Here is a 72,089-nt window from a genome sequence, read left to right as displayed (position 1 = left end):
CTGCTTCAGTGAGATTAGTGTTGAGGCGGTTTCACGTCAAATGCAATTGTGAACAAATTTCTCTCGTGGAAATTGTGGGTGATTTGAGTATTTGCACTGAATTTCTGTGCAAGGAGGGACAGTTTCAAACAGCCATTCCCAAAATCACTTCTTTCACAAAGACAAAGACTGTGCTGTCTGAACGTGTCACTCAACTTCACAAACAAATTTGAACTCGAAGTTCAGGGGAAGACAGAGATGTGAATGATTGACAGAGTAATCTTTAAATCATAACTTTCCGTTTCTTCACTGCAGTGAGGCTTTGTTGGGGTTTGAAGTTAGGTTCTGCTGTTTATTAGACAGAGGCTTTAACCAACTAAGCTGCAGGGCAAAATCTCGAACACATCCTTTCCTGGAGTTACAGGTTATTGCAGGACTATCTGTCTCTGGGTTCTTTCTGAATCCACAAGTTTGCAGATCTTTGTGAGTGAGAGACATGGAGATATGCTTCAAAGATTTCCCTGTAAATTATTCATATCTCCATCTTTTCCTGAACTTTGAACAAACACATTATTGTGGGAATCACACACATCTGGCCCTCACACTCGTCCGCTAAACATTGAAAGGTGACAGTGTTTATTGTGAGGGGATCCATTTATTCAGACACATCTTGATCGGGACGTGTTTCACACATGTAATGTTTTTGTATATTATGTTTATGATGTAATATTGTAAATAAACATTTCCTTGCACTTGTCGCATTTGGTCTCCATTTTCTCTGCTGATGCCCCCTGAATATATTGGAGAAAATGGTGATGAGGATGAGATAAAAGTCTGTAAATATAGGCAGCAAACAGCAGCAGGGACTGCAGTGAACAGGATCAGTCAGCTCCTGGTGACCTACCTGCTCAGATGGTGGAGAGTTTGGGTGGATTGTGTGAAGCCTGTGCTACAGACTGTCTCCTCAGTTGAATGAGATGCCCTCGGGTAAATCATGGCTACCCAACCCGACTCCGACCAGACCGGATGACATGTGTCAGGTTCGGGTCGGGTCTCACTTCCGTGTCCGGCATTCGGGTTCGTGACGGGTCGGGCTGGAGGCGGACACAGTGCTGCCTTGCTCAGGGAGGGAACTTCTGCATGATTCCGCAGGAATAGCCAGCTTTCGGAATGGAGGATCACAACATTTGGACAAGGTATGTTTGATATAATTAACTTTATTATGGTAGTCGGGTCGGGTCGGGTCGGGTGCGGGAAAAAAATCAAAGGACTCGGGCCCGGGTCAGATTCAGGTTGGATGTGGTCAGGTCGGACTGGGTCGGGTTTCAATTTCATAAACGAGCAGGCCTTTACCGCAGGGTCTTAGTGTGCATCAGATTCGAAGTGATTATTTGGGACAATATGGCTGCACCCAAGGGATACATCAGAAGGCTAGGAACGTATGAGAGGGCTCGAGAACCATTCAGTTCATATATTGAAAGAATGGACATGTTTTTCAGAGCTAATAACATTTTGGAACTTGAAGGTGAAAGTGAAGAGGTCGAGACTCAGAATAAGGCAATTCTTGAGGGCAAGAAAGTAATTTTGCGAATGTAAATTATCCTGGAAGTGTATGACATGCTAACAAATCTTCCTGCTCCCATCAAGGCAAAAGATGTGAATTCAAAACAATCATCACCAAGTTGGAGGAACATTTTAACCCGAAGCCACTAGAGATCATGGCAAGCTAGAAATTTGGAACCGGAAAGCAGAAAAGTAGTGAAATAGTTGGTGAGTACATTGTGGAACTGAAGAATTTATCACTACATTGCAACTTTGGCACATTCTTTGACCGTGCATTACGAGACAGATTTGTGCTTATATTGGTGGATGAGAAAAGATACTAAACACGCAAAATCCTACATTTCAGCTAGCGTGTAAGATTGCTCTCTCCATGGAGATAGCATCAAAGAATGCTGGGGAATTTCGTCTTATGCCAGTGACAGTAACACACTTCAGGAGAAGATAAAAAAACTGTCAAAATGGGCTTTCACATGGCAGATTAAAATTTTACATAGAGAAGTGTAAAGTGATAAAGTTTGGGAGGAAGAATGAGACAATGTGCACCAATCTTAGAAGGTTTGAAAATGTTGCTAAAAGCAAACAGGACACTTGGCTTTATTCATAGAGGCATAGAGTAAAAGCAAATAAGTTATACTAAACCTTTATAAAACACTGGGGCTGAATGGCCTACTCCTGCACCTCCACAGAAAGCTTCCACTCCAGGCTCAGACACCCTCTTTAGGATCACTCTCCATACATCCTGCCACTCCATGCACGGATATCTCCCTCAGGATCAGATCACAGCTCCACAGTCCTGCCACATCCAGTCGTGAATGGTAGTGGATAATTTAATAACTAACAAGATGAGGAGGCTCCAAAAACACCCACATCCTCAATGATGGTGGAGCCGAGCACGTCAGTGCAAAAGGCTAAACTGAAGTATTTGCAACCATTTTCAGTCAGAAGTATTAAGTGGTTTCGATCTGTGCTAATTTCAGCTCCTCATGCTCGCAGGTGCCTTGATTCTCTGGTGCTAATTTCAGAGTAAATCATGCAGCTTGACAATTGGAGCCAAAGAAAAAGACACAGGAGAGGTTGAAAGTGCCAAAACCTGGGATTGAACCAAGAACTGCGATTTTTAGTGCAATGCAAATCCAGCTGATCTATTTCAGCCACACACTAAAACCAGCCTTCGCTCATTGCTTTGGAAGACAATATTTACATTCAAGTGTTTGTCAAAATTTACAGAACACAACATGAGTAATATTTCCCATTGTTTTCTCAGCACTGATGGAATGTGAAGCGGGAGAAATCCCACTGATCCACACTGACCCAGAGCTGAGAGTGAAATGAGATAAAGTTCAATCTTTAGCAGCGAGACGCTGGAGAGACGTAAGAGTCCTGAATCAAGGAGAGACTTTCTGATATAGTAAAAGCAAAATACTGCATATGCTGGAAATCTGAAATAAAAACAAAGGTGCTGGAAATACTCAGCAGGTCTGGCAGCATCTGTGGAGAGAGAAATAGAGATAAAGTTTCAAGTCTGTGACCTTTCATCAAAACTGCTAAAGGTTAGAAAAGAATTAGGTTTTAAACAAGTGAAGGAGAGGGGCCTGTGGGAGAGAACAAAGGGGAAGGTGTTTGATAGGGAAGAGGGCAGGAAAGATGAAATTACAAAGTTGTCCTGGGACAAAGGCAAAGAGTCCGTTAATGCTTGTGGTCAAAGACAAAGCATTTGTCCAGAGAGAGTGTTAATAGCAGAATAATGAGCAGCACTGACTACATGAAAAACAGGCACATGGTTTCAAACACACTGTGTTTTGTGCTCCCCCTTTGGTGAATCCTTGTTCACAGCTTTCCAATTATAATGCAAAGAAATGAACACAAACAGGCTTTCTTTGGTTTAAAGAAGAAAAGTGAAACTTATTAAACTTGCTTAAACTTTAATACGGTTCATGCCTACAGATATACGATGCACCCATGCTAGCATGCACACGTGATATACAGATGCAGCTAGGGACAGAAAAAATAAAAGATAAAGTGGAACAGTTTGAGGCAATATCTTGTTACTATGCTTCGAGCTCACGGTATAGCACTTTTGTAGGTAATTCTTGCATTTCGTAGGGCCCAGTATTCTCCTTAAACCTTGTACATGTTGGATACTTTTCTCTCTTTGAGATTCACATGTTTTCACAAGGTTCAGTTCTGTGGGAAAGAGATGGAGGCAGGCAGGACTGGAGAGGGTGTGCCCCATCTGGGAGCACATGGTGTTCTGAGTTCAAATCTGTGGCAAGTTCAAAAAACCAAAAGCCAACTAGTCATGTGACTAAAACTGGTCTGACCACTTCTGCTGTGTATTGGGGAAGCAAAAGACTGCGTCCCTTTGTTTCAATACTGTTTGTAACTATGCAAATTTCTTTCCCGTCAGGCGCTTGCAATTTTAAGTTTTAATGTTCATGTGGCAAAAATCATGTGTGCCTCAGTCTTGGCAGGTGGGGTGGGGGGGTTTGCCTGACACCAGTCATGTTCTGAAGTTATTGAACTCAAGGATCAGTCCACAAGGCTGTAGAGTGACGAATCGAAAGATCAGGTCCTGTTCCTCGAGCTTGCGTTGATGTTCACTGGAACACTGCAGCAGGCCAAAGACAGAAATGTTGACATGAGAGCAGGGGGAAGTGTTGAAATGGCAAGCAACCAGAAGCTCAGGGTCATGCTTTCGGACTGAGTGGAGGTATTCTACAAAGCGGTCAGCGAATCTGCGTTTGGTCTCCCCAATTTAGAGAAGACCGCATTGTGAACAGAAAATACAGTGCACTAAATTGAAAGAAGTACAAGTAAATCGCTGCTTCACCTGAAAGGGGTGTTTGGGGCCTTGGATAGTGAGGAGAGAGGAGGTAAAAGGGAAGCTTTTACACTTCCTGCGATTGAATGGGAAGGTGCCGTGGGAAGGGGACGAGGTATTGGGGATAATGGAGGAGTGGACCAGAGTGTTGCGGAGGGAACGATCCTTTCAGAATGCTGACAGGGGAGGGGAAGATGCATTTTGTGGTGGCATCACGCTGGAGGTGGTGGAAATGGCGGAGGATAATCCTTTGAATGTGGAGGCAGGTGGGGTGGAAAGTAAGGACAAGGGGAAACCTGTGGCGTTTCTGGGAGGGATGGGAAGAGGGGAGGGCAGATGTGAGGGAAATGGACCAGACACACTCCTTGAACTCTCTGCTGACGAAGTCTGAAAAAGGGAAGAACAACCACACAACAAGGGTCTCAAATCGAAGACCCTCGGATTAAAAGTCTCATTCTCTACCAACTGAACTAACAAGGCCTGATACAGTACTTCCACTCTGTCTGTTATTGGACGGATGCAGCTGTTGGCTCCACCCCAAGGGCGGGCGTTTGTTCCACCAACCATGAAGCAGCTTCCTATCAATTCCCAAAATTATCATCTCCAACAAGAGAGAATCTAACTATCTCCCCTTGACATTCAATGGCATTATCATTGCTGAATCCCTCACTATCAACATCCTGGGGGTTGCCAATGAACAGAAACTGAATTGGAACAGCCATATAAATACCATAGCTTCAAGAGCAGGTCAGAGGCTGGGAATTCTACTGTGAATCACTCACCTCCTGTCCACCATCTCCAAGACACAAGTCAGGAGTGTGATGAAAGGCTACTCACTTGCCTGGATGAGTGCAGCTCCAACAACACCAAAGAAGCTCAACACCATCCAGGGCAAAGCAGCTCACTTGATCAGTACTCCATCCACCACGACCTCGACCACCTATAAGGACATTGGATGAATGGCAACACCACCATCTGCAAGTTCCCCGCCAAGCTACAAACCATCCTGTCTTGTAACTATATCATGATTCCTTCACTGTCACTAGATCAACATCCTGGAACTCACTTCCTAACAGCAGGTATTGCAATGGCTCAAAAAGGCGGCTCACCACCACCTTCCCAATGGCATGTAAACAATGAAATACTTTTGAAGTGTAATCACTGTTGTAATGTCAGAAATGCAGCAGCTAATACCCACAAACAGCAATGTGATAATGACCAACTGATCTGATTGAGGGGCAAATATTGATCACAACACCAGGGAGAATTGCTCTTCACTTGTTTGAAATTGCAACATGGGATCTTTTACATTCACCAAAACATGCAGACCAGGTCTTGGTTTAACATCACACCTGAAAGGCAGCACCTTCAACACCCTCAGTGCTGCACTGGAGTGTCAGCTGTGCAATCTGAACCCAGAAGCTTGTGATTTCGAGGTGAGTGTGACCAACTGATCCACAGCTTTTACCTGAGTCTCAATCCTTCTACCAACAATTTCTCTCTATCAGGTCTGTCACGACCCCTCATGATTGTGAACACCTCTAACAAATCTCCTCTCTAAGGGGAACAACCCCAGCTTCTCCAATCTATCCACATAACTGAAATCCGAACCACACGTTGCAGAAAGGAATTTTTCCTCATGTTCCTTCTGGTTTTGTGAGTCACATTAAATCTGTAACCTTCGTTATGGACCGTTCAGCAGTTAGAAACAGTTCCTCAGTATTTACTCGACCTCAAACCTTCAAGGAAGCTCTGCAAAGTAACTGAAAATCAAGTTGTCAGAAGTGGGATTTAAACACATGCCTCCAGTGAAAGCTGCAACCTGAACAGAAAAGCTAAAACCGCTCAGTCACCTCAACTGTTCTGACCTTTTTCACCTCGTCATCACTTCTGTACTTTGAAAGGTTCACTCAGTTCAGGAACTTGTTCAATGTTACTGGAATGCTCAGTGATTGGGATATTAACTCCCCCGGGTTTTCCTGAGCTTGTTCTCGGTGTTTGGGGATGTTTGTCCTGGGCTGTGGAATTTTGCATCCCTGTAATGGACATTAACCCACTGATTGAATCTGTATTCACTGCTTTCTGCTGGTGCTGGGTAATTGCAGAGTGTGGGGCTGGAATGTTGCTGCTTGTCTCGGCCTCACTCACTCTGGGAAAGAGTGAATAATTGATGCATCTGTTTCTGTATCTGAAATGTGACTTCGATCTGCTGTTATTAACCGAGGCAGCGCTGCAGGAGGATACGTTAATAATCTCTCACTAATCAACTGCAAACAGTCAGAAAGTGTAACTTTGAGCAGCACTTTCTTCACCGTCAGGGCTGGAAAGTTGAGGGAGGGAGAGACACTGTCAGTATCTGAGTGTATACAGCACTGTACAGAGAAAGAGTCAATATACCGGGGCTGAGACACAGTGCATCTTTTCACATTTAATCACAATAATATCCACAGTCAGGACTGAAAAGGATGAAAAACCAAATAGCAAGAGCAAAAATAAGAAAACTAAGCAATTATAGATTAGCTGATAAGCTTTCACTGTGTTACCTGGTAGTCTACAGTTTTATATTCAATGCTTTCTCCACTGTGGCCAGGGAATGGTTTCTTCTCAAGGGCTGAATATTAACAAAACTTCTTAGAATTTAAATCTTTTAAAAGTAATTCCATGGAGCTAATGGCGAAAAGTCAAATAACTGCACCAATTATAGGAGAGCTGGTTGGTGATGACGTGGATGTGTCTGCAGTGTGCAGGACCAGACTGTTTCTATAGATTCACAATGAATGTTCCATCTTTATTTGTAACAGTGAAACTGATAGTGGACAATGGCTATTCTGGTTGCAGCAACCTGGAGATTTAACTCATTAACACCCTGCTTTAGGGTAATTTAGAAAGCACAACATGCAGCTCTGTCAGTTAGTGTGCTTGTTTGTTCACCCACAATTTGTTGGTTTCAGCACATAAAAGGATGAGGCGTTATTAACTTAAACTCTTCTACATCTGCTGTATTACTCTTGCTGTTGATTCTTCAAAGATAAGGTTAATCAAGTCTTTCTTTGTGAAATCCATGCTGACTGTGTTTTATTATATTTTCATTTTCATATGTATTTTCTAGTTTTGGGGATTATTGTCTTTTTATTGATTTCATTTTTATTTATTGCATTTATTGCCCATCCCTAATTCCCTGGAGAAAGTGGTGGTGAGCTGCCTTCTTGAACCACTGCAGTCGATGTGATGCTGTTCGGAAGGGAGTTCCAGGATTTTGACCCATCAACAGTAAGAGAACAGTGATATATTTCCAATTCAGGATGTTGTATGGCTTAGAGGGGAACTTGCAGGTGGTGGTGTTCCCATGCATCTGCTGCCCTTGTCCTTCTAGGTGATAGAAGTCACGGGTTTGGAAGGTGCTGTCGAAAGAGGCTTGCTGCCTTGCTGCAGTGCATCTTGTGGATGGTACACACTGCTACCACAGTGCATCGGTGATGGAGAGAGTGAATATTGTGAATGAGGTGCCAATCAAGTGGGCTGCTTCGTCCTAGATGGCGTTGAGCTTCTGAAGTGTTGTTGGAGCTGCACCTATCCAGGCAAGTGGAGACTATTCCATCACACTCCTGACTTGTGCCTTGTCGATAGTGGACGGGCTTTGGGGAGTCAGGAGGTGAGTTACTCGCCGCAGGATTCCTAGTCTCTGACCTGCTCTTGTAGCCATGATATTTATATGGCTACTGCAGTTCATTTTCTGGTCAATGGTAACCCCCAGGATGTTGATAGTGGGAGATTCAGCAAACGTAATGCTGTTGAACGTCAAGGGGAGATGGTTAGGTTCTCTCTTGTTTGAGATGGTCATTGCCTGGCACTTGTGTGACTCGAATGTGAAATATCCTTATTGTAGGGTATTGTATTGCACTGTACAGTGACAACACTTGGAAAGTCCTTCATTGGCTGTAAAAGGCTTTGCAAGGTCCTGTGAAATGCATGTGTTGCTTTTTCCATTGTTATCAGTGTCATTTTGATCAAAAGATAGGATTCGTGAGCACAAATTTTAAATCAATGTTGATTCAAATAATGTAAAAGCATCTATATTCTTGCACCATACTTAATAATCACCATCTTCCTATCCTTACAGAGTACAATGTCTTTGACCCTGAAATTGATTCCACAATCTCAGTCCCTCAGACAATTTCATCCCAGTTCTGATGAAAGATCACAGATCTGAAATGTTAACTCTGTTTGTCTCTCCACAGATGCTGCCAGACCTGCTGAGTATTTCCAGCATTTTCTGTTTTTATTTCAGATTTCCAGTATCTGCAGTGTTTTGCTCCTGTGTTACTTTGAAAGTTAAAACTGACCCACCTGTCGACAATTCACACTGGGGTCTCCCATGAAATGATTCTGTATAATGTTGATGTGATGAATACAGACTCTGAGCACAGAGCTTCCTGTGGGAAATTGGGGATATGAAAACCAGCAGACTCTGCAGGAATTTCCACTGGGAGCACAAATTCACAAAATCTACCTTTTATATATGGATTCATTTTGATTGTCCTTCTGGAAAATTATTTTGAAACAATTTAAACATCATCCCACAGCTCCATGACCGGGTCAATTATGAGGTCATCCTCTGACAGGTCATGTGACAGCTGGAGCCACAAGACATCAGAACCAGATTTGTGACTGGATTAAAACCCGGAATCCTGTCCCAATGGCTTTTCAAATAAAGCTGTTGCTGTTTGAAAACACAGCAGTTAAACTTTCTGCCTGACCATGAGGGGAGCTCGGGAGAAATTTACAAAACTAAATCCTTTTACAAAATAGTTCGAAAACCATTAATATAGAAATCATGTGAGGATTCATCTGCAGGAGAAACAAGCAAAATACAGAAAGTACAAAGGACAGCTGAAAAGGGAAATGAGATCAGCAAGAGAGTGTGTGAGAAAAGAGTAGTGGGTCACATAACTGGGATCACTGAAGTCTTTTACCAACATATGGACTGTCAAAGAAAGGGTGGGTCAATTAGGAGATCCTGTGGAGCCAGAGGGCGTGCCTGAGGCACTAATTAAGTACATTGCATCTGTCACAAAACAGGCAGATTGTGCAAATGTCACACAGTAAAGGAGGAGGATGTGGAGAAATTGGAGGGGATGAAAATAGATAAAGAGGAGATAATTACAAGGTTGGCAGCGCTCACAGTCGAAAAGTCACCCGGTCTGGATGGGCTGCATCCTGGGTTGCTGAGGGAAGTAAGGGTGGAAATAGTGGAGACTTGAGCCACAATCTTTCAATCCCCCTTTCTATGGGAATTATGCCAGAGGATTGGAGGATGCAGGTAAGCTTAGGTAGTTCGATCTCAGTTTAACTTGACCATTTTTATAATGTATCTGTTGTAATAACTAATCAGGTCAAGGAAGCCATTTTACAATTAACACATGACCAAAGGAGCCATTTTGGGTTCAGTACTAACGTTTGTATCCTGCATAATTAATGAGTAGCTACCCATCATGAAACAGATGATTGTAAAGGTAATGAACCTTGATTGAGTTATAAATAATGAATCAATAATCATTTTAGAGAGAATGAGTTTTCATTTAAAGTTAGGTCAATCTAATTACTGTGAGTTTCTGTGTCTGTGTGGGAAAGGGCAGTTTCAGCGGAACGTATTCAAACAATGGACCTTTCTAGGACACCTGATAAAACCCATGGTCTGGTACATCGTGACCTTCAAGAGTCTCGATTTAATGATAGGAAACTTGTTTCAGATCAGATTGGGAGACAGTGTGAAACCACTCCATTGTACTCATGTCTGAGATTCTGAGGACAGGTGACTGTTAGTGGAAGACATCATTAAGAACTTATTAAATGTACCTGGCAACAGCTTGGACCAAATATTATTTTACAAGGTGGTGTGATGTCAATCCAGGGGTTAAAAGTAGGGATTGTGTAAGGGTTCAGTGTGCAGGAACACTAGAAGACCTCAGGGGTAAAGGCTCAGATCATCAACCAAGTTCTCCACCTGATGAGGGATCTAGGCTGGACAAAGAGGACCGTGACACTCTGAGACCAAGCTCGACCAGTCCACACACCTGCTCGAGCAGTAAAGTTATATTGTCCAAGTTTGTTCAAGATAATTTTGCTTTCAATTATTAAGTACTATTTTACTCTCAATAAAAGTTCTGGACTTATTAATCAAATATCCTGTTGCTTTAATTGGTTAAAGTCATTCCCAAAGAGATTGTCCACAATAGACTTTCCAGAATTAAAAGATACATCTGCAAGGATTGCTAATGTTACAGCCCTGTTTAAAAAGAGAGATAAACCCAGGAACTACAGACCAGTTAGTCCAAAGTCGGTGGTGGGGAAACTTTTAGAGACAATTATCCAGGAGGAAATTAACTGTCACTTGGTAGAACATGGGCTAATAAATGACAGCCAGTACAGATTGGTTAACAGAAGATTGTGTATGAATTAATTAATTAATTAATTTCTTTGATGAAGTTTCAGAGAGAGTTGACCAGGGTGGTGAGGTTGATGGTGTGTGTCTGGACTTCAAAATTGTGTTTGAAAAAGTACCATAAAATAGACTTGTGAACAAAATTCGAGCAGATGGGATTAAAGGGGGTAGTGGCAGCGGGGATACAAAATTGGCTGAGGGACAGAAAGCATAAAGTAGGGTGAATGCTTGTTTTTGGGAATGGAGGGACTAATCCAGGAATGTCACTGTTGTTGCAGTATGTGCAGTGTCTGACCCTGAGCTGTCCGAGGGAGGGGGCTGTTTGTGATGTTCCTGTGGGGTGCATTATCATCAGGGTCACTCTCTGAGCTGTCACAGGGATGGGGCAGTGTGTGATATCCTTGTGCATGTCATGCAAGCCCACTGGCATGTGGTTCCATCCTGATGCCAAGAAACAGAGCCCCAGATATGGGCAAAAAGTCTCACTTCCCTGTGGGTGTCTTGAGAGAGAAGAAGGCTGAGGGAGTAAACCTGGACAGTAAATCCGGAGTGGAGTCCCGTAGGCAGTTACCTGTTACTTATCAGGTAGTTTTCCAGCAACTCCTACAGCAGAGCAATACCAAACAGTACTGTTTTTCTCCTTTCCTTTGGACAATACTAGCAATGCTGAGAGGGGGTCCTGATGCTCAGTGTCTCCATACTATTTGCCCAGGCCTGTGCCCTGGAGAGGACACTCCAGCTTTGTGGTTAAACATTAGCACAACACGGGAAGAAACAGTTGCTGATTGTAAGCTCTCGCTCAATTGGTGCAGAGTATGAGCACCAGGGGTTACTTCTGACAGTGAGAGAGATCATCATGTTTCATTGGATAACTACCACCCACTCAGTAACTGCTGTCCTGCCATGACCTACTTGCTTCAATGGATGCTTGGAGCTTAGAGAGTCATCTCTCAACAGGCAGTTCGATAATCTATGCACCAGGCAAGACAAACTTAACAAAGAAGACACCAGTCCTTCGCATCGCAAGCTGGAATGTGAGGACCATGAGTCCTGGCCTAACTGACAACCTTCTGCAGGTTGATGACACACACAAGACAGCTGTGATCGACAAAGAACTCACAAGACTCAATGTGGACATTGCTGTGCTGCAAGAAACTAGACTCGTTCAAAGTGGATCCCTCAAAGAGAAACACTACACCTTCTTCTGGCAGGGGAAAGCCCAAGAGGCAACTCGTGGGTTTCACAGTAAAAAACACGCCACTTGCAATGAGTGAACCACCCACAGTAGGCTCAGAGAGACTTCATACTCTTCACTTGTCAACAAGCGCGGGCCCAGTTAATCTCATGTGCATCTATGTCCCGACACTCACCTCCACCCCAGATGTCAGGAATCAATTCTATGAGACACTTGACGCTGCCATCAATGGAATTCTCTGCACTGAGGGATTGTATCTTCTAGGAGATTTCAACGCAAGTGTGGGTACTGACTATAGCTTGGCCAACTAACATAGGGCACCAGGGGATTGGCAAGATGATCAAAAATGGACAGAGGTTGCTGGATCTATGCTGTCACCATGGACTCTGTGTGAGAAACAGCTACTTCCAGTTCAAGCTGTGCCACAAGGTGTCCTGGAGCCATCCAAGATCACGCCACTGGCACCAGCTAGAACTTAACATCACCAGACGTACCACCCTCAGCAGTGTCCTCATCACTCACAGCTATCACAGCGCTGACTGTGACACTGACCACTCCCGAGTGCGTAGCAAGGTCAGGCTTCAGCCAAGGAAGCTTCACCCATCCAAGAAGAAAGGTCCTTCACGGATCAACACTTGCCGAACCACTGATCCAGAAAGGACCCAGGAGTTCCTCAACATCCTCGATCAGGCTCTTTCAGAAAACACCCAAGGCCTCAGTGCGGTGTCAAAGTGGAATCATCTGCACGCCACCATCTATAACTCTGCACGGGAAAAGAGATGGGAGGAATGCTGACTGGTTTGAGGCTTATTGGACTGAAATGGAGTCAGTTACTGTAACTAAGAAGAGAGCCCTCATGAACTACAAACCAGTCCCCAGCAAACAAACTCTCGATGCTCTCAGAGCTGCCAGAAACAAGTCTCTGCAGACTGCTCGGCACTGCACCAATCAATACTGGTTAAGGCTCTGCAACAGCATACAATCTGCCGCTGAATCTGGGGGATGCTAGAGGGACATATGAAGGAATTCAACACACCAAGGTTCCTTAGACAGCACCTTCCATACCCGCAACCTCTACCAACTAGAAGGACAAGGGCAGCAAATTCATGGGAACATCACCACCTGCAAGTTCCCCTCCAAGCCACACACTATCGTGACTTGGAGCTCTCTCGCCTTTCCTTCACTGTCGCTGGGTCAAAATCCTGGAACTCCCTTCCTAACAGCACTGTGGGTGTACCAACCTCACATGGACTGCAGCGGTTCAAGAAGGCAGCTCACCACCACCTTCTCATGGGAAATGAGGGATGGGCAATAAATGCTGGCTTAGCCAGTGATGACCACATCACATGAATGAATAAAAGAAAAATTATGAAAGCAACGGGCCCAGCAGTAACTAAATCAGCACCTTTGAAGACAAAGCCAGGGACAATCATCACTGAACCTAACAAGCAGATGGAAAGGTGAGTGGAGCATTACCTTGAACTCTACATAACGGAGAACATTGTCATTGAAGTAGCTCTCAGCGCCATTCCAGACTTCCCTGTCATGGAGGAGTTCGACAGTGAGTCCACTATAATAGAGCTCAACAACGCCATTGACCGTCTTGCCAGTGGTAAAGCCCTGCGAAATGATGGTATTCCACCTGGAATCATCAAAAGTGGAAAAGCGGCTCTGCTGCAGCATCTCCATGAACTTCTGTGTCTCTGTTGGAAGGAGAGATCTGCGCCTCTCAACATGCGTGATGCAAACATTGTCAAAAATAAGGGGGAATCGCAGTGACTGCAGCAATTACCGAGGCATCTCCTTGCTAAGTATTGTGGGGAAGGTCTTTGCTCACATTGCTCTGACCAGATTGCAGACCCTGGCATCACACATCTATCCTGAGTCTCAGTGCAGCTTCAGAGCTGGTAGATCGACAGTCGACATGATTGTCTCACTTCGGCAGTTACAGGAGAAGTACTGTGAACAGTACAGACCACTCTACATTGTCTTTATAGACATCACCAAGGCCTTCAATCTTGTCAGCAGAGACGGACTCTTCAAACTGCGATGGAACATAGGCTGCCCTCCTGAACTCTTGGGCGTCATCTCTTCTTTCCACGAGAACATTCACAGTTCCATCAGTTACCATGGAGCAACATCAGATGCTTTCAAGATCAGCAGTGGGGTAAAGCAGGGCTGTGTCCTGGTGACAACTCTCTTAGAAACAGAGGAACATAGGAACATAGGAGGAGGCCATTTAGCCCATCGAGCCTGTACTGCCATTCAATTAGATCATGGATGATCCTCTGCCTCAACACCACTTTCCCGTGCTATCCCCATATCCCTTGATGTCATGAGTATCAAGGTTTCTATCAATTTCTGTCTTGAACATGCTCAATGATTGAACTTCCACGTACCCCTGGGGTAGAGAATTCCAAAGATTCACCACCCTCTGAATGAAGAAACTCCACCCTATCTCAGTTTTAAATGGCCTTTTAAATGAAACTTTAAGGAATACAAGCCCAGTTTCCTCATCCCAGGGATTAGTCTGGTGACCGTCCATTGCACTCCCTCCATGGCATGTATATCCTTCTTTAGATAAAGAAACCAAAACTGTACACAATACTCCAGCGCAGTCTCACCAAGGCTCTATACAATTGCAGCAAGACATCTTTACTCCTGTACTCAAGACCTTTTGTGTGAAGGCCAACATACCATTTGCCTTCCTAATTGATTGCTGCACCTGCATGCGAGCTTTTAGTGTCTCATGAACAAGGACACCCAGGTCCCTTTGAACATCAACACTTCCCAAACTCTCACCATTTAAGAAATACTCTGTCTTTCTGTTTATTCTGCCAAAGTGGATAACTTCACACTTATTCATATAATGTTCCATCTGTCATTTCATTCAGTTATCCTCTCCAAGTCCCCTGGAAGCCTCCTTGTAAACTCCTCACAGCTCACATCCTTTACAATTAGCATACTCTTCTCCATGCTGCAATTGTACACTTTCAGTGACTCAGATGGGGGTGTCCACCTGCATACCAGAGCTGATGACAAGCTGTTCATCTTGGCAAGACTGCGCGCCAAGACTAAAATGAGTCAGTTCCTAGTCTGTGAGATGCTGTTTGCTGATGACGCTGTGCTGACATCCCATAATGAAATTCACTTGCAGCAGTTTGTATATCGGTTCTCCCTGGCCTGCAAGGAGTTTGGACTGATGATCAGCATCAAGAAGATGAAAGTTATGGGCCAGGACGTCGAGACTCCATCTTCCATCAAAATCGACAACCTCACTTTGGAGGATCAACAATCACCAGCAATCTGTCCCTTGATGCTGAAATCAGCACCAGGATTGTCAATGCTGCAGCTGTCATGTCAAAGTTGAGAAGACCAATGTGAACCAACAGCAAACTGACCAAAAATACGAAGCTCTGCGTGTACCAGGCTTGTGTTCTCAGCACCCTCCTTTATAGTTGAGAAGCATCAACAACTTATACAAGTCAAGAAAAGCAGCTGAACAGCTTCCACCTCCACTGTCTCAGATGGATATTGGACATCTCCTGGCAGGGCAGAGTGCCGAATGCAGAAGTACACCAGCGTGCAGGGATCCGCAGCATGTTTGTCCTCTTGAGTCAGCGGTGACTCTGTTGACTGGGTCATGTGTGCTGAATGGATGACGGTCGCTTTGCCAAAGACATGCTCTTTGGTGAGCTTGCTATCAGCATGAGACCAACAGGTCACCCACGTCTATGATACAAGGACATCTGCAAACGAGATCTCCAGCAGACTGGGAGTGTAGTCGATGCATGGGAAGTCCTTCTTGCTGACTGGAATTCCTGGAGAAAGGCATTCAGGAAGACCATGGGAAAAGCAGAGGACAAAAGAAATGACCAGTTGGGGGGAAAGAGAGCTCAGAGGAAGGAAAAATTATCAGTCGACCTCGGGCCAATGATATTCATCTGTACCAGCTGTGGAAGGGATTGTCACTCACGAGTCATCCTCTACAGCCACAACAAACGATGTTTAATACAGAAGTGACCTACACGGCAGGCGTAGCCCATCGCCGTCCGAGACGGACAGTTGCCTATTACTATTACAGCGACAGCTACAACTACAAGAGCGGGTCATGAGGCTGGGAACTCTGCGGCGACTAACTCACCTCTTGACTCACCAAAGCCTGCCCACCATCTACAAGGCACAAGTCAGGAATGTGATGGAATACTCATGCCTGGATGAGTGCAGCTCCAACAACACTCAAGAGATTGACACCATCAGGTCAAAGCAGCCCACTTGATTGGCACCCCATCCACCACCTTAAACATTCATTCCCTCTAGCACCAGTGCAGAGTGGCAGCAGTGTGTAACATTTACAATATGTACTGCAGCAACTTGCCAAGCCTCATTCAACAGCACCTTCCAACCCACAAACTCAACCACCTAGAAGGACAAAGGTAGCAGACGCATGGGAACAACACCACCTTCAAGTTCCCCTCCAAGTCACACACCCTCCTGACTTGGCACTATACCGCCATTCCTTTACTGTTGCAGGGTCAAAAACCAGGAACACCCTCCCAAAAAGCACTGTGGAGGTGCCAGAGGACTGAACAGTGGCAAATGTGACTTCCTATTTCAACAAAGGGTGTAAGGGGTAACTACAGGCCAGTGTGATTAACAGCAGTGGTGAGTAAGGTTTTAGAAACAATATTAGGGAAAAAATCAACAGTCACTTGGAGAGATTTGAGTTAATTGAGGAGAGTGAGCATGGATTTATAAATGGGAGTTCATGCTTGACTAACTGCATTTTTTGATGAACTAACAGGAAGATGATGCAGCGAATGTTGTTGATATGGATTTTAAGAAAGGATGGATGGATGGATTAAGAATGAATGATAAGGTAGCACATAAAAGGGTGGTTAACAAAATTGAGGTTCATGGAATAGGAGAGTCACTTCCAATTGGATAGAAAATTGCTTTAAGGACAGAAAATAGCGAATCATAGTAAATGGTTCTTTGTCAGACTGGAGGATAGTCGACAGTGGGTGTTCTCCAGTGGTCACTGCGAGAACCACTGCTTTTTCTGCTATATGTAAATGACTCGGATCTTGGAATATCGAGTAGAATCTCAAAATATACCGATAACACCAAACCTGGAGGAGTGGTAAACAGTGAGGATGATATGACCTGCCTGCAACAGGACAGTGATAGGCTAGCAGAATGGGCAGACAGGTGGCAGATAGAATTTAACAGTGACTCGTGTGAGGTGATGCACTTTATCAGAAGGAATTGGGAGAGACAATATATACTTAAGAGCAAAGTTCTAAACAGAACTAAAAATAATGCACCTTGTCAGTGGCTTGTTGGTCCAGGGGTATGATTCCCACTTTGGGTGTCTGATTGGTTAATATGCGAGAGGTTAACAGACTAGCCCTTCTTCATTTGTGTTTTTAGTTGAAGGTCATCAATTGGTTGCAGCCTCACAGAAAGCGAAATTGACGTTCATACAGATCCTGTTTGAGGACCAGAGAACTGGATTCAAAGAGCCTGTTGACAAAATTGAAATGAACAAAATGTACAGGTCGCCAAGTGGGTGTCTGAAGGTGGAGCAGTAACTGAGAGCTGGATCCAAAAACAACATGACTAGTAGCTAGTATGGAATGGAATTCTTCTGTGTTTCTGTTGTTCGGTTTCGATTAGGGTGGCACAGTGGCGCAGTGGTTAGACCCACAACCTCACAGTTTCAGGGCCCTGGGCTCAATTCTGAGTACTGCCTGTGAGAGTTTGCAAGTTCTTCCTGTGTCTGTGTGGGTTTTTGCTGGGTGCTCTGGTTTCCTCCCCCCTCCAAAGACTTGCAGGTGATAGGTAAATTGCCCGTAGTGTAGGTAGGTGGTAGGGAATATGGGATTCCTGTCGGGTTAGTATAAATGGGTGGTTGTTGGTCGCCACAGACTTGGTGGGCCGAAGGGCCTGTTTCTGTGTTGTATCTCTAATAATAATATCTCATCGATTTTCTTGTTTTTCTCTTTTTTGATGCGTTTGAATAATTGTGGATCCTTCTTCAGGGTGTTTCCATTCACCAGGAAGCTCTGACCTCTGATGATGTTGATCATAATAAGCTTCTGATAGTTTTGGAACTGAGCAAATTTCCTTTGCTTGAGTCTGCAAGATGTAACTCAGTCTGACATGTGGATCCAAGGGAGGATTTGAAAGCCACCCCTGCATTGGAGCATACAGTTGTATCCATCCAATAAGAGAGTGAGTAGAAGTGACAGTTCAGTCAGTCGAATATGAGACTTTTAATCTCAGGGTTGTGAGTTTGAGTGCCATTCTGTTTTTCCCTTTTTTGGGGCTTCATTAGCAGAGAGTACAAGGAGTGTTTGAAATGAAATTCAACAACAGTATGAGAAAGTCTCACTTTGATTCAGGACTCTTCTCTCTGCAGCATCTCGCTGCAAAAGATAGAACTTTATCTCATTTCTTTCTTAGCTCGGGGTCAATGCGGCTCGGTGGGACTTCTGGCTGTCTCCCGCTTCACAATCCAGCAGTACTGAGAAAGCAATGGGGAATATTACTCACATGTTGTGTTCTGTAACCTTTCGGAAAAATTGAATGTATGTATTTTCTTCCAAAACAAGGAGACAAAGACATTAACCAAGTGGGGCTGAAATAGCTCAGTTGGGGGAGTGTTAGATTGAAGATCTAAAGGCAATTTCAATTCTTTATGCGTCCCATGCTTTTGTACTGATTTTCCAGTTGCACAATTTACTTTGAAATTATTTACCAAGCACCAGTGGATTGGATTTGAGAAACAACACAGAGTCATTGACAGCACAGAAGGTGGTCGTTTGGCCTATCATGTCCATGCTGGCTCTTCCCGGAGCAATCTAGTCAGTTCCACTCACCAGCTCGATCCCTTTCCTCCTGCAAGTTTCTTTCCTTCAAGTATCCATCCAATTTCCTTTTCAAATCATTGATTGTCTCTGCTTCCACCACACTCGTGGGTCAGGTCATTACCACACAACATAAAAAAGTTCCACCTCATCAAGGATGGGAAATATTTATTTCTTCTATATTTAGCTTATTGTTTATTTCTATGAGAAGAGAATGGCAGTCAACATGAAAGGGAACCCAAAGATCTTTGAGCAGTAGATAAGTAATCAGTGGGTAGTAAGAGGTGGAGTGGGCCTTATTAAAGACAAAGAGGATAGTACATGCTGAGAGGTGCTGGGCAATGTTAATATATTTAATGAGTACTTTGTATCAGTGATCACTAAGGAATTGGAATCTGACAAAATATCAGTAGAAGCGGAGAGAGTAGAGGCAATGGATCGGGTACAAATTGAGAGAGTGAGCTACTAAAAAGGCTGGCTGTGCTTCGGGTAGATAAATCACCTGGTACAGATGGCTTACATCCCAAGTTGCAAAAGGAAATGCGTATGCAGATAACAGAAGGGCTTGTTATAATCTTCCAATCTTCCCTGGATACGGGGGAGGTGCCAGAGGATTGAACAGAGGCAAATGTGACACCCTTATTCAAGAAAGGCTGTAAGGACAGTCTGGGTAACTACAGGCCAGTTAGATTAACAGAAGTGGTGGGTAAGGTTTTAGAAAGAATAATCAGGGTAAAAAATCAACAGTCACTGGAGAGGTTTGAGTTAATTAAGGAGAGTGAGCAGGGATTTATAAATGGAAGTTCATGCTTGACTAATCTAACAGCATTTTTTGATGAACTAACAGAGAAGGTCGATGAAGGGAATGCAGTGGATGTTGTTTATATGGATTTTATGAAAGTATTTGATAAGGTATCACATAAAAGGGTGGTTAACAAAATTGATGCTCATGGAATAGGAGGATCAGTGTCCTATTTGATAGAAAAGTGGCTTAAGGACAGAAAACAGTGAGTCATATTAAATGGTTCTTTGTCAGACTGGAGGATAGTCGACAGTGGTGCTCCCCAGGGGTAAGTGCTAGAACCACTGCTTTTTTTGCTACAGATAAATGACTTGGATCTTGAAATATAGAGTAGAATCTCAAAATATGCCGATAACACCAAACCTGGATGAGTGGCAAACAGTGAGGATGATATGAATTGTTTGCAACAGGACAGTGATAGGCGAGCAGAATGGGCAGACAGGTGGCAGATGGAATTTAATAGTGACTGATGTGAGATGAAGTATTTTAGCAGAAGGAATAGGGAAAGACTCAATGCTACAGTTGTGAAGAATGTGCAGGAGTAGAGGGACTTGGGTGCATGCCCATCAATCTTTGAAGTTGGCAAGACATATTGCGAGAGTGGTTAGCAAAGTATATGGGATCTTGGGCTTTATAAATAGAGGTATTGAGTACAAAAGCAGGGCAATTATGCTGAACCATTATAAAGCTCTGGTTTGGCCCCAATTGGATGTTGCGTCCAGTTCTGCTCACCACACTTTAGAAAGAATGTGCGGATCCTTGAGAGGATGCAGAGGAGATTTACCAGAATGGTTCCAGGGATGGAGGATTATAGTTTCAAGGTTAGGCTGGAAAAGCTAGGGTTGTTCTGCCTGTATCAAAGGAGATTGAGGGGAGAATTGATAGAGGTGCAAAAGGTTATGACAGTTTTAGATAAGTTGGCAAGGAAAAATTGTTCCCATTAACTATTGGTACAAGGACTAGGGACACAGATTGAATGTTTTGGGCAAGAGATGCAGGGGGAATGTGCGGAAGAACCTTTTTTACACAGTGATTGGTAATGATCTGCAAATCGCTGCCCACGAGGGTGGTGGAAGTGGAAACAATCGATGATTACAAAAGGAATTTGGATGGGCACTTGAAGGAAATAAATTTACAGGGCTACGGGGATCGAGCATTCGAGTGGGACTGACCGGATCGCTCCCTGGAGAGTCGCCATGGATTCGATGGGGCGAATGGCCTCCTTTTATACCACAAATGACTCAGTGTCTCTATGACTCCAGGTCACTCGCAGAGTCAAGAAAACAGAGTGATGGATTTAACACAACATTATAAGTTATGTTTGTTTTGACAAAATGCAATAATAACTCGTCTCCACTCCTAGTATTTCTAAATCCCACACATTCACTATAATGTGAACAATTATTTCCTGTTGTGTCTCACTCAGATTTGTAAACTTCACTGTATTGGAGTGAGGTGACATCTACTGGCAGGACACAAGAACTGCAGTCAAGCGGCAGAAACTCCATAGTCTGTCAGGGTTAAAGAAACATTGCAATGTGTGGAAATAGTGAAGGGGTTTGATTGGGTAGATGGAGACATGATTCCACTTGTGGTGGTGTCTGAAGCAAGGGCCGGAAATATGAAATTGTCATTCATAAAAGAAATGAGGAATTCATGAAAAATGTAATTACGTAGTGAATGGTTAGAATGTGGATAGAATAGAAAGTGAGATTGGATGGACAGAAGCAGTCTGAAAGGATGGCTGAGACAAAAGGTGAACACCCTGAAACGTTAACTGTGTTTCTCTCTCCACAGATGCTGCCAGAGCTGTTGAACATTTCCAACACTTTCTGTTTTTATTTCAGCATTTGCAGGATGTTGCTTTGATCTGAAAAAAAAATGGATGAACAGCTTTTCCACAGGAGCTAAAAATACATGTATTGTCAGTGGCTCGTTGGTCTAGAGGTATGATTCTCGCTTTGGGTGTACAATTGGTTAATATGCGACAGGTCCCGGGTTCAACTCCCGGACGAGCCCATTCTCTTTTGTGTTTTTAGTTGAAGGTCATCGATCGGTTGCAGCCTGACAGCAGGCGGAATTGACTTTCATGCGGAGCCTGTTTGAGGACCAGAGAACTGGATTCAAAGAGCCTGTCGACAAAATTGAAATGAACAAAATGTACAGATCACCAAGGGGGTGTATGAAGGTGGAGTAGTAACTGAGAGCTGGATACAGGAACAACACGACTAGTATCTGGTATGGAATGGAATTCTTCTGTGTTTCTGTTGTTTGGTTTGGATTAACTCATGGATTTATTGGTTTTTCACTTTTTTGATGCGTTTGAAGAATTGTGGATCCTTCTTCAGGGTGTTTTCTTTCACCAGGTAGTTCTGACCTCTGATGATGTTGATCGTAATCAGCTTCAACTCACTGATAGTTTTGGAAGTGAGCAGATTTCCTTTGCTTAAGTCTGCAACATGTAACTCAGACTGACATGTGGATCCATGGGATGATTTGAAAGCTGCCCCTGCAGTGGAGCATACAGTTGCATCCATCCAATAAGAGACTGAGTAGAAGTGATAGTTCAGTCAGTCGAACATGAGACTTTTAATCTCAGGGTTGTGAGTTTGAGTGCCATTCTGTTTTTCCCTTTTTTGGGGGCTTCATTAGCAGAGAGTACAAGGAGTGTGTGACATGAAATTCAACAACAGTATGAGAAAGTCTCACTTTGATTCGGGACTCCTCTCTCTGTAGCATCTCGCTGTGAAAGATTGAACTTTATCTCATTTCTTTCTCAGCTCGGGGTCAGTGCGGCTCAGTGGGACTTCTGGCTGTCTCCCGCTTCACAATCCATCAGTGCTGAGAAAGCAATGGGGAATATTACTCATATGTTGTGTTCTGCAACCTTTCAGAAACAATTGAATGTATGTATTTTCTTCCAAAACATTCATTCTCAGTACAGAGAAAAATAGAGTATATGATTGACTGTCTCAGTAAGTGGGAAATGTTTAAAATATGTTGTGACCAGTGGAGAAATGGGATGAGAATATAGTGCCCTCTTCTGATTTCAACTGTAAAAGCATTTGTTATTTGGTTCTGGAGCTTAGTTGGCGAAAACACCTGCCTATTAAATAGGAAATCCAGGGTTCAACTCCCAGCAGAGCCTCATGTCATTATTAGCAACATGGTTTAGAAGGTCACATCTGTGTCTTGTGAGCTTGAACTCATAATTCAAGTTACATGATGAATTTCAGTCACAGGAGAAAACAACCTTTGTGAAGGATGTGAGGTTGGAATGGCTGTTCCTCCTTATCCAGAAATTCAGTCCTGATATTTCAAAGGTAACTTCTTTGATAGAAATTTGTTCACCGTTCCATTCAACCTGGAAAACAGCTTGACATTAATCTCACTGAAGGAACGTGTGACCGCGTTCTGTGTTGCAGAGTGTTTGTGTCATTATGTGTTGCTTTTAACCGAGACTGGGACATGACACAAGTGGGAGGGTTTATCTGAGGTTTGGAATATTTGTCAGTCAGGAACAAGAAAAATCAAAGGAACCAAATAAGAAAACCTATGTCTCGTGGTTACCGAGAAAAGGTCAGAAAATATTAAACTTTGTTCTATTCAATACAACGGTGTGAACTTTGACCTTTCCTGCCTTTTATAAACAGTATTTGAAGTGTCTCAGTAAAAATGTTCAGTGTTGATGAGAGTGGGGTCTGGGTGAGCATCTGCTGAGTGTAACAGGGTCAGGACTGGATGCAGGAAGTTCTCTGACAGTCTCTCTCTCTCTCTCTCTCTGATGGGTTGAGTTGATTTTCAACTGGCAGCTGTTGGTGTTTCGATAAATCAAGTTCCCTCCACTGATTTTTTTGGACAGACAGTGCAGTATAAGGATGTAAAGGGTTAATGCTGAAGACAGTGGGAACAACCCCTCCCACTGTCAGAGTGATGATGTAACAGTCACATGAGATGAGGTTTGGGAGAAGAGAGAGCAGCACCAAGGATGCGAGCTTCGGAGGCTTGATGAGTGTGCATATAGTATTGTGTAAATTAGAAAAGAGTTCTTAGTTCTTTCAGCAGGAAATGTGTCCAAAAAATATCGAGAAACTCACAACTTTATTATTCAGGAGTCGGAACACAGACATTAACACCAAGTGACAGTTCTGGGTTCATTAACAAAAAAAAGGTAGCGAATAATATTGCTCACTGATTGAAATCCCCCAGTGAGGAGACAGTTAAACAGGTGATCTGTTGGGGCATCCTTCGATCCAAGCTTTCTGCAGCGTTTAATCTCCCTTTTTGGTGAAATTCTCTGTTATTTGCAACTTTGTTTAATCCAGATTTGATGGGCGAGTGAAAAAACTGAAAAAAATTGAACAGTTCCATTCTTTCTTTTCTTCCTTCTTCCCTTCTTTCCATCAGTTTTGCTTTTCTGTCTCAGATCAATATAGTGATGAGAATCCCAATTTAATCTGTTGTTTCTGGTGCTTTATCCATTCCAATCAGAATTCAACATTCCAATCTAATCTATTTGTTATTCCACAGTGTCTCTCCATGTGTTTTATTCTGTTGTATTCTCTCACAGTCTGTTTGATGATCAATGTTACATCTCACTCTCTGTTCTGGTGAAGATCAGAAGCTGTGATATCTGTTTACACCACCCGACAAGTCGGTCTGAGGCTGTGCCTCGCTGATCATGTGGGGTTCGGAACATAGGAACAGGAGTCGGCCATTCAGCCCATCGAGTCTGCCCCGCCATTCAATATGATCATGGCTGATCATCCACTTCAATGTCCTTTTCCCCACACTTTCGTCATATTCCCTTATGTCATTTGTATTTAGAAATCTGTCAATCTCTGCTTTAAACATACTCAATGACTGAGCTTCCACAGCCCTCTGGGGTACAGAATTCCAAAGATTCACAACCCTCTGAATAACAACATTTTTTCACATCTCTGTCCTACGTGGCTTGCCCCTTATTTTGAAATTGCGTCCCCTGGTTCTCGACTCCCCAACCAGGGGAAACATCTTAGCTGCATCTACCCTGACTGTCCTTTAAGTATTTTGCAGGTTTCAATGAGATCACCTCTCATTCTTCGAAACTCTAGAGATTACAGTCCCAGTTTCCCAATCTCTCTTCATAGAACAGTCCCACCATCCCAGGAACAAGTCTGATGAACCTTCGTTGAACTCCCTCCATGGCAATAATATCCTTCCTAAGGTAAGGAGACCAAAACTGCACACAGTACTCCAAGTACGGTCGAACCAAGGTTCTATACAATTGAAGCAAGAATTCACTAATCCTGTACTCAAATCCTCTTGTGATAAAGGCTAACATACTATTAGCCTTTCTAATTGCTTGCTGCACCTGCATGTTAGCTGTCAGTGACTTATTGACATGGATACCAGGTCACCCTTATACTTTATACCTCAGTTAAGAAAGGAAAGGATTCCATATACCTGCTGAACCACCTTATTGACCTGTACTGCTACTTCAGGGATCTGTGGACATTCACTCCAACATCCCTCACTTCCTCTGCACCGTTCAGTGTTCTCCCATTAATTGTGTATTCCTTTGCCTTTTTTGACCTCCCAAATGCATCACCTCACACTTGTCCAATTTGAATTCCATTTACCACTTCTCTGCCCGCCTGACCAGTCTATTGATATCTTCCTGCAGTGTACAGCTATCCTCCTCCCTATCAACAACACGGACAATTTTTGTGTCATCTGCAAACATCTTGATTGTGCCCTCTACATTTATGTCTATATCATTAATATATACCACAAAAGCAGGGGACCTAGTTCTGAGCCCTGTGGAACACCACTGGAAACAGTCCTCCAGTTGCAAAAACACCTGTAACCAATTCCTTCTTGTTTCCTGCCACTGAGCCAATTTCGTATCCAGCTTGCTACATTCCCCTGGATCGCATGCGCTTTTATGTTTTTTAAACCAGTTTGCCATGTGGGACCTTGTCAAAAGCCTTGCTAAAATCCATGTAGACCACATCAACTGCACTATCCTCACAATCCTCATTGTTACTTCTTCAAAAAATTCAATCAAGATAGTCAGACAGGAGCTTCCCTGAACAAATCCATGCTGATGATACTTGATTAATCTGAGCCTTTCTAAGTGCCGGTTTATCCTGTCTCTCAGAATTAATTCCAATAATTCGCCCACTATTGAGGTTCGGCTGACTGGCCTTTAATTGTTCATTCGCTTCCTTTTTCAAGAATGGTGCAATGTTAGCAATAAAAACAAAAAGTGCTGGACAGACACAGCAGGTCTGGCAGCATCTGTGGAGAGAGAAGCAAAGTTAACATTTCAGGTCAGTGACCTTTCATCAGAACAGAAACATTAACTTTGCTTCTCTCTCCACAGATGCTGCCAGACCTGCTGTGTATTTCCAGCACTAATAGTTTTTATTTCAGATTTCCAGCATCTGCAGAATTTTGCTTTTATTGCAACGTTACGAGACCTCCCATCCTCTGGCATCACACCTGTATCCAGTGAGGGATTGGAAACTGGTCAGACCTTCCACTATTTCCTTCCTGGCTTCTTTTAACCTCCTGGGGTACATTTCATCCGGCCCTGATGATTTATCCACTTTCAAGGATGCTAATCCCATTTATACAACTTCTCTCCCGCAGTTTATCATGTCCAATACTTCACACTCCTTCTCCTTAATTACAATATATGCATCACCCCCTCATTTGTGAAGACAGTAAAGTATTCATTAACAAACATACCCACATCTTCCACCCTGATTGGCCCTACTCTTTCCTCAGTTGCCTCTTACTCCAATGTATTGATGAAACATCTTTGGATCCATTTTTATTTTGCTTGTCAATATTCTTTCATGCTCTCTGTTTGCTCTTCGTCGCTGCTCCCAAATGCCTCTAGTTAAGTCAAAAGACAATTTATCAGAAGTGGGATCACAAGGCCGAAAGTGGGGATGTTCACTGATGATTGCACAATGTTCAGCACCATTCATGACTCCTCAGATACTGAAGCAGCCCGTGTCCAGATGTTGCAAGACCTGGACAACATTCAGGCTTGGGCTGATAAGTGGTTAATAACATTTGCGTCACATAAATGCCAGGCAATGACCATCTCAAACAAGAGAGAATCTAATCATTTCCCCTTGATGTTCAATGGCATTACCATCACTGAAACCCCCACCATCAACATTGGGGGAGTTACCATTGACCATAAACTGAACTGGACCAGCCACATAAATGCATTTGCTACAAAAGCAGGTCAGAGGCTAGGAATTCTGCAGTGAGCAACTTACCTCCTGTCTCCCCACATCTTTACATTTTTCCACCATTTACGAGGCACCAGTCAGGAGTTTGATGGAATACTCTCCACTTGCCTGGATGAGTGTAGCTCCAACAACACTCAAGTAGACTGCTTGATTGCCCCCATCCAGCAGCTTCAACATTCACTCCATTCACCACTAATGCACAGTGGCAGCAGTGTGTACAATCTACATGATGCACTACAGCAACACACTGAGGCTCTTTCAACAGTACCTTCCAAACTCTGAACCTCTACTACCGAGAAGGACAAGGGCAGCAGATGCAAGGGAGCACTACCACCAGCAAGTCCCTCTCCAAGCCACACACCATCCTGACTTGGAACTGTATCGCCATTCCTTCATTGTCGTTGGGTAAAAATCCTGGAACTCCCTTCCAAACAGCACTGTTGGTATTCCTGCATCTCAAGGACTGCAGCGGCTCAAGAAGGCAGCTCACCACCACTTTGTCAAGGGCAATTTGTAATGGGCAATAAATGCTGGCATAGCCAGCGATGCCTATGTCCCAGGAACAAATGAAAAAAAGTGAGGAAATAGTGAAGGGCTTTTATAGAATACACAGAGACATGTTTCCACTTGTGGTGGTTTCCGAAATAAGAGCCAAAAATATAAAATCAACATTCATAAAACCAATGAGGAATTCATGAAAAATGTATTTATGCAGTGAATGGATAGAATCTGGAATTTGCTATCACAGGGAGAGGTTGGGGTGAATAGTATTGATGCACTTAAGGGGAGGTGGAACAAATGAACAAGTGTATGGGGAGAAATGAATTGAGGGATATACATATCGGGCTTCATTTTGTAAAATTTGTGCATATGAAGCAGGATGGCTGGAAATATGTGTAGAGCAGAGAGCAGTTGGGATGATCCCAATGCAGTGTTTTGTCTGGATGGATCTGCCCAGAACACTTGTGATGCAGGAGCTGGGAGCTTCAGTACTTCAGTGGAGGCTGATACTGACACTGGTTTTCATTTGTGGGTGTTCTTAATGATTATTAATTGAGAAATTAAATTCACCTCTTTGATATTTTGCCCCTCACCTGTTCTTGAGTTATAAGATATATTTTTTCTTCATAGAGGCAAATACTTGAAGGTATCGTGATGAATGTGATGGTTGCTGCACTTGAGGCACAAGGAACAGTGCAGCCAACTCCTCTCACACACAGTCGGTACATTATCACTCAGAGTACAGAGGGATTGACAGTTCATCAGTTCCCTAGTCTCAGACTGCAGAAGTAGTCAGGCCCACATTGATTCCAAGTTCCAGAGACACATTTTCAATCAAACAAAGCAGGAGAAAAAAAAGTTGTTTCCATTTCGCCCCAATTCAGTCCCACTGACAGTCAGATACATCAATCACAGGTCAAAATCACACCCACTAGCAGATTGAAATACAATGTGTCAATCTAAATATAATGCAGACTCAGCGAGCAATTAAATATCAGATAGAATTGGCACACGGTACTGATTGAATGGCACAGAATCTAAGCTAATGATGTACCCTGAGATTTAAATTAAATATCATACCCAAAGCTCACACCCATTCATTATAAAGGATGTTTAAACATCCCCATAGTGTACCCTGAGATACAAGTTACATACAAGTCCAACATTCATTACAGTGAAAGTTTCAAAGATGCTGAAAGATATTGTAAGCTGAGACACAAATTAGATAACAGTTCAGAACTCACGCACGCTGTGAAATTGAAAGATACAGAATCAATTCGATTAGTGTAGATTGATCTAATCATTATATACCATTCTAAAACCTCATACAATATCAAACTGAAATACAGTATTAATTCCATTAGTGTAGATTGATCTAAACATTATATACCATTCTAAAAACTCATCCAATATCAAACTGAAATACAGTATTAATTCTATTAGTGCACATTGACCTAAACATTACATACTATTCCAAAAACTCATACAGTATCAATTCCATTAGTGTAGATTGATCTAATCATTGCCAGTCCAAAAATCACATCCAGTATCAGATTGAGCAATGCTGATATGAAGTGTAAACTGTGATGTAAATTAGATGCCTGGACAGAACTCACCCAGACTGCGGAAATAAAAAATACAGTTGTCTATGATACGCATTATTTTCCAGCCAAAAACATCTCATACATGATCAGAGTGAAATAGATTATCAATTCCATTTGTGCAGACTGAACTCCACATTATGGCGGCACAGTGGCACAGTGGTTAGCATTGCAGATTCAAAGCTCCACTGACCTGGGTTCAGTTCTGCGGAGTTTGCAAGTTCTCCCTGTGACCGCGTGGGTTTCTTCCATGTGCTCCAGTTTCCTCTTACAGGCCAAGAATTGCAGGTTGTTAGGTAAATTGCCCCTCGTGTGAAGATGTGGGAGGGAATATGGGATTGATGTAGGGTTAGTGTATATGGGTGGTTGTTGGTTGGCACAGACTCGGTGGGTTGAAGGGCCTGTTTCAGTGCCGTATCTGAAAATAAAATTACAAACCTGTAAAAACTCTCATCCAGGGGTATGGTGATTTTGTGGTTACTTTACAGGACGAGTAATCCAAAAGTCTCCACTAATGGACCAGAGACATGAGTTCAAATTCCACTGCAGCAGCTGGGTAATTTATAGAATCAAAGTAAGTTTATGGCACAGGAAGAGGCCAATTGGCCCATTGTGTCTGTGCCAGATGAAAACGGTCCACCCATTCTAATCCCACCTTTCAGCATTTGGTGCATAACCCTGCAGATTACGTCATTTGAGGTGTATATCCAGACTCATTTTGAATGAGTTGAGGGGTTCTGTCTCAACTCCCCTATCAGGCAGTGAGTTCCAGACCCCCTCCACCCTCTGGCTGAAAAAAAAATTTCCTCATCTCCTCTGTAATCTTTAGACCAAAAACTTTAAATCTATTCCCCTAGTCACGGGCCTTTCTGCTAAGGTGAACAGGCCCTTCACTTCAACTCTATACAGGCTCCGCAAAATGTTGTACATTTCAGTCAGATCTCCCCTCAGCCTCCTCTGTGCCAAGGAGAACAGCTCCATCCTATCCAATCTTTCCCCATAGCTGCAGTTTTCCAGTCCCGGCAACATCCTCGTAAATCTCCTCTGTACCCTCTCTAGGGCAATTACATCCTTTCTGTAATGAGGTGATCAGAACTGCACACAGTACTCAAGTTGTGGCCTGACTAATGATTTATACAGTTACAGTACAACCTCCCTGCTCTTATATTCTATACCTCGGCTAATAAAAGAAAGGATTCCATATGCCTTTTTACCACCTTATCAACTTGTCCTGTTACCTTCAAGGATCTGTGGACATTTACTCCAAGGTCCCTCACTTCCTCTACACCTCTCAGCACTTTCCTATTAATCGTGTATTCCTTTGCCTTGTTTGACCTCCCCAAATGCATCACCTCACACTTCTCTGGATTGAATTCAATTTGCCATTTTTCTGCCCATCTGACCAGACCATCAAGATCTTCCTGCAGCCTACAGTTATCCTCCTTGCTATTTACCACATGGCCAATCTTTGTGTCATTTGCAAACTTCTTGATCATGCCCCCTACATTTACATCCATGCAGACTACATCATAAACTGCACTACCCTCATCTGTTTTCCTTGTTAATTCTTCAAAATTTCGATCAAGTTTTTCAGACAAGATCTTCGCTTAACAAATCCATGCTGACTATCCTTGATTAATCTGTGCCTTTCTAAGTGACATTTTATCCTGTCTCTCTGAATAGATTCCAATAATTTTCCCACTATTGAGGTTAGACCGACTGGCCTGTAATTATTCGGTCTAGCCCTCACTCCCTTTTGAAACAGAGGTACAATGTTAGCAGTCCTCCAATCCTCCAGCACAACACCTGTATCCAGTGAGGTCTGGAAAACGATGGTCAGACCTTCCGCTATTTCCTCTCTTGCTTCTTTTAACAGCCTGAGGTACATTTCATCCATCCCTAGCGATTTATCAACTTACAAATAAGCTAATTCCATTAGTATGTCCTCTCTCCCTCGTTTGATTATATCCAATACTTCACACCCCTCTTCCTTATCTACAATATCTGCATCGTCCCCCTCTTTTGTGCAGACAGATGCAAAGTATTTATTAAGAACAATGCCAACATCTTCTGTCCCTACATATAGGTTACCTTTATGGTCTTTTCTGTGCCCTACTCTTTCCTTAGTTATCCTTTTACTTTTAATGTATTGATAAAACATCTTTGTGTTTACCTTGATTTTGATTGCCAATATTCTTTCATGCCTCTCTTAGTTTTCCTAATTTCAACGTTCATTTCCCCCCTCCACATTCTATAGACCTCTCGGCTTTCTGTAGTATTGAGTTCTCTGTGTCGGGCATAATTTTTCCTTTACTGCCATATCATACCCATAAGCTCCTTGACATCCATGGGGCTCTAGATTTGGCCTTCCCACCCTTTTTCTTTGCGGGAACATGTTGACTCTGAACCCCTGGAATCTCCCCTTGAATTCTTCCCATTGCTCTGACACTGATTTACCTTCAAGTATCTGTTTCCAGTCCACTTTCGGTAAATCACTCTTCAGCTTAGTAAAGTTGGCCTTGTCCCAATTGAGAACTCTAACTCTTGTTCTTTCCTTGTCCTTTCCACAATTATGTTAAAACTGACTGAATTATGATCACTACCACCAAAATGCTCTCCCACTGCCACTCCTTCCACCTGCCCATCTTCATTTCCTAAAACTGCGTCCTCTCTTGTTGGACTTGCTACATATTCACTAAAAAATTTCTCCTGAATGCATCACAAGAATTCTGCTCCCTCAATTCCTTTCACACTAAAACTATCTCAGTTAATGTTTGGGTGGTTAAAATCCCTTTCTATTGCTGCCGTACTGTTGCTTTGACAAAAATTGCCACTCTCCCTCCTTTCTTATCTCCCTCCCTATCGTGTCTGAAAACCCTGTAACCAAGACTGTTGAGCTGCCATTCCTGTCCCTCCTTAAGCCATGTTTCTCTCAGAGCTATGATATCATACTGCCACCTGTCTATCTGTCCTCAGCTCATCTGCTTTATTTGCTATACTCCTTGCATTGAAATAGATACACTTGAGCACTGCCAAACACTTCTTTTTTAATTTTCTAAACTTTGTTTCCTCAGTCTTCCAGACTCATCCATTAATTTTCTGCCTTCCATTTTCATTTCCGATTTTGTCCCATCTGACTCTACCTTCCAGTCCCCATCCCCCTGCCAAACTAGTTTAAACCCTCCCCAACAGCACGAGCAAAATGCCCCGCAAGGAACTCCGTCCCAGCTCTGTTCAGGTGCAACCCGTCCGACCGGTCCCAATAAATGCCTGATTGTTCCCTTGACTATTGAATCACCTATCACTATGGCTTTTCCAGTCTTCCTTGTACCTCCCTTTGCAGCTGAGTCACCCATGGTGCCATGGACTTTGCTCTGGCTGCACTCCCCAGGGAAGCATCACTGTCCTCCATATTCAGAACTGAAAACCCGTTGGAGAGCGTCATGCAGTTAGGGTGTCCTGCACTACCTACTCGATTCTTTTTGACGGCCTGGTGATCACCCATTCCCTCTGTCCCTGCATACCCTTAAGCTGTGGGGTGACCACATCTATAAACGTGCTATCCATGTAGCTCTCTTCTCACGAATGCACTGCAGTGTCACCAGCTGCCACTCAAGTTCCAAAACACAGAGCTCAAGCTGCCACAATTGAGAGCACGTCCTGGCACAAATGGTTCTCTAAGATAGTGGAAGCATCCTGGAGCTCCCACATATCACAGGAGGTGCACTCTCAAGGTTGAAACACCCCTGCCATTCGTTGACCATTTGCTACTGCTTAAAAAAATCCTTAACAGTACTACAACACCTTAGAATTATAAATAAAACTTTCCTAGTACTGATAAATCCCACTAAAAATCAATACAGTTCACTAGTTAAGATAAACCTTACTCCAAAAAACTCACCAATGATTCACTTGTCCCTTATCATTAATACTTAATTTATACTCTTTTTCTTCTGCCTGTTGTTGAAATGCTATAACCCAGCCATTTACACACCCACCCTAACAGTGGTGTACTGTTACTCCCTAACAGCCGTTAATCACAACCAGTCACCTTGCAGCTTTCCTGTGATGTCACTATTCACTGTGTTTCAAAACTCCAGCATGCTTGGACTCCTGTCCACTCCGCTTTCACCGTTTCCTGCTCTCTGAGTGAACTCTTGCTTGCTCTCTCTCTCTCTCCCCACCCCGGGCTCTTTATGCTCCACTCTGCTCTCACTGTTTCCTGCTCTCTTGATGTATCAATATTTGTTTGCGTTGTGTTTAATTTAAAATATGGATTAACTGTATTTCACAGTTGTAGGTTTTATTTGGTCGTCCTGTACAAGTTGTGGATTGGTATTCAATATTTAGCTCTGTGAAAATGATTGTGAATGAAAACATAACTTTCAATCTTATACATGGGCTGGTCTGCAAGCTCCAAGTCCTTCACTTTGTAGTAATGGAATTGATACTGTATCTTTCAGTCTTAATCTCTGTGGGATTTTTGAACTGGTATGTAATGCATAGCTCGGTCTAACGTCTGATGTACATTATTGGGATTCATAGGATCATAGGAAATAGGGGCATTAGGCCATTCAGCCCATTGAGCCTGCTCTGCCATTCAAACAGATCGTGGCTGATCATATCCCTCTTTGCCATTTTCCCTGCTATCTCCATATCCCTTGATCCCGGTAGTATTTAGAAATCTATTGATTTCTGTCTTGAATATGTTCAGTGATTGAGCCTCCACAGCCCTCTGGGATAAAGAATTCCACAGATTTCCCACCCTCTGAGTAAAGAAATTCCTGCTCATCTCAGTCTCAAATGGCCTGTCCTTATTCTGAGACTGTGTCCCCTTCTTCCAGACTCACTAGACAGAGGAAACATCCTATCCATATCTACCCATCACACCCTGTAAGAATTTTGCAAGTTTCAATGAGATCACCTCTCATTCTTTAAAACTCCAGAGAATTTGGGCCCAGTTTCTGCAGTCTCTCATCATTAGGGGATTAGTCTGGTGAATCCCCATTGCATTCCCTCTGTGACAAGTCTATCATTCCTTAGATAAGGGGAGGTGATGGCGTAGTGGCATTGTCATGGGCGGCACAGTGGTTAGCACCGCAACCTCACAGCTCCAAAAACCGAGGTTTGATTCTGGATACTGCCTGTGCAGAGTTTGCAAGTTTTCCCTGTGACCATGTGGGTTTTTGCTGGGTGCTTTGGTTTCCTCCCGCAGCGAGAGACTTGCAGGTGATAGGTAAAATGGCTGTTGTAAATTGCTCCTAGTGCAGGTAGGTGGTAGGGAATATGGGATGACTGTAGGGCGAGTATAAATGGGTGGTTTTTGGTCAGCACAGACTCGGTAGGCTGAAGGGCCTGTTTCAGTGCTGTATCTCTAAATAAATATAAAATAAGGAAACCAAAATTGTACAGAATACAGTGCTCTCCCCCAAGGGTCACTGTTGGAACCACTGCTTTTTTTTTGCTACAGATACATGACTTGGATCTTGGAAGATAGAGCAGAATCTCAAAATATGCCGATAAAACCAAACTTGGAGGAGTGGCAAACATTGAGGATGAAATGAAACGCCTGCAACAAGACAATGATAGGCTAGCAGAATGGGCAGACAGGTGGCAGATGGAATTTAATGGTGACTAGTGTGAGGTGATGCATTTTGGCAGAAGAAATAGGGAGAGGCAATATATACTTAATTCCACAGTTCTAAAGAGTGTGCAGGAATAGAGGGACTTGTTCACTAGAATGTGAACAATTTGTCATTTTGTGTGGCTCTCAGATGTGCAAACTTCACTGTACTGGAGTGAGGTGACATCTACTGGCAGGAAGCAAGAACTGCAACCAAGCAGCATATACTCCATCGTCTGTCAGGGTGAAAGAAACATTGCAATGTGAGGAAATAGTGAAGGGGTTTGATTGGGTTGACGGAGACATGATTCCACTTGTGGTGGAGTCCAAAGCAAAGGCCAGAAATATAAAATTGTCATTGATAAAAGATATGAGGAATTCATGATAAATGTATTTAGGTAGTGAGTGGGTGGAATCTGGATCGAATAGAAAGTGAGATTGGGTGGACAGAAGCAGTGTGAAAGGATGGCTCAAACAAAAGGGAAACACCCTGAAAGGTTAACTCTGTTTCTCTCTCCACAGATGCTGCCAGAGTTTCTGAACATTTCCAGCACTTTCTGTTTTTATTTCAGAATTTGCAGGATGTTGCTTTGCTCTGAAAAAAAATGGATGATCGGCTTTGGCTGCCAGTGAAATTCCACAGAAGCTAAAAGGAAGTTCTGATATCAGTGGCATGTTGATCTCGGGGTATGATTCTTGCTTAGGGTGAGTGATTAATTAATGTGTGAGAGATCCTGGGTTCAAATCCTGGACAAGCCCTTCTTTGCTGGCGTTTTTAGTTTAAGGTCATTGATTGGTTTCAGCCTTACAGAAGGCGGAATTGATTTCCATATGGAGCCTGCTTGAGGACCAGAGAGCTGGATTCAAAGAGCTTGTCGACAAAATTGGAATGAATGAAATGTACAGAGAGCCAAGTGGGAATATAAAGTTGTAACTTTAACTGAAGCCTGGCTCCAAAAAACAACAGAACTGGGTTCTGGTATGGAAAGGAAACCTTTCCCATTTCTGTTGTTTGGCTTGCATTGGCTCATTGATTTTCTTGTTTTTCACTGTGTCGATGCCTTTGAATAATTGTGGATCCTTCTTCAGGGTGTTTTCTTTCACCACGTAGTTCTGACCTCTGATGATGATGATTGTAATGAGCTTCAACTCACTGATATTTTTGGAAAGAGCAGATTTCCTTTGCTTGAGTCTACAACATGGAACTCAGTCTGACATGTGGACCCATGGGAGGATTTGAATGCCACCCCTGCGTTGAAGAATACAGTTGCATCCATCCAATAAGAGACCGAGTAGAAGTGACAGTTCAGTCAGTCGAACATTAAACTTTTAATTTCAGGATGGTGACTTTGAGTGCCATTTTGTTTTTCCCTTTTTTAAGGCTTCATTCGCAGAGAGTACAAGGAGTGTTTGAAATGAAATTCAGCAAAAGTATGAGAAAGTCTCACTTTGATTCGGGACTCTTATCTCTCTGCAGCATCTCACTGTGAACGATTGATCTTCATTTCATTTCATTCCCAGCTCGGTGTCAGTGCGGCTCAGTGGGACATGTGGCTGTCTCCCACTTCACAATCCATCAGTGCTGAGAAAGCAATGGGGAATATTATTCATGGCTCTGTAACCAGAGGACACCGATTTAAGGTGAATGGCAAAAGAACCAAAGGCAACACGAGGAAAAACTTCTTTTGCACAGCGAGTGGTTAAGATCTGATATGCACTGCTTGAGAGTGTGATGGAGGCTGATTCAACCATGGCTTTCAAAATGGTATAAGATAATTATCTGAAGTGAAAAAAATTGCATGTTTTCATGGAATACATGAGTCTGTGGCATGAGCTGAGTTTCTCGTGCAGAGAAGCAGCACAAGCACAATGAGCTGAATGGCTTCCTTTTGTTCTGTAACTATTCTATGATCTATGATTCTTTTCAGAGTGAAATCAACACTCACATACAAGAAACTGACAGGTACAATGTAAACCCCACACCAACATACCAGCAAATGCTAGGGACGGAGGAAAACCAACTCAGTCCTAGACTAGAAACTGACAGGTGCACTGTAAACTTCACATTACCAGACAAGAAATTGACAGATACAGTGTGAAACCCACAGTCACTTAGCAGCAGTTGGCAGGTAACGTGTAAAAATCTTTCTTTCATATCCCAACTGCAAGGTACAAAGGAAATTAGGTACAAACCCAGGCTCACACTTCAAAGACTGAGAGATACAAAGCAAAACACATACTCACCTACAAGTACAGAGAAGAAGACACACTCAGATGAGGTGCAGATTAAAGACACATGCATGTAACAGAAACTGATAGGGATAGAATCAAACCCTTTCTCACTTCTCAGAAACTGATAGATATAGACAAAAGCTGATGCTCACATACAAGTTGTTGAAAGATATGTGGTGAAACTCACATAGCAATAGATAAAACAAACATGTACTGAATAATACCCACAGTCACAGACCAAAAACTGAAATATACTGAGTTTCACACCACTTTCTGGCACCAGAAACTCATGGCTACAAAGTGAAGCTGACTCTATCCTCCCAGGCATTGACAGGGACAAACGAAAATACTCACGACGATACCAGGTCATGAAATGTACGTAATAAAACCGATCAGCTGAAAGAATAACATTAATGACAGGTCTGGTACCCAGAATGCTGGGCGGCCTAGAATCCGCCCGATCTGTGACAGGAGCGGGGCGCGCAGGCGCAGTAGAGACAGCTCTGTCAGCTGCTGGAGCTGCGGGTTCCGAGTTGGAGCGGGATATTCACAAAGTGCGAGAAGACCGCGCCCTTTCCGGGCTCACACAGCTGGAGCAGGGCCTCAGGGCCACAATAAGATGGAACAATCCCATCTGTATCCCTGGGAATGGCGGCGGTGAAGCTTTTCCCGGTGAGGCTTCCCGAAACCACGTCGACAAATGGATAAGAATTGGGGACTGGGCAGGGAGCGTCTCTAAATGAGTAAAATTTGGGTACTGGTCAGGGAGCGTCTGGAAATGGATAAGAATTGGGGACTGGGCAGGGAGCGTCTCTAAATGAATAAAATTTGGGTACTGGTCAGGGAGCGTCTGTAAATGGATAAGAATTGGTGACTGGGCAGGGAGCGTCTCTAAATGAATAAAATTTGGGTACTGGTCAGGGAGCGTCTGTAAATGAAGAAGATTTGGGTACTGGTCAGGGAGCGTCTGTCGATGGAAAAGAATTGGGGACTGGGCAGGGAGCGTCTCTAAATGAATAAAATTTGGGTACTGGTCAGGGAGCGTCTGTAAATGGATAAGAATCGGGAACTGGGCAGGGAGCGTCTCTCAATGAATAAGATTTGGGTACTGGTCAGGAAGCGTCTGTAAATGGATAAGAATTGGGGACGGGGCAGGGAGTGTCTATAATTGAATAAGAATTGGAGACTGGGCAGGGAGCATTTCTAAATGAATAAAATTTGGGGACTGGGCAGGGAGCATCTATAAATGCTTAAGAATTGGGGACTGGTTTGGAAGCGTTTTTTTATTCGTTCGTGGGATGTGGGCGTCGCTGGCTCGATCTCAGCTCGAGTAATGTGTCCAGTTCTGGGCACCAGGCTTTAGAAAGGACATCAAAGCTACTGAGACAGTTCAGAGGAGATTTACTAGAATGATCCCAGAGATGCGGGGTGTCAGTTCTCTGGACAGGCTGGTGAAGCTGGGATTGTTCTCTTCAGAGTAGAGAAGCTTAAGGGAAGATTTAATAGAGGTGTTCAGAATCATGAAGGATTTTCATAGGGTAGAGAGGGAGAAACTGACCCCACCTGGGCGTCAGTAACCAGAGGATACAGATTTAAAATAATTGGCCAAAAATGTCAAGGGGAGGTGAGGAGAGATCTTTTTACCCAATAACTGATTCGGATTTGGAATGAATTGTCTGACAGGGTGGTGGAAACAGATTTAATTATAACTTTCATAAAGGAATTGTACAAATATTTCAAAGTGAAATTCTCCAGGATTATGGGGAAATAGGCAGGGGGTTGGACTAATTGCATCTTTTTGTCAGAGAGTCAGCAGAGGCACAATGGGGCCGAATGGCCTCCTTCTGTGCTGAATGATTCTATGAACATAAGAACTAGGAGCAGGAGTCGGCAATTCAGCCCCTCGAGCCTGCTCTGCCATTCAATACAATCATGGCTGATCTAATCACGGCAGTTCTTGTTTCTTGCCCGTAGATGTCACTTCACTCCAATACAGTGAAGTTTACAAATCTGAGAGAGACACAACAGGAAAGAATTGTTCACATTATAATGAATGTGTGGGATTTAGAAATACTAGGAGTGGAGATGAGTTATTACTTGTCTGCTCAATCCCCATTGCCCTGTAAAATTATTTCCTTCAAGTGCCCATTCAAATTCCTTTTGTAATCATCGATTGTCTCCATTTCCACCGCCCTCGTGGGCAGCGAGTTACAGATCATCACCAATCACTGTGGAAAAAAGTTCTTCCGCACATTCCCCCTGTACCTCCTGTCCAAACCCTTCAGTCTGTGTTCCCTAGTCCTTGCACCAATAGTTAACGGGAACAATGTTTCCTTGCCAACTTATTTAAAACTGTCATAGCCTAAAACACATCTATCAATTCTCCCCTCACTCTCCTTTGATGCAGGCAGAACAACCCTAGCTTTTCCAACCTAACCTTGTAACTAAAATGCACCATCCCTGGATCCATTCTGGTGAATTTCCTCTGCATCCTCTCAAGGACCCTCATATTCTTTCTTTAGTGTGGGAAGCAGAACTGGAAGCAACACTCCAATTGGGGCCTAATCAGAGCTTTATAATAGTTCAGCATAACTTCCCTGCTTTGTACTCAATGCCTCTATTTATAAATCCCAAGATCCCATATACTTTGCTAACCACTCTCGCAATATGTCTTGCCACCTTCAAAGATTGATGCACATGTTCCCAAATCCCTCTATTCCAGCACACTCTTTAGAACTGTGCTATTAAGTAAATATTGCCTCTCCCTATTCCTTCTGCCAAAATACATCACCTCACACTTGTCACTATTAAATTCCATCTGCCACCTGTCTGCCCATTCTGCTAGCCTATCACTGTCCTGTTGCAGGCAGTTCATATCATCCTCACTGTTTGCCACTCCTCCAAGTTTGTTGTCATCGGCATATTTTGAGATTCTACTCAATATTCCAAGATCAAAGTCATTTATCTTTTGCAAAAAAAGCAGTGGTTCTGGCACTGACCCTTGGGGAACACCACTGTCGACTATCCTCCAGTCTGACAAAGAACCATTTCATAACACTCGCTGTTTTCTGTCCTTAACCCAATTTTCCATCCAATTGGACACTGACCCTCCTATACCACGAACCTCAATTTTGTTAACCGCCCTTTTATGTGGTACCTTGTCAAACGCTTCCTTAAAATCCATACAAAACAACATCCACTGCATTCCCTTCATCAACCTGCTCTGTTAGTTCATCAAAAAATGCAGTTAGATTAGTCAAGCATGAACTCCCATTTATAAATCCATGCTCACTCTCCTTAATTAACTCAAACCTCTCCAAGTGACTGTTGATATTTTACCCTGATTATTCTTTCTAAAACCTTACCCAACACTGCTGTTAATCTAACAGGCCTGCAGTTACCCAGACTGTCCTTTCAGCCTTTCTTGAATAAGAGTGTCACATTTGCATCTGTTCAATCCTCTGGCACCTCCCCCGTATCCAGGGAAGATTGGAAGATTATAGCAAGCCCTTCCGTTATCTGCATCCGCATTTCCTTTCGCAACCTGGGATGTGAGCCATCCAGACCAGGTGATTTATCTTCCCTAAGCACAGCCAGCCTTTTTAGTACCTCCCTCTCTCAATTTGTACTCTCTCCATTGCCTCCACTCTCTTCACTTCTACTGATATTTTGTCAAATTCCACTTCCTTAGTGATCACTGATGCAAAGTACTCATTAAGTAGATTAACATTGCCCTGCACCTCTAAGCTTATATTATCCTTTTTGTCCCGAATAGGCCCGACTCAACCTCTTACTACCCACTTATCATTTACATGCTGCTCGAAGATGTTTGGGTTCCCTTTCATGTTGACTGCCAGTCTATTCTCATAGAAATAGAGAATAAGCAAATATAGAAGATATAAGTATTTCCCATTCTTGATGAGGTGGAACTTTTTTATGTTGTGGGTGGTAATGACTTGGCCCACGAGTGTGGTGGAAGCAGAGACAATCAATGATTAAAAAGGAAATTGGATGGATACTTGAAGGAAAGAAACTTGCAGGAGGAAAGGGATCGAGCTGGTGAGTGGAACTGACTAGATTGCTCCGGGGAGAGCCAGCATGGACATGATAGGCCAAACGACCACCTTCTATGCTGAAATGGCTCTGTGTTGTTTCTCAAATTCAATCCACTGGTTCTTGGCAAATAATTTCAAAGGAAATTATGCAACTGGAAAATCAGAACCAAGGCAAGGGACGCATAAGGAAGCGGAAGTGCTGAAACCCGGGATTGAACCAGGGACTTTTAGATTTTCAGTTTAACGCTCTCCCAACTGAGCTATTTGAGCCCGACATTAACAGCTTCTTGGTGTCCTTGTTTTGGAGGAAAATACATACATTCAAGTTTTCCAAAAAATTCAAGAACACAACATGTGAGTAATATTCCCCATTGCTTTCTCAGTACTGATGGATTGTGAAGCGGGAGACAGCCAGAAGTGGCACTGAGACGCACAGACCCCGAGCTGAGAATGAAATGAGATTAAATTCAATCTTTCATCGTGAGATGCTGCAGAGAGGTAAGAGTCCTGAATCAAAGCGAGACTTGCTCATTTCAAACACTCCCTGTACTCTCTGCTCATGAAGCCTTAAAAAAGGGAAAAACAGAATGGCACTCAAACTCACAACCCTGCCATTAAAAGTCTCATGTTCGACTGACAGAACTGTCACTTCTACTCGGTCTTTTATTGGATGGATGCAACTCCAACGCAGGGGTGGCATTCAAATCCTCCCATGGGTCCACATGTCAGACTGAGTTCCATGTTGTAGACTCAAGCAAAGGAAATCTGCTCAGTTCCAAAACTATCAGCGAGTTGAAGCTGATTACAATCAACATCATCAGAGGTCAGAACTACCTGGTGAAAGAAGACACTCTGAAGAAGGATCCACAATTATTCAAAGGCATCGACAAATTGAATAACAAGAAAATCGATGAGCCAATGCAAGCCAAACAACAGAAACACTGAAGAATTCCATTCCAATCCAGTCCTGTTGTTTTTGGAGTAAGGTCTCAATTACTGCAACAACTTCATATTCCCACTTGGCTATCTGTACATTTCGTTAATTACAATTTTGTCGACAAGCTCTTTGAATCCAGTTGTCTGGTCCTCAAGCCAGCTCCGGATGGAAGTCAATTCCACCTTCTGCAAGGCTGAAACCAATAGATAACCTCAATCGAAAAACGCCAGCAGACCAGGGCTCGTCCGGGACTTGAACCCGGGATCTCTCACATGCGAATTAACCATACTCCCGAAGCGAGAATCATACCCCTAGACCAACGAGCCACTGACCGTTTTGTTTCTTTAGCTGCTGTGGACTTTCACTGGAACCCCCCCAGCCAATCATCCATATTTTTCCAGATCAAAGCAACATCCTGCAAATGCTGAAATAAAAACAGAAAGTGCTGGAAATGTTCAGCAGCTCTGGCAGCATCTGTGCTGTGAGAAACACAGTTAACGTTTCAAGGCACTCATCTTTTGTTTCAGCCATCCTTTCAGACTGCTTCTGTCCATCCAATCTCACTTTCTATTCTATCCACATTTTAACCATTCACTACGTTACTACATTTTTCATGAATTCCTCATTTCTTTTATTAATGACAATTTCGTATTTCGGGCCTTTGCTTCAGACACCACCACAAGTGGAATCATGTCTCCATCTACCCAATCAAACCACTTCGCTGTTTCCTCACATTGCAATGTTTCTTTAACCCTGACAGACTGTGGAGTTTCTGCTGCTTGATTGCAGTTCTTGCTTCCCGCCAGTAGATGTCACGTCACTCCAATACAGTGAAGTTTACAAATCTGAGAGAGACACAACAGGAAATAATTGTTCACATTATAGTGAATGTGTGGGATTTAGAAATACTAGGAGTGGAGACGAGTTATTATTGCACTCTGCTATTACATCTTTTATAATGGACTCCAGCATTTTCCCCACGACTGATGTCAGGCTAACCGGTATATAATTCGCTGTTTGCTTTCTGCCTCTTTTTTTAAATAATGGAGTTACATTAACGACCGTCCAATCCATTGGAACTGTTCCAGAGTTGATAGAATTTTGAAAAAAGACCAGAAATGCATCTGCTATTTCAAGGGCCACTTCCTGAAGTACTCTGGGATGTAGATTATCAGGCCCTGGGGATTTATCGGCCTTCAATCCCATCAATTCCCCAAACATTCCCTACTAATACTGATTTCATACAGTTCCTCCTTCTCACTAGACCCTATGTTCCCCAACATTTCTGGGAGGTAATTTGTATCCTCCTTTGTGAAGACAGAACCAAAGTATGTATTTAATTGGTCTGCCATTTCTTTGTTCCCCATTATAAATTCCCCCGTTTCTGACTGTAAGGGACCCACATTTGTCTTCACTAATCTTTTTCGCTACACATATCTATGGAAGCTTTTACAGTTAGTTTTAATGTTCTCTGCTAGCTTACTCTCATACTCTATTTCCCCCTTCTTAATCAATCCTTTTGTCCTCCTCTGCTAAATTCCAAACTGCTCACAATCTTCAGGTTTGCTGCTTGTTCTGGCCATTTTATATTTCTCCTCCTTGGATCTGATACATTCCTTAATTTCTTTTGTAAGCCACAGTTGAGCCACCCTTCCTGTTTTACTTTTGCACAGACAGGAATGAACAATTGTTGTAATTCATCCATGCGCTCTTTAAATGCTAGCCATTGCCTATCCACTGTCAACCCTTTAAGTAACGTTCCCCAATCTATCATAGCCAACTCCCGCCTCATATCTTCATAGTTTCCTTTGTTTAGATTCAGGACCCGAGTCTCGGAATCAACTCTCTCACTCTCCATCTTAATGAAGAATTTTATCATATTAAGGGCGCACTTCCCCAAGGGACTCCACACAACAAGATTGTTAACTAATCCTTTCTCATTACACAATACCCAGTCTTGGATGGCCTGTTCTCCAGAGGTGTTATACACCTCTATCAATTCTCCACTCAATCTCCTTTGATATAGGCAGAATAATCCTAGCTTTTCCAACCTAACCTTGTAACTAAAATCTCCCATCCCTGGATCCATTCTGGTAAATCACCTCTGCGTCCTCTCAAGGACCCTCACATTCTTTCTAAAGTCTGCTGAGCAGAACTGGAAGCAACACTCCAATTGGGGCCTCACCAGAGTTTTATAATGGTTCAGCATAACTTCCCTGCTTTGTACTCAATGCCTCTATTTATAAAGCCCAAGATCCCATATACTTTGCTAACCACTCTCGCAATATGTCTTGCCACCTTCAAAGATTGATGCACATGAACCCCAAGTCCCTCTATTCCAGCACACTCTTTAGAACTGTGCCATTAAGTACATATTGCCTCTCCCTATTCCTTTACATCACCTCACACTTGTCACTATTAAATTCCATCTGCCACCTGTCTGCCCATTCTGCTAGCCTATCACTGTCCTGTTGCAGGCAGTTCATATCATCCTCACTGTTTGCCACTCCTCCACGTTTGGTGTCATCGGCATATTTTGAGATTCTACTCTGTATTCCAAGATACAAGTCACTTACCTTTAGCAAAAAAAGCAGTGGTTCTCGCACTGACCCTTGGGGAACACCACTGTCGACTATCCTCCAGTCTGACAAAGAACCATTTAATAAGACTCGCTGTTTTCAGTCTTTAAAACAATTTACTATCCAAATGGACACTGACCCTCCTAATCCATGAACCTCAATTTTGTTAACCACCCTTTTATGTGGTACTTTATAAAATGCTTTCGTAACATCCATACAAACAACATCCACTGCATTCCCTTCATCAGCATTCTCAGATAGTTTATCAACAAATGCTGTTAGATTTGTCAAGCATGAACTCCCATTTATAAATCCATGCCCACTCTCCAATGGACTTGATTTTTTTCCCTGACCTGTTGGTCTCGTGCTGATAGCAAGCTCACCAAAGAGCATGTCTTTGGCAAAGCGACCGTCATCCATTCACCACACATGACCCAGTCAACAGAGTCACCGCTGACTCACGAGGGCAAACATGCTGCGGATCCCTGCACGCTGGTGTACTTCCACATTCGGCACTCTGTCCTGCCAGGAGATGCCCAGTATCCATCTGAGGCAGTGGAGGTGGAAGCTGTTCAGCCGCTTTTTTTGGTTTGTATAAGTTGTTGATGTTTCTCTATTCTAAAGGAGGGTGCTGAGAACACAAGCCTGGTACACGTGGAGCATTGTATTTTCGGTCACTTTGATTCGAGATACAGCACTGAAACAGGCCCTTCAGCCCACCGAGTCTATGCCGACCATCAACCACCCCTTTACACGAATCCCATATTCCTACCAAACATCCCCACCTGTCCCTATATTTCCCGACCACCTACCTCTACTAGTGACAATTTATAATGGCCAGTTTACCTCCCAACCTGCAAGTCTTTTGGGAGGAAACCAGAGCACCCAGAGGAAATCCACGCAGACACAGGGAGAACTTGCAAACTCCACACAGGCAATACCCAGAATCGAACCCAGGTCGCTGGAGCTGTGAGGCTGCGGTGCTAACCACTGCGCCACTGTGCCGCCTTGTGCTGTTGGTTCACACTTGTCTTCTCAACTTTGACATGACAGCTGCAGCATTGGCAATCCTGGTCCTGATTTCAGCATCAAGGGACAGATTGCTGGTGATTGTTGATTGAAGGTATGTGAAGCTGTTGACAACCTCCAAAGTGAGGTTGTCGATGTTGATGGAAAGTGGAGTCTCTACGTCCTGGCCCATAACTTTCATCTTCCTGATGCTGATCGTCAGTCCAAACTCTTTGCAGGCCAGGGGGAAGCTATCTACAAGCTGCTGTCAGTGAACTTCATTATGGGATGTCAGCACAGCATCATCAGCAAACAGCAACTCACAGACTAGGAATTTCCCCACTTTGGTCTTGGCGCACAGTCTTGCCAAGTTGAACAGCTTGTCGTCAGCTCTGATGTGCAGGTGAACACCCCCATCTGAGTCACTGAAAGCGTACAATGGCAGCATGGAGAAGAATATGCCAATTATAAAGGATGTGACAACTAGACAGTGAGGAAATAATGATATGATTGGGCAGAGTCAACATAGATTTATGAAAAGGAAAACAGGTTTGAAAAACCTGTTGAGTGTTTTGAGGATGTTACCTTTAGAACAGATAAAGGAGAACCAGTGGATGTGTGGTATTTGTATTTTCCTTTGGTAAGGTCCCACACAGGAGGTGAGTAAACAAAATTAGAGCACATAGGCTTGGGGATAATATCCTGATATGGATTGAGAATTGGTTAACAGACCGAAAACAGAGAGCAGGAATAACGGGTCCTTCTCAGGATGGCAGGCTGTTACGATTGGGGTACTGCAAGGATCAGTGTTGGAGCCACAGCTGTGAACAACCTATATAAATGATTTGGATGTGGGGATTAAATGTAATACTTCCAAGTTTGCAGATGACACAAAACTCGGTGAAGTGTGAGTTGTGAGGAGGATGCAGAGAGGCTTCCAGGGGACCTGGAGCTGCTCAGTGAATGGGCAAGAACATGGAATATAATGTGAATAAGTGTGAAGTTATCCACTTTGGTGGAATAAACAGAAAGACAGAGTATTTCTTAAATGGTGAGAGGTTGGGAAGTGTTGATGTCCAAAGGGACCTGGGTGTCCTTGTTCCTGAGACACTGAAAGCTCTTGTGCAGGTGCAGCAATCAATTAGGAAGGTAAATGGTATGTTGTACCCACATGAGGGGTCATGAGTACAGGAGTAAAGATGTCTTGCTGCAATTGTATAGAGCCTTGGTGAATCCGCACTGGAGTATTGTGTACAGTTTAGTCTCCTCATCTTATGAAGGATACACTTGCCATAGAGGGGGTGAAACAGAGGGTCAACAGACTAATCTTTTTTTTGCATTTATTTCATTTCATCTCAGTTTGTTCAGTTTGCTTACCTACTGTTTTTTTCAGGTTTGTACTTGCTGCTGTTCAATATTCAGTCCGTTAACACCTAATCTGCACTAATGCTTTGTCTTTCAACACACCATTAACATATTGTTTGCCTTTGCTGCATGACCTTTTGGTCAGCTATGTGGCCTTGTCCAATCTACACCTTCTCCTTTGTTATCTCTTGCCCCACCCCCACCTCACTTGCTTATAACCTGTGACTTTTCTGATATATGTCAGTTCCGAAGAAGGGTCACTGACCTGAAACGTTAACTCTGCTTCTCTTTTCACAGATGCTGCCAGACCTGCTGAGTGGTTCCAGCATTTCTTGTTTTTGTGTCACCAGACTAATCCCTGGGATGGTGGGATTGTCTTATGAGGAAACTGGGCCTGTATTCCTTAAAGTTTCGAAGAATGAGAGGTGATCTGATTGAAACTGACAAAATTCTTACAGGGCGTGACAGTGTGGATGTAGACAGGATGTTTGCCCTGGTTGGTGAGTCTAAAACCAAAGGACATCGTCTCAGAATAAGGAGTAGGCCATTTAAAACTGAGATGGGTGGAATTTCTTCACTCAGACGGTGGTGAATCATTGGAATACTGTACCCCAGAGGGCTGTGGCAGCTCAATCATTGAGCATGTTCAAGACAGAAATTGATAGAAATCTTGATTCTCATGACATCAAGGGATATGGGGATAGCACGGGAAGGGGCTTTGAGGTAGATGATCAGCCATGATCGAATTGAATGGCAGAGCAGGCTCGATAGGCTGAATGGCTTACTCCGATGTTCCTCTGTTCCTAAGAGAGTTGGCGCCAGCGTGCAGCCCTGCTTTACCCCACTGCTGATCTTGAAAGCGTCTGATGTTGCTCCATTGTAACTGATGGAACTATGCATGTTCTCGTGCAAAGAAGAGATGATGCCCAAGAGGTCAGGAGGGCAGCCGATGTTCCATCGCAGTTTGAAGAGGCCGTCTCTGCTGACAAGATCAAAGGCCTTAGTGATGTTGATAAAGTTGGGTGAAGCTCTGTGGTGCAATGGATAGCGTGTTGGACTTCTAAATAATGACTAAGAAGATATTCAAAGGTTGTGGGTTCAAGTCCCACCAGAGTCAGATTTTGGACCAGAAACAGAGGAGCACAACGGAACAACAAATGAAGAAATGCGCCAAAAGCACAGACTCGGAGACAGAGCGAGAGAGAGAGGAGCACGGCAGGAGCAGAGCAGGGGAATAAAATCGAGGAGTGACGTCACAATGGAGAGTGAGAGCAGGGAAACAGAGAGCCGCTGGGGTGAGTGCACAGGAAATGGTTCTTTATTCGGTGCAGTGGAAGGAGCTGTTTGGTGAGGATCTGGTAAGCTGTGACATCACAGGCGAGCAGGTAGTTGATTGGTTTGGAAGAACCGACCTGCTTGATACGCATCTGGTAAGTGATTAAGGTCCATTTTAGTCCTAACGTTTAAAATAGTAAACAAACTAGTGGTAAATTTAATAAAATATGCAATAAAATGAATAATTGAATAAAATATTTAAGTAGTTAATTGAAACACGTTGAGGATGACAGGACAGGTGATGTGTCACAGCTGCAGCATGTGGGAGCTCCTGGATGCCAGTGTGATCCAGGGCAAACACGTCTGCAGTAAGTGTTTGCGGCTCAAAGAGGGAGAAAAAAGGAATGTAGTGGTAGTAGGGGACAGTATAGTAAGGTGGATTGACTCTGTTCTCTGCAGCAAAGAGCAAGAGTCCAGACGGCTGTGTTGCCTGCCGGTGCCAGGATTCAGGACATCTGCTCAGTGCTGGAGCGAAACATACAATGGGAGGGGGAGGATCCAGTCGTCGTGGTCCATGTCAGTACCAACGGCATAGGCAGGACAAGGATAGAGGTTCTGCACAGTCAGTATGAGGAACTAGGCAGCAAATTAAGAAGCAGAACCTCAAAGTTAATCATCTCTGGATAATTACCTGAGCCATGTGCAAATTGGCATAGGACAAATAAGATTAGAGAAAGTAATGTGCGGCTGAAAGACTGGTGTGGTAGTAGTGGGTTCTGGTTCGTGGGGCATTGGCACCAGTACTGGGGAAAGAGGTGGCTGTACCGTTGGGACGGTCTACACCTGAACCGTGCTGGTGCCGGTGTTCTAGCGAGCCACATAACGAGGGAAGTAGAGACGGTTTTAAACTGAATAGTGGGGGCAAGGGATCAAATTTGGGAAGATATGGTGAATCAAGGAGGAGAGACAAGGCAAGAGAGAAAGGTATAAATATGGGAAATGATAAACAGACTGTGACAGGAAGGGACAGAATGTACAAATCTAAGAGTAAATCGACAGGTAAGGCTAGAGGTGACAAAAATAATAAAAGGACAAAACTAAATGCTCTGCATGGAGCATTCGAAACAAAACAGATGAACTGAGAGCACAAATAGAATAAATACGTACGATCTGATAGTCTTTACAGAGACATGGCTGCAGGGCGACCTAGATTGGGATGAGAATATTGGAGGTGACATGGCATTTTGGAAGGACAGGAAGCTAGGAAAAGGTGGCGGGGTAGCTCTGTTAATTAATGATGGTATTAGCGTAATCGAGAGGGATGACCTGAGTTCTGGAGATCAGGATGCAGAAGCAGTTTGGGTACAAATGAGAAATCATAAAGGCAAGAAGTCACTTGTGGGAGTGGTGTCCAGGCCACCTAACATTAACCACACTGTCGGATGGGATATAAAGGAAGAAATAATGGCAGCTTGTCAGAAAGGTGCTGTGATAATTATGGGGGATTTTAATCTACATATAGACTGGAAAATTCAGATTGGCAGAGGTAGCCTAGATGAGGAGTACATAGAATGTTTTGGGGATAATTTCTTGGAACAATACATTCTGGAGCCAACCAGAGAGCAGGCTATACTAGACCTGGCATTGTGCAACGAGATAGGGTTAATTACTGACCTCATAGTTAAGGTGCCCCTAGGTAGTAGCGATTATAATATGATTGAATTTTACATTTAGTTTGAGGGAGAGGAGAGTGGGTCCCAGACTAGTATTTTAAATTTAAATAAGGGCAATTATAAGGTCATGAAAGCAGAGCTAGCTAAAGTGAACTGGCAAATTAGGTTAAGGGATAAGTCAATAGAGATGCAGTGGCAGACATTTAAGGGGATATTTCAGACTACACAGAATAGATACATTTCAACGAGAAAGAAAAGTTCCAAAGGTGGGACTCACCATCCATGGTTCACGAAAACAGTTAAAGATACTATCAAACTTAAAGAAAAAGCCTATAATTGTGCAAAGGTGGGAGGCAGGTCAGAAGATTGGACAGAATATAAAAAAAACAGCAAAGAATGACTAAAAGATTGATAAGGAAGGTAAAATTAGAGTATGAGAGAAAGCTCGAAAGAAATTTCAAGACAACTCGTAAGAGTTTCGATAGATATTTTAAAAAGAAAAGAGTTAACAAAGCGACTGTTGGTCCTATAGAAAGTGTGTCTGGGGAATTAATAATGGATAATTAAGAGATGGCAGATGAATCGAACAGATACTTTGCATCGGTCTTCACTATTGAGGATACAAATAACATCCCAGTATTAGCCGTATATCAGGAAATTGAAGGGATGGAGGAACTCAAGAAAATTACAATCACCGGGGAAGTGGTACTAAACAAATTGTTGGAGCTGCGGGTTGACAAGTCGCAAGGTCCTGAATTGGCTAGTGAGATAGTTGATGCGCTGGTTTTAATATTCCAAAATTCCCTAGATTCGGGAAGGTTCCGTTAGATTGGAAAAGAGTGAATGTAACTCATTTATTCAAAAAGGGAGGGAGACAGAAAGCAGGAAACGACAGGCCAGTTAGCTTAACATTTGTCTTCGGGAAAGTGTTTGGAGCTATTACAGAGGATGTTATAGCAGGGCATTTAGAAAAAATTAAGGTAATCAGGCACAGTCAACATGGTCTTTTGAAAGGGAAATCATGTTTAACCAATTTATTGGAGTTCTTTGAGGGAGTTACATGTGCTGTGGATAAAGGGGAACCAGTGGATGTATTGTATTTCGATTTCCAGAAGGATAAGGTGCCATATCAAAGGTTATTGCAGAAAATAAAAGCTCATGGTGTCGTGGGTAACATATTGGCATGGATAGAAGATTGGCTAGCTGACAGGAAACAGAGAGTCAGCATAGATGGGTCATTTTCTGGTTGGCAAGAAGTAACGAGTGGTGTGCCACAGGGATCTGTGCTGAGGCCTCAACTTTTTACAATTTATATAAATGACTTAGATGAAGGGACCGAAGGTATTGTTGCTAAATTTGCTGATCACAAAGATAGGTAGGAAAGTAGGTTGTGAAGAGGACATAAGGGGGCTACAGATAAGTTAAGTGATTGGGCAAAGACCTGGCAAATGGAGTATAATGTGGGAAAGTCGGAAATTGTCCACTATGGCAGGAAGAATAAAAAAGCATATTATCTAAATGGTGAGAGATTGCAGAGCTCTGAGATGCAGAGGGATCTGGGTGTCCGAGGGCATGAATTGCAAAAGGTGAGTATGCAGGTCCAGCACGTAATTAGGAAAGCTAATAGAATGTTATCATTTATCACCATGGGAATTGAATACAATAGTAGGGAGGTTATGCTTCAGCTACACAGGACATTGGTGAGACCTCTTCTGCAGTACTGAGTACTGTACTGGTCTCCTTATTTGCGGAAGGATGGAAATGCATTGGAGGTAGTACAGAGATAGGCCTTCACAGAGCGGAGGTCAGATGAGGATTGAATTAATTTCAATCACTGAATCTAAACAAGAAGTAAATCTGCCAGGAATGGAAGACTTTGATTTATCTGTGAGCTTGTGGCGCAACGGTAGCGCGTCTGAATCCAGATCAGAAGGTTGCGTGTTCAAATCATGTTAGGCTCAGTTATGTTTCACAGCAGCTCAAGTTCCTGGATTTTATATCAGAAGAGAGTTCGTTCTCTTGGAATGTTCGTGCATGGTGGAATTTCAAGATCAACTTTAATCGATTAAAGTCCTGATTTCTGGTTCCGTTCCATTTCCATGCGCAGTTCTTATTTCACACTGTTTTATATCAGAACAATGTTTCAGGGATGTGATGTGGACAATCGCTCTGTCACCCAGTGTGAGAAATAAAACACAAACCGCCCAGCGTGCGGCTCAAACCCATACCTGGCTCTGTCTATCGGCCGCTTAGTTCAGTTGGTTGGGACGCAGTGTTGATAACAACAAGGCTGTGGATTTGATCCCCATGTGCACTGTCACATGGTCAGTCATTAATTTGACACATTTTTGGAACACTTAAAATCCAACTTTTAGATGCAAACAAGTTTACATAAAATGTCAAAGGGAATTTATTTTGAATAACATCCATTGCATCTTTGTCACTGGTCTGGAGTAACACAGAATTCTTTCCAATTATCTTCCATTTGCTGGTAAACGTTCAACTCGTGGCCTGTTCTCGTTAATGGTCACGAGCAGCAAAAACAGACAGAGCAAGTCTGACCGCCCAGAGATGTGGAAAAGGCTTCAGTTTGGGACATATGCAGCAAATCAAATGTTCACCCGGCCCCGAAAGATTCAAAAACTGGGGAAACGGACACAAGGAGATAGAGAATAAGCTAAAGCTGACAATGTAAATATTTCCCATCATTGATATCTCTCTATTCCAATCCAACCTTCAGAGTTGGGTAAATAATTTCAGTGTAAATTGTGCAGCTCAAGAGTCAAAACCAAAGGGCGATGCAGAATAAAGGAGAACTGCCAAAACCCCAGATTGAACCAGGGATCTTCAGTCCAACACACTCCCAACTGAGCTATTTCAGTCTCACAGGCTTGGGATGATAAGTGGCAAGTAACATTCGCACCACACAAGTGCCAGGCAATGACCATCTCCAACAAGAGAGAATCTAACTATCTCCCCTTGACATTCAATAGCATTACAATCACTGAATCCCCCACCATCAACATCATGGAGGTTACCATGGGTAGCCATACAAATAACGTGACTAGAAGAGCAGGTCAGAGGCTTGGAATCCTGAGGTGAGTAATTACAGTGCAGCTGTTGGCTCCACCCCAGGGATTGAATTTGTTCTGTAAACCATGAAGCAGCTTCCTCTCAAATCCCAGGTTTATCAATAAATCCTCTTCCAAAAGCCCCAAAGTGTGATATATTCCTCTCACTCATCCATGACTCCTGACTCCCCAAAGCCTGTCCACCATCTGCAATTCACAAGTCAAGAGTGTGATGGAATACTCTCCACTTGCCTGGATGGGTGCAATTCCAACTCAAGAATCTCAACACCGTCCAGGACAAAGCAGCCCACTTGATTGGCACCCCATCTACAAACATTCACTCCCTCCACCATCGGCACACAGTGGCAGCAGTGTGTACCGTCTACAAGATGCACTGCAGCAATGCACCAAGACTCCTTAGACAGCACCTTCCAAACCCAGCGACCTTTACCACCGAGAAGGGCAAGGGCAGCAAATGCAGGGGATACCACCACCTGCAAGTTCCCCTCCAAGCCACACACCATCCTGACTTGGAACTATATCGCTGTTCCTTCACTGTCGCTGGGTCAAAATCCTGGAACTCCCTTTCTCACAGCACTGTGGGTGTACCTACCCCACATGGACTGCAGCGGTTCAAGAAGGCAGTTCACCACCACCTTCTCATGGGCAATTAGGGATGGGCAATAAGTGCTGGCCTAGCCAGCGATGCCCACATCGCATGAATGAATGAATAAAAATGTGAAGTATCCCTTGTGTCATTCTTTTGGTCGAAAATATAACCCTGGTGGAATTGCCCCTCCCAATCACACCTCACTTCATAGAACATAGAAAATCGAGAAAATTTATGGCACAGAATGAGACCATTTAGCAATCGTGTCTGTGCCAGCTGAAAAAGAGCGATCCAGCCCAATCCCACTTTCCAGGTCTTGGGAATGGGATCTGAACAGATGTCAGAGCTCACATTATGTGAATGTTCTGTTGAAGTGTTGGTGAGCTGATATACCAGGGGAGATTCACACTGTTGGACACAGTGTGAAATACATTCAAGTATTTATAAAACATTACAACATGTGAGTAATATTCCCCATTGATTTCTCAGCACTGATGGATTGTGAAGTGGGAGACAGCCAGAATTCCCAGTGATCCACACTGACCCTGAGCTGAGAATGAAATGAGAAAAAGTTCAATCTTCAGCAGCGAGATGCTGCAGAGAGGTAAGAGTCCTGAATCAAGGAGAGACTTTCTCATACTGCTGTTGAATCTCATTTCAAACACTCCTTGAACTCTCTGCCGAGGAATTCAGAGCTGGATAACGGCTGTAAAATCAGCCTAAAAAGGAAATTGAAAACACCCACCGTGGGCTCAAACTCAAAAACTTGAGATTCAGAGTTTCATCCTTTCAGCGACTGAGCTCACCAGGCCTGAGACAGTGTCCCCATCCTGTCTGTTATTGGACGGTGCAGCTGTTGGCTCCACCCCAGGGGCTAAATTTGTTCTGTCAACCATGAACCAGCTTCCTCTCAAATCCCAGGTTTATCAGTAAATCCTCTTGCAAAAGCCCCAAAGTGTGATATATTCCTCACTCAACCAGAATAAAAGTTACATCTTTTGCTCTTTTTACCTTCCAAACATTGACTTCTATTTTGCTCAGCATTTATTTCTCTCTCCTTTTTATGTTATGCATTTCCTAATAAACATTTCATTTCAATTATTTATGAGGGATGAAATGAACAGAAAAGATTTTCTGCAATGGTACCAGGGGTGTGGGACAGAGTGAGTGGTTCGGATCTGGAATACACTGCCTGAGAGTGTGCTGGAGGCAGATTCAATCGTGGCTTTCAAAAGGGAATTGGATAAACACCTGAAGAGAGAATGTTTGCAGGGCTACAATGAAAGGGCAGAGGAGTGGAATTAGCTGATCTGCTCTTGCAAAGAGCTGTCAAGGACATGATGGACTGAATGGTCTCCTTCTGTACTGTAACCATTTCATTCCTTGATTCTAACTGTCAAAGTTGTTCTCAACTTGCTCTGCTCCATGGAGAACAGCCCCAGCTTGTCCAGTGTCTGCACATAACTGAAGTTATGAGGAACCATGGGGAACCCACTGTAAACCTTCCTCCAGACAGAAATACAACTGTTCACCACCACACTGTGACCCAGCTGTTCACATAATTTGGATGCGGGGACCAAATGTAGTATTTCCAAGTTTGCAGATGACACAAAACTAGGTGGGAATGTGTGTTGTGAGGAAGATGCAAAGCGGCTTCAAGGGAATTTGGACAGACTTAGTGAGTGGACAAGAAAGTGGCACATGAAATATAATGTGTAAAAATGTGAGGTTATCCACTTTGGTAGGAGAAACAGATGTGCAGATTATTTGTCAAATGGTAAGAGTGTGAATGTACAAAGGTGTCCTTGTCAATAAGTGACTGAAAGCGAACATGCAGGTGCAGCAAGCAATTAGGAAGGCTAATGATATGTTAGCCTCTATCACAAGAGGATTTGAGTACAGGAGCAGTAAAGTCTTGCTTCAATTGTATATAACCTTGGTTGGACTGCACTTTGGAATACTGTGTGAAGTTTTGTTCCCCTTACCTTAGGAAGGATATCATTGCCATAGAGGGAGTGCAACGAAGGTTCACCAGACTTGTTCCCGGGATGGCGGGACTGTCAAATGAAGAGAGATTGGGTAAACTGGGCCTGTATTCTCTAGAGTTCTGAAGAATGAGAGGTGATCTCATTGAAACTTACAAAATATTTAAAGGGATAGACAGGGTCGATGAAGCTAAGATGTTTCCCCCGGTTGAGGAGTCTAGAACCAGGGGACACAATTTCAACGTAAGGGGAAAGCCACTTAGGACAGCGATGAGGAGAAATTTCTTTACTCAGTGGGTTGTGAATCTTTGGAATTCTCTATCTCAGAGCGCTGTGGAAGCTCAGTCATTGAGTATGTTTAAAGCAGAGATTGACAGATTTCGAAATACAAATGACATAGGGGATATGGAGATAGTGTGGGAAAAAGGCATTGAAGTGGTCGATCAGTCATCAACATATTGAATGGCAGGGTGGGCTCGACGGGCTGAATGGCCTACTCCTGCTCCTATGTTCCTATCAGTCTGCAAACTTCATGTGCATGCTGTCATTGTCCCTTTTATTCCATGGGCTTCAGTTTTACTGGCAGTCTAGTATGTGACATCATCAAGAAGGTTTCAATAAGTTAAATAAGGAGAAATTGTTTCCAGTGGCAAAAGGGTCAGTAACCAGAGGATGTATTTATCAGGTGATTGAGAAAAGACCAGAGGCGAAATGAGGAATGATTTTTTATACAGTGATGTGTTGTCATCTGGAATGCTCTGTCTGATCAGGACTTGAAAGCAGATTCAGTAGTCACTTTGAAAAGCAATTGGGATAAATACTGGAAGGAAAATTTACAGATTACAGGAAAAAGCTGAACACCAGGACTAATTGGATAGCACAACCAAAGAGACAGCACTGACACAATGGACCAAATGGTCTCCTTCTTTGGGTATCAGTCTATGGTTTTATGAACATAATGTTGGTACAATTTCCTGAGTTGGAAGGGAAGTGAACCCAGATTCTGGGTATTCTAAACACCAGACCCAAACCAAATGAACAAGCCCGTTGTTTAATCTCTGTTTTTCACACCAGCTTCTCCTCGCTCTTTCTGTGTTTCCAGCCTGGTCTGTTCCTCTGACCTTCATTCCTGACACTCGATTGAGAATGGCCAACTCACTGCGCCTCTCACTCACACCGTCACTCCACCCCTTCACCCACTTCCAAACCTCTCTGTTCAACAGTACCTCACATCTGCTCCTCTGCTCCATTAATATAACAGGAAAACATTTTCAAACAGACATCTCCAGACAGCGAACGTTCCAGTAAGACAAGGTAAAGAGCAGATTCATTCACTTTAAACACAGAGAGAGCAGCTCTCCCTGTTCAGTCTAAGGAGCAGATGTGGTTTCACTCCCATTAGTCTTAGAGACATGCGCCAGAATTTTAAGGGACCGTTGGAGACGGGAATGGAGGCCGGGGAGGGGTAGAGGGGGTGTATAAAATAGGGATGGAAGACGTTGGACCGGATTTTTCTGTCGGCGGCTGACATGCAGGGCAGACTTCGCACATCCACACGGCAAGAAGGCATTTCAAGTATTTATGAGTCCAATTGTCAGCCATTTTATTCACTGGATCCAATTGAACTAATAGCACACGGGAACCACGGGGCTTCAGAGCCTCGCCTGGTTAAAGGAGGCAACTGGGTGGTGGGAGCTGAGTGTTGTCTTCACTGGGAAGCTATCGGGTGAGGCAGCAAAAATTGGCAGAAAGGGCAGCGGGAAACACTGTCAGGAGTGGGGGCCAATGTGCCAGCTCTGCAGAGGGAACAACACCAGGGTGCCATTGGGGCAGTGCCACTTCATTGAGGGTGACAAGTGAGGTAAATGTGGCTGGGTGTTGTTTACTGTGAAGGCCTTGCACTCAGGGAGGGGCAACCTGACATGGGCCTCATTCGAGGCTCTCATTGGATTCGAGGCTCCCATTGAGGAGGAGGAGGAGGAGTAGAGAGGAAGGGAGGGAGGCGCAGGCACCAGCAGGGGCACCACAGCAGCTTGGGGGCCCACAGGAAGGCCAGCCTCGAACAGGAGGCTGGAGAAGGAGGCAGAGGAACACGTCAGCCGAGGTTCAACTACCTGCAGATGTCCGAGTGACAGTGTCTCCGCAGACTGCACCTCTCCACGGGGGTCGTCACTGATCTCTCTGCCATGATGCAGCTGTGCCCCATGCGACTTGGTGGGCACCTGATGCCAGTGTCACTGAAGGTCACCGTGCCACTGAACTTCTTCACCACCAGATCATTGCGGGGATCCACTGGAGATATGTGTGGAATCTCACAGTCTGTAGTGAATCAGTGCATCAAGGAGGTCACCAATGTCCTGTTCAGGAGGGCCGGTGACTATGTGCACATTGATCCAAACAGTCAAGCTGAGAGAGCTATAGGATTCGGGCCATCGCTGGATTCCACCAGGTGTAGGCTGTCATTGACTGCACCCATGTGACCATCATGGCTCCTGCAGACCAGCCAGCAGCCTTCAACAGGAAGGGCTTCCACTTGCTCAGTGTGCAATTGGTCTGCGACCACTGCAAATGGATCCCATAGGTGTGTGCACAAATCCCGGGAAGCAGCCACAACGCCTGCATACCAAGGCACTCCCAGGTGCCAGAACCTTTCCGCGGCCCCATCCGCTTTCAGAGATGGATCCTTGGAGACAAGGGCTACCCACTGAGGACATGACTACTGACGTCTGTGAGGAACCCACGCACGGATGCAGAGGAGAGGTACAACACCTGCTGCGGGTCAACCCAAGCGACCATCAAGGAGGCCATTGGTCTCCTGAAGATGAGATTCAGGTGCCTAGATCGATCCAGTGGAGCCCTTCAGTATGTCCCGGCGAGGGTCTCGCATATCGTGGTGGTTTGCTGTGCACAGCACAATCTGGCATTACAGAGGGGCGAGGTGTTGACTAGTGAGGATATCGTGGAGTGTGATGTCTCCTCTGATGATGAGGATGTGGAGGAGGATGCTGCCCAAGCAGTGCCAGATGAAGAACCTCAGGCACAGCAGGAAAGGGGCCATGAGATACACACAAGGGAGACATGAGACACCCTTATACATTCAAGTTTCCTTTGAGCCTTACCACCTTCTGGAACCACAGCAATAAAGTCTTAGCTTTAAGCAGCCCTGTTGTCGCCTGCTTCCTTCTGCACTGCAGCGTCCAGGTACACATCGCACAGTGACAAGACCGAAGCTTTGTGAACTCAGGGCTTGGTCCCTCACTTCCAGCCCCTTGGGAGGAAGGGTTTAAATGAAGTCCCAAAGGGCATCAACAATAGGAAGGAGACATAGTGAGAGAACATCATTTCTTTCTTCCGTGTGACATCAAATGCAACCCTATCCATCTGGAATGCACATTCACCATGAACCCAAGTGAATCTAGGTGCTCTTCTGAAATCTTTTCCGCATGCTCCTACGTGGTGCTCCCCCTGCTCTGTCAGCTGAGGTGGAGACAGGCTGCTGACCTTGCTGCCCCATGGCTTGGGATGACATTGGTGGCCGTCCTCTTGCTGCCTGAGGCCTGGAGGGCCCCGGCACACTGAGGGCCTCCTCCACAGGGACAGGGACCCCCCCTCTGTGATCGAGGGTGATGGAGGCAGGCACTGGCATCACTTGTGTCACTGGCAGAGGGGCTTTGGAGCTACTGTCCACACCAGGAGCACCCTGAGAGGAGACCCCAGATGTAGCAGCCAGCTGCTCCTCCCCCTTATAAGACACACTTGTACCTCGCTGCTGACCTGAGAGGGATGTGGACCTGGTGAAGAGTTCAGGTGCCTCGTCCCCCCTCTCGCCTTGTCACCGCTGGATGGAGCTCATGGACAAAGCGATGGAGTGCAGGTCTGCACACATCTCCGGCAGCCACTGATTGGTCGGCTGGATCTGGCTCTCCATCAGAGTCACCAATCTCTCAAGGAAGGAAGCCAGACACACCCCCATCAGAGACAGTGCAGCATGCAAGGCCTGGATGGACTCCTCCATCATCCGAACTTGGGTACACATAACCTCCGGCAACTCTGCCAGATGTTGCCTGACCTCTTGCTGCAGCTGCAGCATTTCCCGTGTTGCTGGTGACACCAGAGGCACGTCATCAGCCTGGGACTCAGCATGGGCCTGGCCTCCCACAGACTTCCAACTGCCAGTGGCCTCGGCTGTCACAGCCTCCGTCAGCTGCCCGGGCCTGTCTGTGACGTGCTCACCAGCTTGTGTGCCCAAATCTAACAGCGAGTGGATACCCACCGAGTGAGGGTTTCTGTGCTGGTGGAGGGTGCAGGGGAATGATGTGACGGTGCACCCTCTGAGGCTCCCTCCTCCTCCTCAGAGGTGTCTGGCTGTCCCCCTGTCTCTCCAGCTCTTCGCTCTTGTCGTTCATCCTAGCCTGCATGTGAAAACAGGGACATTGAAGGGTTAGAGTCTGCCCATCGTGACATTCCAACCACCCCTACTGTGCAGCTCCATTGATGCAGTGGTGAACAGATGAGCAGTGTGGCTCCTTTGCAGCAGATGCACCCTTGTGCCCCAGGAGATGTTCACTCACTCTCTTAGGTAGGTGTCCCTGTCTCTCCATCAGCTATGGAGCAGCTGCTTTGCTGCCCGGCCTGTTGCATGGCCTCCTCCTCCATCGGAATGAGGACATGGAGATAAGGCATCCACTGCCAGTCTTGACACGCTCTTTCCGATTGTGGGCTGTCTTCTATTGCAGCCACTATGATCAACAAGGTTCGTCTCCCAGCGGGGACAAGCCCAACATCTCTGATGGTGATAATCCAGCAGTCCATGATGTGGACACACATATTCCTCCTGCATGTGGCCCCTCTCGAGGGACTGTGTGAGTTTAGACAATGACTGACGTGCACCTCCCACCGAGATGCAGCCAAGCCTCAGGCAGCGTGTCCTGCTGCCCTTCCCCAATACACATGACTGGGTGGTCACTCCCTTTCCACCAAACACTCCCTCTCACTCTGCCATGCGCAATGTCCAAAGGGTCCAAAGTGTTTTGATTTTGTGCCTGAGCAGCCTGGATCCGGTCATTGACCCACTTCGTGCACTGGATCCATGTCTTGGGGTTGACCCCACGGCTGCTGACTTCACCTACTATCTCAAAGCAGCTTTGCTTGGTCAGGTGGACAGGTCTCCACCTCCCATCCCTGGGGAAGAGGATCTTCCACCTATCTGTTGTCACCTGGAGGCGAACCTGCAGGAAGGCATCGCTAAACTATTGGACCATGGTCACTGCAGGCTCGCATTCAGCTCCTTATCTGTCAGGCAGCAGAGACAGCAGAACGGGTCCTGGGGCATCAGTGACAGCAGAACGGGTCCTGGGACAGCAGAATGGGTCCTGGGCAGCAGAGGCAGCAGAACAGGTCCTGGGGCAGCAGATGCAGCAGAACAGGTCCTGGGGCAGCAGAGGCAGCAGAACAGGTCCTGGGGCAGCAGATGCAGCAGAACAGGTCCTGGGGCAGCGGAGGCAGCAGAACAGGTCCTGGGGTAGCGGAGGCAGCAGAACAGGTCCTGGGGCAGCAGATGCAGCAGAACAGGTCCTGGGGTAGCGGAGGCAGCAGAACAGGTCCTGGGGCAGCAGATGCAGCAGAACGGGTCCTGGAGCAGCAGAGGCAGCAGAACGGGTCCTGGGGCAGCAGAACGGGCCCTGCAGCAGCAGAGGCAGCAAAATGGGTCTTGGGGCAGCAGAACGGGTTCTGGGACAGCAGAACGGGACCTGGGGCAGCAGAGGCAGCAGAACGGGTTCTGGGACAGCAGAGGCTGCAGAACGGGTCCTGGGACAGCAGAGGCAGCAGAACGGGTTCTGGGACAGCAGAGGGCTCTCAGGAAGACACTCCTTTAAACCAGGCAGCAGTGAATGCAGGGCTGGCAGTCCTTTCAATATGGTGCCAGCAGCTGCCGTTGTGTCAGATGTCGGTGCCATCGGTGCCTCGTTCCCTGCCTCTGGTCCTTGTTTACATGGGCCCCACGCCTCCCCTTCATTAATTGGTCAGCTGCTCCGTGATCGGGGTCGGCCGGCCACATTTCACTCGTGTGGTGACGGCAGCCACTCACGGTGTCTCTGCCGAGAGCCGCACCGTTAGGTTAAAATTCAGCCCATGGGGTCAAGAGTGGAAAATCTCCCCTCTGATTCTCTCTACTTAAACTGATGGAGACACCAAATTAAAACTGATGAAACCAGGGATTGTATCCTGGTTCTTCAATCTAGTGTTCTTCCAACTGAGCTATTCCATCCTCACTGTGAACTCATCTTCATTGGAGACAAATATAACTCCAGGCGGAATTTCCCCACCCGTTCATTCCTCACTTCAGGGGAATGGGACCCAACCAGATCGCGGAACTCAGATTATGTTAATGTTCTGCTCTTGATATCTTCATATTATCTTGCGTTTGAGCCACTTTTAATCAGGTTCACGGACAAATTCTTCCATCATCCCTTCTCCCACATTCTCTCTCTCTCATTCATTCTTTATTCCTCACAGTCCAGAAAGAGTTAGGAATCAGAGCTCACTCCCAAACCCTCTGCACACAGACCTCTGTCTGTTACCCTGTTTGATCCAAGAGACCAGTCAATAAATTACACTCTTTATAAACACAGAAAGCTGCCTCAGAGTGTTGGACAGAGATAAATACACTGAAGTCTTTTGAAAAAAGTTCATCTTACGGGTTGTTACTGAGCCCACAGAGCAGGGCGGTCCCAGGCTCCAGCCCCAGCCCCAGCCTGTGCTGTGTTAGCTGATGCCACCTGGTGTGATACTGAGTCACACGGAGCAGGAAAGGGCCTGATTGTATTCATGGCCTGTGTTGAGTTAACTGATCCCACTCAGTGTGGTAGGAGCCACACAGAACAGAATGGGCCCAGGCTCCTTCCTCAGCCTGAGGGATGATAGTTCTTCTCACACATTGTTGTCCAGAGCCCCACACAGAACAGGGAAATCTCAGGCTCCATCCCCGGCCTGTGGTATTTTACTTCATCGCACCTGGTATGGTACGGAGTCCCCAGAGCAGGAAAGATCCAGCTTCCATCTCCGGCCTGTGCTGAATTAGCTGATCTGACCTGGTTGGCACTGAACCGCAATCAGGGAAGGATGGGCCGAGGCTCCATGGCCTGTGGTGTGTTAGTTATTCTCATTTGGTGAGCTACTGAGCACTATATAGAGCAGGATGGGCCTGTGCTCAGTGAGCTGATCTCACCTTGTGTGGTTCTGAGACCCACACACAAAGCAGGACAGGCCTAGGCCTCATCCCCGGCCTGTGTTCAATTAGCTGATCTCATCCAAAAGATTTTGATAAGGTTCCACACAAGAGGCTTCTCTATAAGATTAAAGTCCCTGGTATCAGTGGTAATATATTGATCTGGATTGGGAACTGACTGGCAGGACGTAGGCAGAAAGTAGTTACAGATGGATCTGGATCTGTTTGGAGACCAGTTACCAATGGTATCTCACAAGGATCGGTGTTGGGACTGTTGCTCTTTACTATTTTTATTAATGATCTGGATGTAGGTGTAGGGGGCACCATCTGTAAATTTACAGATGATTTGAAGATCTGTGCGAGTGTTCAGACTGTAAACGATACTCGACTGTTTCAGGCTGATCTTAATGTGTTGGGAGATTGGGTTCATGACTGGTAAATGATGTTTAATTTGGGTAAGTGCAGTGTTATTCATGTGGACAGGGCGAATGCTCAACATTCATACACCCTTCAGGGAAAAACATTAAAGTAGGTGGAAAAAAGAAAATAATTTTGAGCAGACATCTGGATGTTCTCGTGCACAGATCTCTAAAGGTACAGCAGCAATGCTGTGAAGTGATAGTTGGAGCAAATAGAGGGTTGGGCTGCATTCAGAAGACAATTGAGTATAAAATGAGGCATATTCTTTCATGGGATGTGAGCGACACTGGCAAGTCCAGAATTTGTTACCCATCCCTAATTGTCCTTGACAAGGTGGCGGTGAGCTCCCTCCTCGAATTGCTGCACTCCATGTGGTGTAGGTACACCCACAGTGCTGTTAGGAAGGGAGATCCAGGATTTTGACCCAGCATCAGTGAATGAACAGCGATATATTTGCAGATCAGATGGTGAGTGACTTGGAGGGGAGCTTGCACATGGTGGTGTTTCCATGCATCTGCAGCCCTTGTCCTTCAAGGTGGTGGAGGTCTTCGGTTTGGAAGGTGCTGTCTGCGGAGCCTTGGTGAGTTGCAGCAGTGCATCTGGTAGATGGTACACACTACTGCCACTGTGCGTCAGTGGTGAAGGGAGTGAATGTTTAAGGTGCTGAATGGGGTGACAATCAAGGCGGCTGCTTTGTCCTGAACAGTGTCGAGTTTCTAGAGTATTGCTGGTGCTGCACTCATCCTGGTTTGTGCCTTGGAGATGGTTGACAAGTTTTGGAGAGTCAAAAATCACAAAATTATTACAGTGGAGAAGGAGGCCATTGGGCCCATTGTGTCTGCATAGAATCATAGAACATAGAAAGTTTACAGCCTAGGCAGGCCAAAAAACGAGCCACCCAGCTGAATCCCATTGTCCAGCATTTGGACCGTCGCCCTGCAGGTTCAGGTACTTGAGGTGCACATCCAGACTCCTTTTAAATGAGTTCAGGGTTTCTGCCTCAGCTACCCTTACAGGCAGTGAGTTCCAGACTCCCACAGCCCTCTGGGTGAAAAAACCTTTCCTCATCTCCCCTCTAATTGTTCAACACATCACTTTAAATCTATGCCCCCCAGTCACTGACCTCCCTACTAAGGTAAATAGACCCTTCCCATCCATTCTATCCAGACCCCTCACAATTTTGTACATTTCAATCAAATCTCCCCTCAGCCTCTTCTATTCCAAGGAGAACAACCCCAGTCTATCCAATCTTTCCTCATAGCTGCATTTTTCCAGTCCTGGCAACATCCTCGTAAATCTCCACTGTAACCTCTCTAGTGCAATTGCATCCTTTCTGGAATGAGGTGACCAGAACTGCACACAGAACTCAAGTTGTGGCCTAACTAATGATTTATACAGTTCCAGCATAACCTCCCTGCTCTTATATTCTATACATAGGATAATAAAGGAAAGGATTCCATAAGCCTTCTCAACCAACTTATCAACCTATCCTGCTACTTTCAGGGATTTGTGGACATTCACTTCAAGGTCCCTCACTTCCTCTACACCTCTCAGCATTCACCCATTAATTGTGTCTTCCTTTGCTGTGTTTGACCTCACCAAAGGCATCACCTCACACTTCTCCAAGTTGAATTCCATTTGCCACTTTTCTGCCCACCTGACCAGTCCATTTCTCCAGCTCTCCTAATGAGCATTTCACCACGTGCCTTGAGCTGAGTTACTCATCACAGAATTCCCACTATCTGATTTACTCTTGTAGCCAGAGTATGTATATGAATGGTCTAGTTAAGCTTTTGTCAATGGTAACCCCCAGGATGTTGATGGTGGGGGGATTCAGCGATGGTAATGCTGTTGAACGTCAAAGGGAGATGGTTACATTCTCTCTTGTTGGAGATGGTCATTGCCTGGTACTTATGTGGTGTGAATGTTACTTGCCACTTAGCAGCCCAAGTCTGAATGTTGTCCAGGTCTTGCTGCTTCTGGACATGGACTCCTTCAGTATCTGAGATGTCCCGAATTTGTCCTTTTATGAAACCTTGGTCAGGACTCACTTGGAATATTGTCTCCTGTCTTGGTCTCCTCACATGATGGGTGACATTGAGGCTTTGGAAAGGGTACAGAGGAGAGACATTCGACTAATTCCCAGTATAAGACATCTTGGTTATCAAGTTAGACTAAAAGAGTTGGGACCCTACACCTCAGAGAAACCTAGACTGAGGGGTGATCCGATTGAGGTTCATAAATAATGAAGGGTCCAATTCAGCATGGGAGAGGAGTCATAACTTTGTATTGGAAAAGGCCAGATGGCACCCGCATCACATTAAATTTCATTTTCAGTGGTGGGTTAACGTGCCAGGATGGCCGAGTGGTTAAGGTGTCGGACTTAAGATCCAATAGACATGTGTCTGCGTGGGTTCAAACCCCACTCCTGCTATCTGTGCTTACAAAATGTTACTTTTTCTTTCCCTGACTTTTGCCTTGCACCATCATCTCTTCTGTCATTTCATCACTCTTACCTTCCAACTGATCACAGCTTCCTATTATTTGATCTGCCCCAGCACCGTTCCTTGGCTCTGCGCTTGATTATAAACTGGTAAATCTTTAACTTAATCTCCTCTGTACCCTGACAATGACCTTCTCATCCTTCCTGGATTGTGGTTCCTCACAGGATCCGCTGCCTCTCCGACGCCCCTCCAGGTAACTGAAGGCCCTGAGCCTTGGTCTCGCTTTATACGCTAGCTGGCAGTTGATTCCTTGCAGGTCTGCCACCGCTCAGGAGAAGCTCAAAACCCAGATCAAGCAAAGTATCAAGAGGAATGTGAACAAAGGCTCCCTGGTGCAGAGCAAGGGACAGGGAGCCTCCGGCTCCTTCAAAATCAGCAAGAAGGAAAACCGAGGGAAAAGTGGGAAAGAAGGTGAAGAAACCAGCACACAAGAAATCTTCAGTGAAGAAACCAGCAGACAAGAAATCTTTAGTGAAGAAACCAGCAGACGTGAAAGTGACAACAAAGAAAGTAACAGCCAAGAAAACGAGCAGCAAGGCGGCGGCAACGCCAAATAAGGTGGTGAAGAAAGCAGCGCTTCAGAAAAAGTCTCCTGCGAAGAAGGTCAAAAAAGGCAAGAGTGCGGCGGGCGGAAAGGCGCTGAAGGAAGTGCAGACATGGAAGAGCAAGGTCAAGCCGAAAGCAGCGAAGGCTCAGAAAGCAGGGTCTGGAAAGAAGTGAAAGAGCGCAGGAAACTTGTAAACATCTGAACACAAAGGCTCTTCTCAGAGCCACCCACATCTCTCAGGAAAGAGCTGATCCCCTGATCAAATGATCCCTGTCACGGCCCCGCCTGCAGATTCCACATGGAAATGATTTGGAGTAAATCCAGGATCCCTGGTGACTCCCCTCCACCCAGCCCTTTCCCCATTCTCTGTAATAAAACAGAGGGATATCCGGCCCTCACTCTAACTGGAGATGTGTTCGGTGCAGTCTCAGTTCACAAATTCAGGGGGAGAGTCTGTAAGACAGTAACACTGGCGGAGAAACCCCACCTCACAACTCAAACCCCAACACATGAGTTTCTCCAATTCAGCTGGAGTCGGGTGACAACAGGAGCTGGGATAGGCTGTAATCGGGAATGTGAAGAATGGATTTGTTCAGGGAGGAATGTACCTGGAATCTCCGAAAATAATAGTTTCTTATTTCCCCAGATGACACATTCTGCAGTGAGAGTGAAAAGTCTCTTCACTGCTTCACATTTACTAATTGTTTGGTTCTAGATGAATAATGAGTCAGAGAGTAATGACAGGATCTGAAGCTTCTCTCACACCAGCCCTTGAAGGACTCAGTGTGAAGTGTCCAATGTGTGAAGCTACTGCCAGGGTTCGTCAATCTGAACAGTTTCAGCTCAGTTACTGGGGGCCTGGAATCCCCGCAGTTTGACTCTGTCTCTGATTGGTCACCCGCTTCTCAATCCAATTCTTAACCAATAGGAGAATCACATATAAGTAAATAGAAGTTCTCATTGGCTTAGATTTTCCAATTGGAAAAAGCCCGGCAATTCAAGAGCAGCAAGGAATTGAAATGATGGAAAATTTCAATTTTCAGGCAAGAATTTTAAAACCTCTCATTTTATGTTCTGTTTTACTGTATTTACCGTCACAAAATCCTGACGCGATTTTAGGAATCGTTTTCATTTGTCAATCTGTTAACTGTAAGCGGCGGGAGGAAGGTCCGGTTCAGCAATTTAAAACGGGACAAATATCAGCTTCCACTCTGTAAAAGGAACACATTAGCGACTAACCGCTTCTCACAGGCTTCTCGGGGACTGACAGAAACGAGTGGTTTCTGATCTTTTCTCCTGAAAGAGGCGGATAATGCTGCAGGGAGCAATGAACTGCCCTTCACTTTCTGGCTGCTAATACACCCCTGACTTTAAACAGTTCAAACAGCGACTGATGCTTCTGCCGGAAAATGAGCAGATTCACCAGAATGATCCCGGTCCATCATGGCCAAAGACATCCAGCTGGCCCGCCGCATCCGCGGGGAACGCACCTAAAACCCAGCTTCAGTAACAAGTGCTCTTTTCAGAGCCACCAAATCAGCAAAGGAAAGAGCTGCCATCTCTGTTCATCATCAAATCCATTAGATTGAAGGGGCGGTCACATGGTTTCTGTTTTGTCACATCACTTTCCCGAAAGACCTGCAGGACTGAGAACTGATCTGGAATTTAGAAAGCAGCATTACCGGAGACTCATTGCTGCTCAGCACAATCTCAACCCCGCTCCTGGGATCCGTTAGCTGGCATTTGGGGAAAAGAAATGGATCCCAGTTTTATTTGGAAGGCATTAATGGAGCCGGGTCCGTTCACATGAGGGTTATTTACAAACATTACCCAATGAGTTCACTAATATTTGAATCCATTGGAGATCAGTGCACAGGATATGTAAGGCAGCTCGGTCACTCTGACTGAAACCGCCAGTTCCCCGGGGCTGCAGACCCTGACACTGCGGGCAGAGAATCCCCGACTCTATCCCGCTGCCGGATGAAACAGACCTGTGTCCGGAGAATAGGGAGGGCCGGGGGGAAGGCACATATTAAAGTGCTGCATTGGACTCAGCTCCTGTGTGTGCACAACTCTCACTGATTCCGTCCTCTGGGAACAGTGCGGTCTAAACAGATCAGGTTGGGAGAGAAACGCACAGCCCGAGAATGGCCTCTTCCTTCCTGCATTTACTCTGTTCCGGGAGCAGATTCTCATTGAGAAGCGGCGCTCAGATCACCAGAGAGAAAAAAAAAACACAATTCAAACTGTCCAAATGAAAAACAGAGAATTAACCCGGACACTTCCATTATTAAATTAATTCAGCAGCTCCGAACCAGTTCCCGTTAATGTACCGGGATAATCTCGGGATTTATAAAATCGAAGGCAGCGGGATTTATTAAATTGTTGATTCTGACACCCTGTAGTTCACTTCTTCACTTAACTAGAGGGGGAGATGTGTGAGCAGAGAAACAGAGCGAAATCCAGAGAGGGAACTGAAAACACACCTGGACAGATGTGAAACAGGTCAATCAACTGTTACAATAACTCCATCTCTGACTCCCTCCTGACAGTAACCAGTCCTTTCACAGAGACCGTGGGTGGCTCTGAAAAGAGCCTTTGGTTTATTTGATGACATTTTGGCCGCTTTTACTTTTTTCTGGGAGCTCTGAGTGCTGGTTTTCTTGGGCAGCAGCACGGCCTGGATATTAGGCAGCACCCCGCCCTGAGCGATGGTCACCCCTCCCAGCAGCTTGTTGAGTTCCTCGTTGTTGCGGACGGCCAGCTGCAGTTGTCTGGGGATGGTGCGGCTCTTCTTGTTGTCCCAGGCCGCGTTACCGGCCAGCTCGAGGATTTCAGCGGTCAGATACTCGAGCACAGCAGCCAGATAGGCCGGGGCTCCGGCACCCACACGCTCAGCATAGTTGCCCTTTCTCAGGAGCCTGTGAACACGGCCCACTGGGAACTGCAGTCCAGCCCGGGAGGAGTGAGACTTGGCCTTGGCCCGAGCTTTCCCGCTGGTCTTTCCTCTTCCAGACATTTCCACAATCTCACAAATACTTTCACAAAGAATGAATAATTTCCTTAGCATTGATAGTACATTGTAGGCAGTCAGGGTGGCCGAGCGGTCTAAGGCGCTGCGTTCAGATCGCAGTCTCCATGGGAGGCGTGTGTTCGAATCCCAATTCTGACAAGTTGTGTTTTGACTGCACTGGAGGCGTTTGGGAGCAGTGGTGAAGAGCAAAGAGAAAGCAGGAAAGAACATGAACAAACAAAGTAACAATGGACCCAAAGATGTTGCATCAAAACATTAGAGTCAGAGGCAACAAAGCAAACAGCAGGGCACATAAAATATCAAAAATGTAACCCTTGTATCGGGGTGGAAGATGTTGCCAATATCCTCAATGAATACTTTATTGTTTTCCCGAATGAGAGGGTGATGCAGATATTGTTATTAAGGAGGAGGAGTGTGAAGTATTGGACGTGATAACTTAAGGAGAGAGGAAGTCTTAATGGGATGAGCATCCTTGAATGTGGATAAATCATCAGGACCAGATGAAATGTACCCCAGGCTGTTGAAAGAAGCCAGGGAAGAACTAGTGGAAGGTCTGACCATCATTTTCCAATCCCTCAAAGGATACAGGTGTGGTGCCAGAGGATTGGAGGTCTTGTTACGTTGCAATAAAAGCAAAATACGAGGCAGATCAAGCATGGCTGATCATTTCGAGTAGAGAAACAGGGCTGAATTCCCTGAACCAGTGCTACAGCTTTCAGAATAGAAGGAGCCTATACACACCTGATGGGTTCCACTTAAACAAAAGAGCTGGAGGTGTTGACAGTCAGAACAGATAAAATGTGGAGGAGTGTTTGAAGCAGATTCTGTGTGGTTACTGTAGTTGTACTATGGAGTTATTTCAAGGAGGTGATTCTGAATGTAATGGATCAACGTGGACCCGTCCAAGGCAAAGGTTCTAAGCTTCCCTGTGGTCCAGCCTGGTTGAATGGAACTGAAGCAAACAAATCATCCAGAAGAGGAAAAGATATGTAAGGCCATGAAAGCACAGAATTCAGAAGGATGCAATACCAGATGGTATGGCAAGAGTGTAAAACAGCAACAGACTGGTGAATAAAACTTTCCCATTGAATGAGACAAGAGAAAAGGGTAATAATAGTGTCAGAGGTGAGTTGTGACACTATTCACATTCCACCTTGATCTGAATAGGACTGTTGAAGGGAGTGATTGAGAAGAATAGAGGAGAAATGAAAAGAAAGGAGAAATAAACAAAAGGTCTTTTGATTTTAGAATGCTTGTTTTTGGAAATGACAGACTGTAAAGTGTGTGTGTCAGAAGATATAGAGCGAAGTTGGGTATGACAAGATCACAGGAAAGTTGTGCCCTGAGACAAGGTGTGTGTTGACAGGAAAGCTGCTTTCTTTTGCACAATATGTATTTTATTCATATAATTTGTGCAATTACATTGCAAAGCAGTTCAAATTTAATATTACATAAGGTACAATACAGATCAGTTTCCTTCAATAATGTACATGATGTATCTCACAATCCCTGCCTGCACAGGTTATATTTACAGTATTTACATTACACATCAAACATTCTCTGGTGCAAACAGCCCGAGGGGTTTTACACAGGTTCCAGCCCCTCACTGTACTATGGACTACTAGGGCCTCAGACTGCAGCCTTTCCCCATTGAGTCTCCATGGTGGCTTCCCCAAGCTTTAATGCCGTCCCACAGCACATAGTCTTGGACGTTGCAATGTGCCAGTCTGCAACACTCGGTCATGGACAGCTCTTTGCACTGGAATACCTGTCCCACGGCCGGGCTCGTTCTCAATAGAGATCATTTCAAATGAACATTTCCTAAATCCGTGCTTTCTCTCTCGCAATAAAGAGAACAGGATGTCTAGCAGATTCAGTGTGAGACGATAACACTGCCGGGTAAAGGCCGCTTTCCAACTCCAATCTTAACACAGGAGATTCCCCAAACAGCTGCAGGAAGGTGTTTGTAAACTGCAGGAAGCGGATGTGTGTGGAAATGGTGATGTTACTGAGGAGGTTTCTTAGTATAGAATGGACTATGTTTAGGTGGGAATATTACTGAGTGTTAATTGCATCGGGACCATATTTAAAAGCTCCGGCTTTCTGGAAAGCCTTGACTATGAAGGCCGAGTCTGGAAGGGTTTGTGTGGAGAGCTGGGTTTTGGTTCTACTGTTAATAAAGGGTTTGAAATTGGCAGCCCGGAGGAAACTGGAGGTGGAGCTGAAAGATGAGGGGCCGTTCTCTCTCTGTCTGTCACTCTGGGTGTCTCCTCCATCTAGCTCTCTGTTTAATCTTCACTCGTGTCTCCTTCCCTCCTTGCTCTCACTCTGCCTTTCACAGCCAGGTCCAGGTGGCCTGTATAAAAAGGAGCCTGACAGAATCAGTCTCTTTTATTGTGCACTGATTTGAGGAAAGAATCAACATGTCTGCCAGTAAACAAGAGTATGCTCCAGGCTGGCAGCATGTTAGAATCCATGAGGAAAGGCATCATCACCCTCATCGACAAGCAGAAGGGGGAGAGGACAGACATCAGAAATTGGTGGCCCAATTTCTGCTTAATGCTGACTACAAGATTCTGTCAAAAGACATAGCCAGTCGATTCAAGTCTGCTCTGGAGTTGGTGATTCACCCTGATCAGACCTATACTATACCAGGCAGGACAATCTCTGATAGCTTTGCGCTACTCAGGGATATGATGACCTATGTACGGGACAGGAGGGTGGACACCTGCCTCATCAGCCTGGACCAGGAGAAGGCTTTTGACAGGATATCGCACACTTACATGATGGATGTGCATTCCAAAATGGGGTTTGGGGAGGGAATCTGCAATTGGATCAAACTACTCTACACAAACATCAGTAGTGCAGTCTCAATCAATGGGTGGGAATCAGAAAGTTTCCCGATCCAATCTGG

General features: G+C 44.7%; 2 non-coding genes across 2 annotated transcripts; both read left to right on the top strand.

Annotated features, from left to right (window-relative positions):
- The first annotated feature begins 47,854 nt into the window (after positions 1–47,854).
- trnar-ucu (transfer RNA arginine (anticodon UCU)) lies at positions 47,855–47,945 on the top strand. The gene is given in 2 exon segments: positions 47,855–47,891; positions 47,910–47,945. It is a non-coding gene; the product is annotated as a tRNA-Arg (tRNA).
- A 17,496-nt stretch (positions 47,946–65,441) lies between these two features.
- Positions 65,442–65,524, top strand: trnal-uaa (transfer RNA leucine (anticodon UAA)). The gene has a single exon. It is a non-coding gene; the product is annotated as a tRNA-Leu (tRNA).
- The last annotated feature ends 6,565 nt before the right edge of the window (positions 65,525–72,089 follow it).

This window comes from Heterodontus francisci, unplaced genomic scaffold (assembly GCF_036365525.1).
Source record: "Heterodontus francisci isolate sHetFra1 unplaced genomic scaffold, sHetFra1.hap1 HAP1_SCAFFOLD_61, whole genome shotgun sequence".
NCBI classification, from domain to species: domain Eukaryota; kingdom Metazoa; phylum Chordata; class Chondrichthyes; order Heterodontiformes; family Heterodontidae; genus Heterodontus; species Heterodontus francisci.
Note: the sequence above shows the minus strand (reverse complement) of the source record. Positions and strands in the feature narration are given on the sequence as shown.